Below are 72,089 nucleotides of genomic sequence, written 5' to 3' on the forward strand. Positions count from 1 at the left end.
TGTTTTTTAATAGCCCAATTAGCTCAATAATAATAGCCTAATAATTTATTTATCTTATTAGAACCTCTGATTATTGCCATAATCTCTGTTTTATCAAGTTTTTGTTCACACCTCCATGTCCTGATGTCGTAGCTTGCCTATGCCGTTTTTTTTTTTTTTTTTCTCTCAATTAGGCCACCGTTTCAAACTTTAAACATCATGGCATTATCAACTATACGAGAGTTTTCTTTCTATGTAAAGTACTTAAGGTACAAAAATGGACCATTTCGAAAGGGTACAGAAATGTCTCTCAAAAAAGTACACCCCCAGCGACAAGCATTTGTACCCTTTTAAGTACAAGCTGGTACCTCTATTTTTGAGAGTGTACAAGCAGTCATATAGTACAGGTAAAGTACTGTAAATCTCAACCTCCAAGCTACAACTGGTCTGGATTTAGTCATTTTAACCCTTTAACCCAAGGGTGTCAAACTCATTTTAGTTCAGGGGCCATATTCAGCTAAATTTGATCTGCAGTGAACTGGACCAGAAAAATAATAACATAATAACCTGTAAATAATGACAACTCCAAATTTTTGTCTTTGTTTTAGTGTAAAAAAAAAACACAAAAAACATTAAATTATGAAATTCTTACTTTTATAAACTATCCAAAAAAAAAAAAAAAAAAAACCTGAAAAAAGTGAAATTTAAATTAAAAAACGTAAGAAAATTTAGTGCAATTTTAACAATATTATTCCTCAACTTCTCATTTCTCCACGTGCATTATGGATCAGATCTACAAAGACACTAAACACTGAGGAACAGGCAGAAAATAGTTCAAATTGTGCTTAATTTTCTTTAGACATTTCAGGTTGTTCATATTTGTTCAGGTTATTCACATTTTAGTGTTTCAGGATAGTTTGTAAATGTAAATATTTTCATAATTTAAAGTTATTTTTTGCAATGAAACAAAGAAAAAAATTAAGTTGTTAATTCTAGATTTTTTTTTAGCTTAATTCAAGATTTTTTTTTAACTTAATTGAAGATTTGTTTTTTTTGGGGGGAGCTTAATTGAAGATTTTTTTTTAACTTAATTGAAGATTTTTTTTTTTTTTTTTTTTGCTTAATTCAAGATTTTTTTATTTAATTGAAGATTTTTGGGGGGGCTTAATTCAAGATTTTTTTACTTAATTGATTTTTTTTTTTTTATCTTAATTCAAGATTTTTTTTTTTTTTTTTTACTTAATTGAAGATTTGTTTTAGCTTAATTCAAGATTTTTGTAACTTAATTGAAGATTTTTTTTTGGCTTAATTCAAGATTTTTTTTAACTTAATTGAAGATGTTTTTTGGCTTAATTCAAGATTTTTTTTAAACTTAACTGAAGATTTTTTTTTTTTTTTTTGCTTAATTCAAGATTTTTTGCTAAATTTGAGATTTTTTTTTGCTTAATTGAAGATTTTTTTACTTAATTGAAGATTTTTTTTTTCTTTTTGGCTTAACTGAAGATTTTTTTTACTTAAATGAAGATTTTTTTTTGCTTAATTCAAGATTTTTTCCTTAATTCAAGCTAAATTTTTTTTTTGCTTAATTCAAGATTTTTCCTTAATTCAAGCTAAAAAATTTTTGCTTAATTCAATTAAAAACTGTGGAATTTTTGTACTTGGCAAAAACATCCCAGGGGCCAAACTGGACCCTTTGGCAGGCCACATTTGGCCCCCAGGCCGCATGTTTGACACCCCTGCTTTAACCCCTGACACATCATTTCAATGAAACAGGCTTTGTTCATTGGTTTTGCCTTACTGTATGTTTTAGGTGTGAAAACAGGGTGGAATAACAGAAAAACACGAAAAGAGGAATTGAAGTTTGACAAGTTTTTACAAAATAAGTCCCTCAGAATATGCATCAATAAGAGATTTAGGATGTTGAACATAAACTATAAACTGGAACAAACTGAACAACATGTATTTGAATTTGGGCCCAATAACTTTTTGTTTTGGGGCTTTTTTTTGTTTCTAAGTCAGTCCAGCTGCTTTTTGACACCTGGTTGAACTCCAAAAAGTAGTTGCACGGTCAAAACTCAGTAAAAACAACGTAAAAAGAATAATGGAAAATCACTACAACACTGCAAACAGCAAGAAAAACAAAAAGCGACACAATGAACAGTGTAAAAAAAAAAAAAAAAAAAAAAAAAAAGCCCAAACCGTCTATTTTTATAGCGAGTCAGTCTCACGCACTATTCTATGTTTTGAGGAAACAGTTCAGTTTTTATGAATATTTAAAACGAATCATATATTCAAAATGCTCACCTCAGACACGTCAGTGGTTAAAGCGGTGGTTCCCAACCTTTTTTGGCTTATGACCTCATTTTAACATCACAAATTTCTGGTGACCCCAGACATTTAAAACAGAAACATTTTTTTACTAAAATGTATTTGTTTTTGATCATGTAATAGTTTACTATACTATGTTGCAAATAGGGATTTAACGATTACCGGTTTAACGATAAACCGTGGTAAAATTCCCAACAGTTAGCATTACCATTTAAATTCCAATTATCATGATAACCGTGTTTGAGTACCGTATTTTGAAAGAGAAAGAGAGAGAGAGACTATCTATCTATCGATCTATGAAAAAGAAACTCAAACAACTCAAACTTGATGTGGAAAATGGTCAAACAATGGCCATAAGGTGCCATCTTTAATGCACATGTGTATGTTTGATGTTTACGTGTTAATATTTGAATGTTTCTGCCAACAGAACGTACATTGTGCCCATTATTTTATTTGTTTTTTGTTTTTTTCAAAATACAACTTGGTTAAATTATTTCAGTGTGTGTATAAGTACTTTTTGAACATTTTGAGCACATTTCATTAATACCACAATAATAATGATAACCGTGATCATTTTGGTCACAATAACCGTGATGTGAAATTTTCATATCATTACATCCCTAGCTGCAAATAAACATTAATTTTAGACGACATTTAGGCTATATAATGTATCTAATGCACCTTTTTGGTGTCTGCTTCTCAGTTTTTCTTTAAGATGTGTTAGTGTGGCCAGGCGTGTGAAGAAATCTTTCCATTCTCTGTTCGGTCTGGTTTTCTGACTGTGACTGTCCAATAGGTTGTTGATTTTTATTCAGAAACGTGTGTGGTGTTGTAATTATAATGAAATATATAATGAATCATCAAAAAATATTTTTTATTTATAATTTTGTTTTTATTTTTATCAATTACTAGAAATTTCAGGCGACCCTATTTGAATTCCAGGTGACCCCACGTTGGGTTCTGGGCCCAAGGTTGAAAAACACTGGGTTAAAGGGTTAATTTCACAGCATGCCCTATTATGTGCACGTCCTGCCAAAACAACTTGTCTCCTATCGCTATTTTGCAAAAGCAATGTCACTAAATCCTGCACTAACCAAACAATCCAGATAACTATTATGTTTATTCCAGAACAATAGTGGAAGATGCCAGAAATATCTACAGCACTAGCACTGATATAAGTGTGGAGATAGGTCTGACAATGCAAAAGTTAATTCTTTGCATATATTTTTGCACATTGTTGCTACTATAGAGGAGCACAAAGGAGGCACTGACAAATGATGGGTGGTAGAATCAGGACTTTTGCGCTAAAAACGATCCAAGTTCTCCACACAGACACCGGTGTACAAGTTGTATCATGAACGGGTAAGTCAACAATTGACAAACATCAGGCATAGAACGGAGTCCAACGAAAAGTTTTCACCATCCCAGCAGCAATGTGCAAAAATACATGCAAACAACTAACTTTTGCATAGTCAGACTGACCTCCACATTTATTTTTTGGATTGTTTGGGTAGTGCAAGATTTAGTAACATTGCTTTTGCAAAATAGTGACAGGAGACAAGTTGTTTTGGCAGAACATGTGTACAAAATGGAGCATGTTGTGAAATTAAAATGACTAAATCCCTACAAAAGAAAACAGCACTTGGAAAAATATTTGTCTTTTTAGACTAGTTGCAGCTTGGAGGTTGTTAGAGTATGTTGGGAAAAAAAAGTACTGTACATATTGAAACTTTAATACTGACCGGTGTGGATTATGTTGTTAAGGACAATGAAAAACAACCATTATGTTAAGATTTTTTCATGGTCAAAAGTGGCAAATCCCCAAATAGCATAATGAAATTGAATGAATGGGATATTTTAGAGGGTTTGTCAATGAAAAATACTTCTATGCAATGTCTTATTTTACCCACAATGAAAACTGGTTAAACTGAGTATTTAACTTCTAACTCTAAGGCAGTTTATATAAAATTCCTTTATGGTTTTGACTTCAGCGGTGTCATAATGTCAAGGGTTTTATTGTACGTTCATGCTGATCAATGAGTTTGTTCATTAAAACTTAACACAAAGTCTATAAAAGAAACCACTTAGGAAAACAGCAAACTTCAGACCTCATTCACATCCTTTAATTTTAATAGATCTCTATCATATACATACAGTACAATATGCTAAAGACATATTTATGGCACATCCATTTTGTTTGTACATTTTGCAGTTGCTGGTATTGCTGTGAGGCTACAGTAAAGTGACCATTTCAATCTGTTGCTTAGGTATGTACGTACAGTAGTGGATTGACCTCAGTGAGTGAGAATAAGGTTGCTACAGCAAAAACACATGCACTGTCAAGGTATATATTCCACAAGGAGTGGGTCACACATCCAGCTACACAGACCGATACTTGAAGGGGCTGTGTTCTTATGCTATTTTCAAACCCCTTTTTGTTGTTTTTGTTTTGGAATATGCTACAACAGTGGCTACCGTGATCCTGGAAAGCTACAGGATATACATGGTTTAGGTTCCACCCAGTACTCGTATCATGTACACACTACATGTTGAGTCATGCACTTAGCGCTTTCAATCCCACTGAACACATATTAAGAATGACTTTTAATTGAAACAGCTGCCATTACATATCATATTTTAATCATTTTATTTTAGAGGAGATTTTAGATTTATTTTAGTGTTTATTTTTTAGGTCTGGGTGCAACCAAAACCTTGAATATGCTATAGGAGTGAAGAATAATGGTGTATACGGATCTAGTATTCAGGTTTCTACTGCAATACAACTTTACCATCAATACTACAGGTACAGAGTACTGTTAAGACTCTTCGATGTTATTAACATATGTACAAATTCTGTCAACTAACAGAGATCATCATGACAAATGAATGTGCGTTTCCTTTCAGAATCTGCATTGGACGTAGAAAAATAAAACAGTGATAGACTACAAAATATTAAGTGCCATCATCTTACTTAATCTTTCACCCTGTTATTTGTCCTCACAGTCTGAACTCTTTCAGTCAGAATTTAAAAAAGGAATAAAATGATTGTCTCAAAAATAATTTAAAAAATTAGAATAAAAAACAGCATCAAAGTACAACAAAAGATGTAACATGATAGTAAAACTGCTCAGCTTTTCCCTTTATCAGCTTATCGGAGTGATACAGGTATGTGTGGATGTGCACACAAATACATTTGGAACATATGTATACAGGGAGTTTATCGGAGCAGAGTTGTGAGGAGAAAATGTTATTAAAGCACCTCTTAAGATACTTCGGCTACGTTTATACTGCAAGACTTGGTGCTCAATACAGACTTATTATTCAAATCTGACTTTTTTTTCCCCTTTTTTTTTAAATTTCCTTGGCTATTTGCCTTTTTTTTTTTTTTTTTTTTTTAACATGTGACTAACATCAGATTCCAGTGTGAACCAGAACACAGATATCACATGCTGTTGTAAAAGTGGAGGCCAGTGAAGTCAGCACTTGCAGTCATATTTATAAGGTGATGTGCAGTGGTACACCCATTCAGCCCATTACAGTACATACCATCAAGTTTCGCTTATAGAAAAGTGTTGCTAAGAGTGTTACCGTTGAAGTCCAACACCTGACTGTCCCTTCACTGACTGCCTGTTTGTATTCAGAGTGACTCTGGCCAGAACAAAAAGTAGATGATTCAGACCAAAAAAAACCCAGTTGTATCTCATTTAAGTTCAAACACGGTCAAAAAGATCAGATTCTGTCAAATTTGCGCTGTTGTGAGTCACTTATGAGCAACATAAAAATCTGATTTCAGCCACTTTTAACTGCAGTCTGAACGTAGCCTTATTTCTTTTGTTTAAAAATACCAGAGGGCTAAAATATGCCATGTATATCTGCAGAAAATGCTTCACATACATGTGTGTGGCACCTCCATCTTTACGTCTTCAAATGTGCAAAGTTGGCAGTTCTCCCTCCCAGTTCCCCCAAAGTGGTAAACATATATGAAACATTGATAAAATAATGTCAACTCCTAACCCAGTGGGATATAATTTAAGGTGAATGATAAGGGCTATACAGAGAGGAGTGTGGAGGTGAAGCAGGTTGTAGGTGGAGTTCGGAGTGGCTGTCTGCTGTCTAGATCACTTGGCAGCAGCTGTGGGGGGTAGGGGTACAGAGCAGACCCTCCTTGGGGCTCCGGTGGATGTTGACAGACAGAGTCTTGTCGCTCAAGGGCATCTGTAATGCACGGTTCTTCATGTTCCTGTGGTTTTCCCTGGCCAGGTCCAGCTCTCCCAACCTCAGTGTGCCCGAGCATGGGCCGTCCAGCAGCGGGTCTGCCAGCGCGTCTCCCAGTGGAGGCTGGTGGTGGAGGTTCCCCCTGGGTGAAGGGCCGCCCAGGAGAGACACCTTATCCAGGCTGCCTGTAGAGCCCCCCATGCACATTCTCCACATGGGCCGGTCCTGGGTATCCCCACCGATGCCAACGCTGCCTCCACCACCTCCTCCTCCACCTCCTCCCCCCGTCAGGTTGTGGAACTGAGAACTCAAGCACAAGCTCATCAGCTTTAAGCTTTCCACCAGACCGTTGGCAGCTTTGGCTGTGCCTTTGCCTTGGCCAGAGCCAGACCCAGGACTAGCACAGGTAGAAGGACTGCCCTGCCCTGCTCCTCTTTTCTCTCTTTCCTCTTTCCTGATTTCCCTCTCATCTCCGTTTACTCCTGAAGTTCCCGTGCTTCGACCTGCTGGCTGTTGGTGATGACCCTCTGAATCATCATCACTAGTCTCTGAGCTGGGGGTCAGGGTGGCGACTGGTGCTGTGACACCAACAGTTTTAGGTGATGACATGAGCTGTGATGGTGATGGTATCCTAGAGTTCAAATTGAGGCTGAGGCTGGGTTTGGGTGGGCCAAGTCCATGCAGTTCCCACCCATCCTCATCTTCCTCATCCTCTTTTTCTTCTTCATGTATCTGGTTAAGGACTGGTGCACTCATACGGGATGTCAGCCGATTACCAGAGGATGACAGAGATGATGATGACGAAGAGGATTTGCAACGAAGCACCACCTGAGGAGGTGTAGGAAGTGAAGAGGGTGGCAGACGTTTGTCCTCTGCCCCCTCTTCTTCCTCATCCTCTTCCACACTGAAAAGACTGGGACTACGTGGCTTGCAAGGGCCCACTGTGGACAGCGCACCCAGCCTGAGTGGATTGGAGTGGGGCTTTGGCAGTGGCCTGGGCCCCCTCTCTGGGTTCTGTCGTGCAGACTGCTGGCTGGATGATGGAGTGTGGTTTTCCTGCCGTTGACTGACGTCCAACAGAGCTGTTTTTGGTCTGGGGCCTTTGTGGAGGCTTTCAGCACTACGGGCAGGGGACTGGGGGCCACCAGGGTGGGAGATAGCTGGACCCCCCAGCCCATCGCTAACATCCTGGTGGACATCCACTCTGGTTGGCCAGGACTGCCTGTGGAAGGTAAAGTGAACAGATTTATTGAGTGTTTACATTTTACACTGAGCTGCATCTTGACAGAAAAGCAGAAACACAAAGTATTGGTTTAGTTGTCAAGAGTTATATCAGACCAATCTCACTTATATATTGTTGTATAAAATTTTGAGTAAACTTTTTGTATAAAATACCAATTTTGAGATAGCAGGAACCATGAATACTGCTCATTTTGATTTTTGGAAAGAAGCAAGCTGTTTACTGATGGGAAACTATTATTCAATATCATTTATTTGCTTGTTTACAATGTGAACACTATTTTATATGTTAAATATGAAGCTGGAGTTAGCAAGTTTTTCTCCTAGCTAGCCAATTTAGATTTCTACAAACACAAAGTTGTACTGTTTTCTCCTGCTTCTAGTCTAGTAGTTGCTAGACTGAATTTCACACTTGCAAAATACCCACAGTAAAGTGTATTTTCACTCTCTGGTTAACCATTAGCCTGCAGCCACATAGTATCTATGATGAGGACATGGGTAATATCTGAGTTTTAGAGGTCAGTTCATCTTACATACTTGTCTTTTCTTGACATGTCTGAAAGTAGATACAGAGTGAGCACTGGGTTGTGTGTATATGTGTCTGTATGCCAGTGTGTACCTGAACTGGGCCTTGCTGGGGCTGGGGGATCGTGTCTGACTGTGCTGCTCTTTTTCTTGCCTCTCCCTCAGCATCCTCTCAGCCAGCAGGAAATAGGTAGCTGTGATGTGGTTGTACTGATTCGACTCCAGAGCCCTGAGAAGATGGAGGCAGACATTGATTAGTACTCCAAAACACAAGCATGTGCCGCACATCACATGTCAGCAATCAAATCTGCAACAAAACTCTGACAGTGAATCGAAAGGAAGTGACGGGGGTGAAGATTTCATTTGACATGGCTGCAAATCAGGATTGACTGCCAGCTGGTTCGAAATGGCAATTAAACTGCTGATGACACTCAATTAAGCTTTTAGTTGCACTAGTGAACCGTTGCAAAAATATGAAAGCTTACACAGGAAGAAATAGTAACACACTCATTTATGGGAGTGTGTTTGAGGCAGACAGAAGATGACATACTCAGTTATGTTGTCTCTGTCTGCGATGCCTCCAAGTACCATGCGTTGGATAATGGAGCCATGTTCCTCCTCTGACAGGCTGCGATGGGACACCAGGGGGGTGGACAGCTTGGTGGCCGGAGAGGGGTCGACACCTTGAAGCCATTTGTGGCCCTCAATCTGCTCAAGTGTTGCTCGTTTCTTGGGGTCTCTCTGCAGCATGTGGCCTATAAGACTGGAGGGAGACACACAGGAGGTCAGTATTGTGGAAGAACTGCAGAAACATGTGGTCAGAAATGGAAAGGCATATGGTGCTGTTCCTTTAGAATCTGGTAAAATGTTGAATATCAGCCTCATCTTTTTTGTTATGCTTTTGTATTTCCTAGATTACGTTATCTGCTTGTTACCTTGCCAAAATGTTTGCCATGATGGCTTCCATTGTGTCCATGCTGCCTTTCAGTAGCAGCAGTGCTCTCATGATGTACCACTCTAATGTCAGGCATTTAGAAGACACAACTTTATGTATTAAACACCAGGTCCCCTTTGAAGGCAGTATTAACATTTTACAAGTAAACACTCAGCTTCAGTGCTCCAATCCCAATCTCCATTCCAACAGCTCACTACTAAACCTTCACACACTTACTGCATTCCTAATAAATATACTTACAAAGAAATAATTATATAATGTAGTATTTACTACTATACTAAAAGCCTGACTAGGGACTGGAGATGGAAACTAGCAATAGCTATAATCTCTGTACGTAAATCATCACTTACTACAGCCTGTTTGTAACAGGTAGAAGTTATACTATGTCATTTGCATGGTCCCTATCAAATAAACTTTATAAATAAAAAAAATTTAAATATTTCTTTGTAAACGTACACCCAATATGCTTGTTTGTGTCTGTTTTACATACATGCCAGACTACACAATGACACCTATTCTTTCAAACTAACAGTGCTAACTAGCATATATCTGGCTTCCAGATTATTTCATGCATCCCATGGCACATATAGACTAGCATTACACCCACTGCCTCCATCCATGTCTTCCTGCTATGAGGAAAATGGTTTTTAGGCCACAGGGGATTTTATAGTGCAATGCTCTAAGTGGCCTCAGGAGAGATGGGCTGCAGGGCTGAGTGGTGAACCTCCCCTAGGAAACCTATTTGACATCACAGCACTATGAACTGTAGGTTATTCCTCAGGCAAAGTCTACAGAAAGGTGAATTTACAAAAAGTTTGTATAGAGGCTAGAAAATATCTGCTACTGAAGTACTTGACGGGGTCATAGACATTGAGATTGGACCAGTAAAAGCAACATGGTTCATGTTTCATTAGGCCTTTGCTGTGTTACTTTCGCTTATTCCTCATGCTGATGAATTTAACGTCATATCATCATTTAGGAGTAATTAATTTATGTTACAGAATTGTCCATTTACAGGTCATTTAATGGTCAAACACACATTTGTTAAATAAGTAACTGACTGTAAAGTATAAATGAAACTGCAAATACCGATCTCCAAGCACGACTCCCGTGTCCTGCCTGAACCACAACTAAGATTGCATTCAGTGCCCTCCACTTCCAATATGAGTGAGTGTTTATTTATTTGCTTTCCAGTAATTGTTCAGAAGCTCTGTTGGCATGATGAAGTGAATGTGAGAATTCATTCTTCAGCACTTCTGTTGAAAATTACAGATTAGCCACTCCCCATGTGTGATTTACTGCATCATTGACATAGTGGCATCTGTCGTTCTACTTGCAAACTTGTATTGTAAGTCACTTAACTGGATTAATCATTTGCACAAATAGGAAGAAATGGCCACAATGAATTTGTTTAAACAACACACCAACCCTGACTTGTGTCAATATTTGAAGTACAACATGTAAATCAACATAACCTAATCGTGTTATGTAAGAATATTATGTGTGTTTGCTAAGCTATAGCATTCAAAATGTATTCAGCACCTCCTTTGCCCTGCTCTGCTTTGACGCATTGTTAAACCCTCACAACGTTAAAAATAGAGGGCCAATTTTAAAGGGTGCATTAGATACACTTAACGCAGCACTGCATCTCTGGAAGAGCAGCTGACTGCAGTGAAAGCAGGACAACGAGGAAGCAGCGGAAAAGAGGCCGTTCTCCTCTCCCCTCGCTCTCCTTCTCTTCACACATCTATAAACATGAAATATGCAGCACCTGCAGAGTACGCCGTCCATCTGTGTGCATGTGTGTTACTCACTCTCTGCATGCTTGGGAGATGTGTGGAGGCACTGTGTATTTACAGTCCATGATCATGGTTAGTGTCTCGCTGTCGTTGGCCTCCTGGAAGGGAGGTTGACCACACACCAGCATGAACAGGATCACTCCCAAACTCCAGATATCTGTAGAAACACAAAGACAGTGCTGGATCAAAAATAATGTGAGAACAAACAGGATTTTTTTTTTTTTTTTAAGTTAGACGCCCACAGAAGTGAGAAAAATAAAGATGACAGACCAATTGAGTGAATGTCCTCTCTGCTTATTGACCTAGATAAAAAATACACAAGAGCTGTCTTCCTCCCAATTTAAATGAAGCATGAATCATATTCGATCACAGCCATTTCCATAAATATGAACTAGCTAAGGACACATCTGTCCAACCAAGGATGATGCTCTGCACTGCTGCTCGCCTGCAGCATGACGTTATATCACACACACATACACACACGTGTATGCACTGTCTCACAAAACACACAGTCTGTGGAAAGTGGGTTAACATGTTCATCCCTTAAAGCTTTATACGAATGCTAATTTTATGGAACAGTTCTCTTGGTCCGATTAGCTGTTTTAAAAGAGCAACTTTTGGCTCCTGGCATTCGCTGCCACGCCATTCAACAACATGGTCCACTGACACACATCCTGCAGTCATATACCATCTACAAGGAGAGAGATAGAAGCATGAAAGCAGGGAGTGACTTAGTCATTCTGCAGACCTGCTCTTAACCAGCAGTTTGCAGGAATAGTTGAGGATTTAGGTTAAGGCTGAATGACGTGCAAATAAACAATAATTAGTTTGAAAGACTGCAGTATGAGTCATAATTCTAACAGGAATGAGAGTTTTTGCATTACATTTTTGTTGGGAAGCAAACAAATGATAATTAGGGTTATTTTACTGGGGTTTGTACCAAGCAAGAGGGGTTGAGTGATCATTTTCTTTTGTCCTCAGATGCTTTTTTTTACATTGTGAGCTTATATTATCACTTATCTGTTTTGCTGTGCATGCATATTTTGATGTTGAAAAAAGTATTTTGAATGGTCTTCATCTAGAGTTTTATAGCAATGACTTGTGAATGCTATTACTATCAACTTAGCTACTTTTAACTCCACTTTATATTTTGAATTGGTATTTATTTTTGCCCTTTGGCCCCTGGTATTTGCTTAAGTTGACTTGAGTTGAGTTTGGTACCATGAGAAGGATTTTGTTGCCAACCAAACAGAGGATTATATGGACCTCCTCATTTGACTCCAGCTTGGTTTTACACGTTGCCATGTCAGCAGTGGTACAGTATACTCATAAAAAGACTAATATAGCCTACAGTGAGTAGAGTATCTTGATTATTTAAAAATGGCAGCAACAACCATAGCCTAATGGAATACCAAAAATGTTTAACAGTAGGCAATGGATTTATGGAGTTCTTCTAATTAGTTTGCTGTTATGGTTTGAAATAACAATTACAAGAGGCAATTAAACATGAAACAGTAAAATGAAAGACACTAGAAGGTATTGCAGCATTTTTAGAGCATTTCTTTGAACCGACATCTGTTAATATACACATCCCCTGTAAATATCTACATCCTGCAGCAGATTATCACATATTACTTGAACTTATCCTGTACTCATGAATCAGTTTGATGTTATATGAAAAGCTACAATATTAAATGCTGTAAACTAATCCTAAAGAGTTTATCCTCCTCAGCAACCCTGACTATTTGCTGTCCCTTGAGTGTGCCAGGATAGGCGAGAGATTTCAATCTGTTGAGGTAAATGTGCCAGTTTACTGTGGGTGGTGAGTACTTATTGCTCTGAGGCTGCGAAGGAGCGTAAACGCTGCTGCTGCAGTCCCCATCACCATCTTACCCCCGGCCGATGTATCCTAGCAACCGTGACCCTGCTCTCTCATTACTTGCGTCAGCCGTCCACCAAACTTCCTTCCGAGATAACTTTATTTATAAACCAGATGGCTGACACATCTCTGGATAACACTGTTCATGTCAATGCACATTAGCATGAGTGCTGCTAACTACAGCGGCTACTTAGTGGGTGACAGCTGCAGTGTAAACATCCTTTTTTGTTGCCCTGCGATGCATTGTAATACCAACTGCTTCCTCAAGATAACCAACAACCACTCCTTTGTGTCTTGACACCACTAACCCCCACAGGGTAAGTAGGCCGAGTTCAGCATCCTGTCCTGCTTATCATCTTTGTCCAACACTTGATCGTTTCCTGAAATATTTTCATTTTGTCCAAATATGTCATGAATTATGCATGTGTTCAAGATATGTTCTTTGAGATTGTTATTATGTAAGATTCATTTATTTTTGGCTTAGCAGGTAGCATAAATCTATATTTAACCCTCGGATTAGTGAAGAAGAAAGGGTTGACCACACACAGCATGACAGCAAAAGACAAAAAAAAAGCATCTTTTAATAGCACTTACTAGTCCAGGAGTGACTCAGAAACATGCAGACACTGCCCAAAAAGGGTGATTTTAGTTATGCACATGGTAACAAATATAAACTCTGGAAAAACCTCTGCTTTAACAGGAATATCGAGAAAAACAACAGGGACCACCAGTCAGGTACTGCATTATAAAAGCAGCACCAAAAGAATATTAAAGGAAACCAAATGATCTTATATTGTAAAATGCACATAGGCTGAGTAAACAAATATAAAACTATAAGTCTAGTCACTAAAACCCAATAAAACTGATAAAAATGTCAAATTTGCACACATTACAAGCAACAAAGAGCCAGTTATTTAAGATGGACTTAATGTTCTTATCATTCAGCTGTGCAGGTGGTTTCATTCTTAAAGTAAGGAAAACAGTCTTGTTCTTCTGCTGCTTATTACTGGTTAAATATAGCTCAGTATAAACTACAATATATTATTAAGATAAATTTTGATACATTTTCTTACAATTATACAATTATATGACTTTCCTACTGAAAAATATGCCTGACATTATTATGTTTATTATTATGTTGTTTTTATACAACTCTTCCCAGATGCATTTTTATTTTCTGCAGTGCAACATTAGTTCAGTAACTTCACAGGATCACAATACCTAAGCATGTGAGACCATGATGAAGCTGAGATTTTCTCTGCTGCTGCCATACCTCACACCTGAGATTAATTCATGAAAGTGGCTTGTTGTGTGTTTCTGAAGTTTCACGTGTTCATCTCTCGCTAATTGGCTCCTTCTGTACTGCTCTGTAGGACTGAATGCTGGTGCAACATTCTGCTTTCTATTTTGGATCACTTTTCTCAAATTATTTTCAGCACTTGCTCAAAAGACAAAAAAACCCCCCACTCCAAACATGAGATAAGCTAAGTGAGGACAGCTTCTTTATCTCTGCAACAAGCTGGGCTCGTCGCCACCTGGCACATCATCAACAAACTCAACACCCTACAGACTTTCAGCAGGTACCTTGGCAGCAAAATAATCCCAGGTCAGGTTACCTCAAAGCCCTGTACGTCAAGACTGCTGACCTCCATTCAGCCAGTTTCACATCCAACCGCACTGCCGATAGAATCACATGACATTACATCCCGGCTGGATGGATAATCCCCACAATCAAAACATCATCATGTCATCTGAATGAACAATAGGACACAGACTGAGGACGGAACACATACATGGACAGACAACACTAACAATCATCTGATTTGTCGTCTGGGTCAAGAGCTCAGACGGGCTTTTGCAGGACAGCTGACCGCAGATATCACACTACCATACTATTGAACACCAGCACAGACACACACACACACAGTGTTATTGCTCTACTTTCAGTATTTGGAATCATCGCTCCGCTCATCTGCTTAGCACAAAAGACAGCAAGAGAGTGAAAGCAGACAGAAGAAAATAGCCACTGCAAACCCACTCAGTCAGAAAAATAGAAAATGCGCCTGTCTTGCTGCTGTATTTTTTCCACTCTTGCTGTGACGCAGTGGCCTCTGAATAGAAAGAGGCTCTAGCAATGCCTCTCTTCACTCTGTTTTCCTCTCTTTTCCCCTTCAAAGGTCTCTCTCTCTCCTCTTTACCCAACTCTTCACACTTCTTCTTCATTTCTTTTACATTACATCGTAATTTAATATGGGAAAGAAGGAGTGGTGGTGACAGCAGAAAGGCTGCTGAAGGTGCATGTGTGTATGTGCTATAAACACAGAAACGGAGAGTGCTGAGAAAGCTAAAAAAAACAACAAAAAAACATTACAGTCTAGTGAGAGGTTTTATTTTCTTGTATGCAGAAAGACTATGAGTGTGGATGTCACTAAACTGCAAGCAGATGCAGCACTGCAAAACCGTGACTTAATTACAAAAGCAATCATCAGATTTCCTGCAACTGACCATAATCTTTTGTACTTTGTGTAGGTCCTCTGACGCTCGGCACACTGATAAGACTGTCAGTGGGACAGAGTATCTTCACAATCCATCTACAAGTACTACAGGTCACATAGTCTGCTCAAAGTGTGTGCAGGGCCATCGGTTGGTGATATCAGTAGAGATACTGTGTGAATGTGAAAGCTAACCAGGCTGAATTACCATGACAAAGGACAAAGACCAATGTCCCAGTGCAGGAGAAGACTGTGATAAAGACTCTGATAAGTCAGCAGTCACCTCGGGGCCGCCTAACCTACATCCCACTGTCAGATTCTGGACTCACCTACAGCGGGAGCATCATACTCGTCCCCCAGTAATATTTCAGGAGCAGAGTAAGCCAGGGAGCCACACGAGGTGTTGAGTTTTTTCCCTGGTTGAAACCTGTTGCTGAAGCCGAAGTCGGTAAGCTTCACTACGCCCTTCTTCTCGAAGAACACAACGTTCTCTGGCTTTAGATCCCTGTGCACCACATGTAGCCGGTGACAGTAGGAGATGGCGTGGACGATTTGGGCGAAGTAACACTTGGCCACCTTGGATAAAAAAAAGAGAAAGATGACAGGATTAAGTCAACATTATTTATGGGTATCTATCTATCTATCTATCTATCTATCTATCTATCTATCTATCTATCTATCTATCTATCTATCTATCTATCTATCTATCTATCTATCTATCTATCTATCCATCCATCCATCCATCCATCCATCCATCCATCCATCCATCCCTCAAAGCTAGACTTATCATCATGTCGTGACAGTTTCCCTTCTTTACTTGAGATACAACTTCATTACCCAAGTACAAACACCTCATTTTCCTTCTGTCGTCTGGAATCGATTATCTGTGAATCTGCATGCATAATGCATTGGTGAACTTCTAACTACCTTTGAATTGCCCTTCACTGCATTTTCACAAAACTGTCTTGAAAAAGCCAAAGACTTTCAAAGTACTGTTGCCTAAAAACTGTAGCTTTCAGACTCCTTACAGTTAACATCAATATGATTCTGTACTGATCTCTTTTGACCTTCACTCATCTCCAAGCACCTCCAAGGTCTGGTATTAAAAAGGAATGGGACTGGTGTCTCTCTGAGTTGAGGACACTTCTTCATGTTGTGTTCACCATCATCTAGTCATTACTCACCTCCTCGCTGAGGCCGCCATCGTGTTTCATGATGCAGTCGTACATGTCTCCTCCATCTCCCAGCTCCAGAATGAGGTAGAGCTTGGTGGCTGTGTCTATCACCTCGTAAAGGCGCACCACGTTGGGGTGCTGCACCAGTTTCATGCAGCGAACCTCTTGGAAAAGGTGACCTCTTGCCACCGGATCAAGCTTAGTCTTATCTATCACTTTCACTGCGACCTGAAAGAGCGACAGTTAAAGACAAATAAGAACTGTGATGTAAACCATTGTTTTTCTACTGCAGTTTTGAGGGTAAGGGTATGTTTTGGCTTTCTGGAGCTACAAGTGACCACATTTGGACAAAACAATGGAGGTCTTTTAAACTTTATCAACAGAACAGAACAATCTGTGCAGAGCAGATCTATTTGATGGTCTGACATCTTAACCTCAGCTACAGTTGAGCTGTCTGTCAAGAAAAAGAAATATTTAATCCAAAAAACAGAAACTGACTCAGCAGGGGGCGGGCTGCCAATCACTCCTGTCAGTCAAAGCTCAACACAGCAGATACAAGAGACTGTTTTTGCCTTAAATATTAATAACAGAGCAATAAGTTGCAAACAGAGCACCAGTACACTTGTTACAAGGTCCAAATGAAGTGAAAGAGTCAAAATTACTCCCAGAGATAATATACTGACACAGCATTTAAATGTTTTTTTGGGAAACCAGCACAATGACAAGGTCTGTTTAGAAAAAAAGTCTCATCAGCCACATATTTAGACACAGAAACACTATGGTGAGACCCACCTTTTCTCCAGTGAACACATGTCGGGCCAGTTTGACCACAGCAAAGTGCCCACGGCCTAGCGTCTTGTCAAGGTCATACAGCCCAGCGATCTTCCCGTCATGATGGCGTTTGAGCCCCGCCATGGCTGCCGGCGGACAACGGAGGAAAGAGCTGCCTTCTGTCACCTGCTGGTGTCCAGTCAGTTGTCCATCTCTTCTTGAAGAAGATGAAGGTTGGTGTTTGGGGGGCTGATCAGAGCTTCTGGTCAAAGTAGTAATTTGCAGTAAAATGGACTCACTTCAATTCCATTTCCGGCAACCAATGGAAAAAACTGTGCAAAGAGGAGACAGATATAGGTGAGTGTTGAGGACTATTTAAAGCCCAAGTAAAATCAGATTTGATATTTCAGTGTTTAATATCATCAGTCTTGTGCGACATGCTCCAGTATATGGCTGCACTGTGATAACAAATGTTGGTGATATTCTGGAATTTATCATTTCCTGAAAACAATAAAAACTTCTGTTGACTCATACCCCAGCTTGAGGACATAAACTGTACTAAATTTTTGTCCAATAAAATGCTTTCTTGTATTTTAACGTCCACTGCAGATGATCCATGAACTAGCTGGCAGTTATATTTTATTATGGGCCATTTCAGGCCTTTCCAGACTGGGTTCCCTCCCTGGATTCCTGCATAAAATAAGCAAATTCCACACTTCAACCATTTCATGAGGGCTTCGGTGTAGATATGAAACTGTGCGTATGCTCTACGTCAAACACACATCATATCTTCTTTTAACAACTGAAGTTATATCATTTGATCTTTCTGCCTCTCAAGCATGTCAAAACTTTACTTTTCTGAACTACGTCATCTCAAATATCTCCCTACCAACATGTCTAACTCCTGCTGTGTTCACCATGAGCTTCTGTCATCATGCAGTGCATTTTTTCACAGCCCTGATTATGAAACGATGCCTTCAGGGGTGGTATACCATTCCTCTTCCAGGAATCTACCTGCGTGCCAAAAGCGTGGAGAAATACAATGTAAAGGCGAGGAACATTCCTGGGAGGTGACCCTAATCAAGGTGTGTTCCACTCACCTGGATTCTCAGAGACAACAGGAAGCCAAATAATCGTTGCCAGGGATCACGCCCACTTCATAACTGTGCTAACATGCAGAGAGATGAAAAACTAGCAACGTCTGTAACCCAGCAGCAATCTGTGTGTGTTACTAAAATGAAACTATGTACAACTAAATAGCTCTTTGGGGTTTCTATTTGATCTGTGACCTGAGAGAAAAGAGTGAGTCACTTTTCATATATTAGGAAGCTGACATCTCTATCTGTCTGTCTCACCCTCTCAAACACACAGACACAAAAGTAATCTCAACGGTGCTGATCTCCTCGCCTCACTCTGACACTGACAGCACGTAGGTGTTGACATTTCAAAAAAACTGAAAGGCACAAACAGTCGCGGCCCCTTTTATTTATTTACTGACTAACACATGCAAAGCTGTGGCCCACTAGTCAGGCTGACATCGCAGGACAGATGACGTCAAAGTGGGCTGAGGTGCACTCGTGGCCTGGTGTGTTGACCTCAGTCAAACCTGGGGCATTAACATTAACTCATCAACAAACCACTGAGCCCCAGATCACCTTCTGGATCCTTAATGCCGTGCACGTGTAATCATTTGATCGGTTTTAAACACGTGAACTTACCTGTTCAGGTGTGCGGTATATATTGTGAAATCAGAGATTCTCTTCATGTCAACCGGCTGTACTGTACCAGTCAAACACGCTTTAAAGCTGGTTGTGTAACTGTACTGTTCTAATGTGCTGGTGCTGTATTGATTTACAAGGTGCAAGTGCGTGCACACAAAAGTACACAAACACAGAAGAGGTCGAGGACCTACTATAATAACTAGCACAGGGGAGATTAGAGACACGCCCATCATGATACAAGGATAATTCTTACTTTACCAGGATTTTCAGTATGGTTGTAGAGGGTTTAGGTGTTGTGTAAAGATTAGGCCTTTCTGCAAAACTTTAGGAGCTAGAATATTAAAATTTTATCTCAATAATAGATGAAACCTTGTCTGAAAAGCTAATGTGATATATTTTTCTGCACTTAAGTCTTACATGAACTATTAAGTAGAAATACAGTGCTAATGAGAATTGATCCAATGTCATAAAACGTAATACTGTGATATTTTCTTAATCCTCCTGTGACACTCTGCAAATAGGAACTCACTATCAAGTCTATGGTTAGCTTGAAAATCAGATAAATCGCACAGAAATCAATTTGGTATAAGATAAATAATCTTATACAGGAGCAAAGATATTAAGATCCATTGCTATTATGCAAGTGTTAACAACCCCTTGGATCCCATCTATTTCAGACTGTGGCCACTTACAACCTTGCATCATTCAATGAACATGATTTAAAAAAAAAAAAAAAGTAGCCTGAACATGTATTAAGATGAGCTGCATAAGACTGTATATTACTGTAATACAGATGTGTTGAGCTCATTTTAGTTCAAGGTCCACATTCAGCCCAATTTGATCTCCACCAGTAAAACCAGTAAAATAATAACATAATAATCTATAAGTAACAACTCATAACATTTCTCTTTATTTTAGTGCAAAAAAGGAACAGTGAAACTTTACCAATATGATGCTTCAGCTTCATATTCATACCTTTAGTAACAAGTAAAAAATATGGTTGAAATTCCACTTGACTTTCTTATGAAATTTCAGGTTGTTCATAGATTAATCACATTTTCTTGTGAAAAATTATCATTTAATTTCACTTTAAAACAACAACAACAACAAAAGAGTTGTCATCATTAATTGGCTATTATGCTATTATTTTACTGGACTGACACACTTAAGATTAAATTGGGCTGTAGCCCATGTGGCTCCTGAACTACAAATGAGTCTGACACCCTTGACTGTTTATATCTTTATTGTTAATAAATATTGCACTTTGAAAATTCATCCAGTGGGACTGGACCCTTTGGTTTCAGCCTGCTGACTGTATGTTTGACATCCCTGCTGTAATATCTTTAATTTTCTGTTAATAGTCTTGTAATTTTACTTTATCTAGATGATGAACCACCTCTGTACTTGTACCAGAAAGCACTAGAATAGATGGAAAACACACATGCAGCATGGATTATTCTGTGCATTATTGGTTCAGTATTCTAACTGGATCCATCACATGTGCACATTTCTTGTCTAAATGAAGAGCTTAGCAAACAAATCAACATTTCATGTACACGGATATATATAATTTGGCTATTGTGTTTTTTTTGTTTTGCTTTGTTTTGTTTTTTGTGATTTGTGTCTGTTAAAGGGGTCTCAAACATGCAGCCCGGGGGCCAAATGCGGCCCGCCAAACGTTCCAATCCGGCCCATGGGATGAATGAGCAAAGTGCAAAAATTCCACAGTCAAGGCTGTCAAATGTATTTCAGCTCAGGTTCCACATACAGACCAATATGATCTAACGTAAAATAATAACATAATAACCTACAGACTATAACGACTCCATATTTTCTTCTTGGCTTGATGTGAAAAAAATAATCTTACATTACGCCTATAAATAATGACAACTTCAATTTTTTGTCTTTGTTTTAGTACAAAAAATAACATTAAATTATGAAAATATTTACATTTACAAACTATCCTGTAACAATAAAATGTGAATAACCTGAACAAATATGAACCTGAAATGTCTAAAGAAAATTAAGCACAATTTCAACAATTTTCTGCCTGTTACTAAGTATTTAGTGTCTTCGTAGATCTGATCCGTAATGCACATGTAGAAATGATAATTTGAGGCATGATATTGTTAAAATTGCACTTATTTTTCTTAAGAAATTTCATTTTTTTCAGGTTATTCACATCTTTTTTGAATAGTTTATGAAAGTAAGTATTTTCATAATTTAATGTTTTGTTTCTTTTTTTTTTTTTTTGCACTAAAACACAGACAAAAATTTGGAGTTGTCATTATTTATAGGTTATTATGCTATTATTTTACCGGTCTGGCCCACTTGAGATCAAATCGGGCTGAATGTGGCCCCTGAAAGAAAATGAGTTTGAGACCCCTGGTGTATTGGTTCTTGTCTATTGTCATTTATCAGTTTTTTGCTTTTCCTTCATGGCTGTTGTCTTTTTTTTTGTTTTGGTTGTTGTTGCCTTTTTTTTTTTTTTTTTTTTTTTCATCTCTGGTGACTTGTAGTTTCTTGTTGTTTGTGATTTTGTGAGTACAAATCAAAATAAATAAGTCAAAAAATCCAATCAGCATTTCCTTCTACAGAATCCATCACAAGACTCTATGAAGAAGTAAAGTTACAAGCAGAGGAACACATTAAGCTTCCAGTGAGATTAAATATTAATGCTAGAGGCATCAGATGACATATTCACTCCTGTGTGTCCTCTCAGGTTGATGAAGGATGCTTATGTTCAGGGGTATTTTCAGTGCATACATATAGGCGCTGCTGTCCATATGGGACCCCCCCCCAACCCTGTTTCTGTCAACACGCCTGCTGGCCGCATTCACAGCCTGCGCCAACCCCACGCGCACTGGATGAAATCTGTGAAGCCACGAGCTGCGTGGTGAAGGATGCGCACCAAGGTTAGTTACCCCCCCCCCCCCCCCCCCCCACACACACACACACACACACACATCTTCCTTCTCCTCACTGAAAACCGTCGGAGCCCCCTCTAACTTGACACATATTACTCCACGGGCCCACACCGACAGCCGACCACCACAGTCCTACTTACCCACGCACAGGGATCCGAAGCACCGCCCCTGGTCCGGCTCTGGTCCCTTTAAACTGCCGCCCTTCGGTTGGGGCTGAAAAGGTGAATCCGCCGTGGGTTAGTTAGTGAACACTGACAGCAAACCAGTCACAGATTATTCCAATGAGTCCCTGCGTGGATCTGTCACAGTCACGTCAGGCTGTCCCTCCTCTTTCTGATCCCGCACATGCGTCAAGTGGAGGAGGTAGTTAGGCCGGAAAAACGGAAGCCCCCTTCAAAATAAAAGCATATGTTGTTCAAGGATACTTAGACTGAAGAGGACTGGAACTCCTCATCCTGCCACTGTTAATCTACTGGGAAAACATCTACTGGAAATCTACTAATACAGAAGGCCTTAATGAAATGTGATGCATTTATTGTTATTCATTTGAATGGTTTTACTGTTTTATACTTTTACTGTGTTTTCATTGTATGAATGTGAGCAGCAAGATTACACAACATTTTGGTATATCCAAATCTACTTCTCTTCTCTTCTCTTCTCTTGCCTGAAATTTCTAGTAGTTGATTAAAAAAAAAACCAAAAACCTTACAAATAAAAATATATGAGTTGAGAGAGACAGTCACAATACATAAAAAGACATGACAAACTGAAGCTGAAACTGAAGAACTGTGGTACTGTTTATCTTTCAAATGTTCATTGTTCGTCGGTTTAAGATGCTGCAGCTCTTTCATAATTCATAAATTGAGTGATTGTTTGTTCAGTATTAATTGTCAGCCTTGTAAATACAAGCTCGACTGTGCAGTAATCTCAACCTGGCTTTTCTACCTCCGTCCATAATAATATACATTATATAGACTAAATGTCATCTAAAATTAACATTTATTCGCAACATACTATAGCAAACTATTACATGATCAAAAACAAATTAATTTTAGCAAAAGAATTTCTTCGTCTGGGGTCGCCAGAAATTTGTGATGTTAAAATGGGGTCACAAGCCAAAAAAGGTAAAGATCCACTGTCTTAGGCCTTGTGGATGAAATTCAGTGTAGTTGGTAAGAGTTGCATGTGGAGCAATTTAGCTCATGAATCACTAAAAGATAGATAGATAGATAGATAGATAGATAGATAGATAGATAGATAGATAGATAGATAGATAGATAGATAGATAGATAGATAGATAGATAGATAGATAGATAGATAGATAGATAGATAGATAGATAGATAGATAGATAGATAGATAGATAGATAGATAGATAGATAGATATTTGATTATATTGTCTTCCATGTTTAAGAGTTGAAAGTTGGGCAGGTGCATTTGCATAATTGGCTACATATACTGTACAGTATAACTAATGAAGAAAATATTTAATATGCTATTGTGACGGCCTCACTAATATTTTCTGTGTTCTCCCTCCAGTTACCAGTGGTCAGCATGTTCGTGGGCTGTCTGTTTTTTGGCCACCCCTTATCGGTGTGGTTTACAGATTAATAGGCCCACCTCAGCAGTTGTGCTCTCCCTTCATTCCACTGGGTGACTGAGCAGCCTGCTGACCTCATGGCCAACATTTAGACCCAGTTCACCTCTTGGCCCTCCCCCTTTCTGCAAAACATCTGGCAACTGTCTGAACATCAGTGGGTTGTTTCTTCCTTAATGACACAGATATTCTGAGATGACCAGGATTCATCAGGCTGAAATTGTGAAAGATAAGTTTCATGTGGATCTGCCACCACACAGTCCAGACCTGAACCCCACTGAGAATCTATGGGATGTGAAGGAGAAGACTTTACACAGAAATCTGACTCCTTCATCATTAATGCAAGTTTTGGAGAAAAATTAACTCTGACAGATATAGATGATGTGGCATTTATTATGACATTACATAAGCATTGTGTGATATAAATCATACCACGATGAATGCACCCCATAATCAAAGCTTAAGATGGTCCAAAGGAATATTGTGTTTCTGGTTTTTTGGATTTTTTGTTTGTTTGTTTGTTTTGTTTTTGTTTTTTGGCTGGGCAGTATATGTTAATTCATAAGTCATAGGTTTGTAAGTCTCTATGACAGGAGAATAGAATAGAATAGAATAGAATAGAATAGAATAGAATAGAATAGAATAGAATAGAATAGAATAGAATAGAATAGAATAGAATAGAATAGAATAGAATAGAATCTTTGACTCTGGTCTCTGCCAGTGACATTGCACTTACACCTAAATAACACCACAAAGATACAGGCATATATTAAAGAAATAATAATAAAATAGTGTGCAATCAAAATATGCACAAATTCAAGATATACTGTATGCCAGGGTGGTTTTCATAGGTTTTGAGAATGTGTCTGTCAGTAAAACATAATTTACTATGAATTATACATTCATTCATTCATGCATTTATTAAAATGAACTTTTCTGCACACAACACAACAGGTACAATCTAAACCAAAAATGAGGTCAAGGTCCTGGGGGGAAAAAAATAGCAGTTTTGAAAAAGTCTGGAATATTTATATGGATAGAGAGCAAGCCCCCTGTTTATTACACTAATGAAAAACACTAATACTATAATGCATTAAAGAAAAAGTAAAATAAGAAAAATTAATATCAAAATAATGAAAAAAACAAAATAACAAATACAGAGAATTGCAGAGTGAATAAAGACAATTCCTTTTTTACATGTACTGTACATTTATAGTAATTGTTGACTTGTAATTTACCATGCTTTTATTCTGAAGAGAATGCAGCAGTTTTCCGGTCTAAATGCACCTAAATTACATATTGTTATCATTGCGCATCGGTGCACTTTATTTCTGACGTCAGAATTACGCTCCAGAAGAGCATGTTTACAGACCCCATGACTGTAAAAGGCCTAACAAAAACTACTGAATGTTGTTTAACTGTTATTAGTGAATTGGAGATGAAATATAAAATAAAAACATATGTTATTGAATAAGCCCCGCCCCCTTCAGACAGAGGAGAAGAGCACACTGGTTTTTGTGGTTTAGTCCTGTATTAATGCAACCAACTACAGCCATTTCAATAAACCACATTATTTATATTTTACTTTTGCATTACTCAATCTGCACAGAAACAGGAGAATCTATGTCAGGAACTGAAGAAGACACGCAGCATTTAGCCATAACATGCTGATCACTGACAGGAAAAATGGTGTTAATTGGGATTATCTCATAACAATGGGACCTGTCAGCGGGTGGGATATATTGATTATCTAATATACAAGTTGATGTGATAGAAATGGGAAAATGGGTAAGAGTAGAGATATGAGCAACTTTGACAAGGGAGAAAAAGTGATGGTCAATCAGTGGGTCAGAGCATCATCAGATCTTGTTCATTCCTTGTGTGAAGTGGTTCATATACCTACCAAAAGTCTGAAGAGCAACGGCTGGATCTGAACCAATCGATCATCTGGGAGCACAACATTATTACAACCTTGCCAGAAAATATCAGGTCTGCTTAGAGTCTGAGATCTTTTAAGTCAAGGTTAAAGACTCACCTGTTCACTGCTGCCTTTGCCTAAAAGGCTTTTTACTTTTTCAATTTTATTTTCTCTTTCGAAACTCTGCACTGCAACTCTTACTTTAATATGTGTGTGTTTTTATATTTGGGGGTTTTATGTGTTGTTTTCTTACTTGCTGTTTTTAATCACCTTTTACATGTTTTTTTTTTAATAATGTTTTAAATGTGTTTCTTTTTCCTTGTTGTATTTCAATGTCCTGTGTGAAGCACCTTGAATTGCCTTGTTGCTGAAATCTACTGTATAAATAAACTTGCCTTACCTGTCGAATATTTAGAGAGGTGGCCATGGCTCAGACAGTAGAGTGGGTTGTCCAATAACCGAAGGGTTGGCGGTTCAAATCCCGCTCTATCCATGTGTTGTTGTGTCCTTGGGCAAGACACCTCACCCTCCTTGCCTCCAATGCTGCTACTCACACTGGTGTATGAATGTGGTGGTGGTTGGAGGGGCTGTAGGTGCGGATTGGCAGCCACACTTCTATCAGTCTGCTTCAGGGCAGCTGTGGATACAGATGTACAGGGGTTGGACAAAATAATGGAAACACCTTCACCTCAAGATGATAATGCCCAAATCCATACAGCTAGAATTGTTAAAGAATGGCATGAGGAACATTCTAATGAAGTTGAGCATCTCGTATGGCCGGCACAGTCCCCAGACCTCAACATTATTGAGCATTTATGGTCAGTTTTAGAGATTCAAGTAAGACGTCGATTTCCACCGCCATCGTCTCTAAAAGAGTTGGAGGGTATTCTAACTGAAGAATGGCTTAAAATTCCTTTGGAAACAATTCACAAGTTGTATGAATCAATACCTCAGAGAATTGAGGCTGTAATTGCCGCAAAAGGCGGACCTACACCATATTAAATTATATTTTGTTGATTCTTCAAGGTGTTTCCATTATTTTGTCCAACCCCTGTAGTTTACCACCACCAGAGGGAGAATGTGAGAGTGAATAAATAATGGATCCTCTGTATGCGCTTTGAGTGTGCGTTCTAAGAAAAGCGCTATATAAATCTAATCCATTATTATTATTATTATATAGGTTCCCCTTTTTCTGACCCAAGGCCTGGACTCCATCAGACCTCTGAAGGTGTGATGTGGTACCCAGACCAAGAAGTTAACAGCAGATCCCTAAAGTCTTGGAGATAGAGGTGGACTTGCATGAATCGGACTTATTTGTCCAACACCTCCCATCGATGATCAATTGTTCTGAGATTGGGATGTCCATTTTTAGTCCATTTTTGGTAGGTACTAACTGCTGCAGACCAGGAACAAACAACAAGACGTGCAGTTGTGGAGATGCTCTGACCCATTCATCACTGTTACAATATGGACCTGGTCAAAGACATTCAGTTCCTTATGTTGATCATTTTACTGCTTCCAGTACAAACATTCACTGCTACATGTTACATCCAACCTAGTGAAATTGACCCATTGTCCCATTGTAATGAAATAAATGAAATGAATTAATATTAATACCAGTTTTCCTGTCAGTAGTGATAATATTATGGGTGATCGGTGTATATTAAAGTCGTAGAAGTGACATGTTTTCTCCACAGCAGATAAGTCGTCTGAGTGTCAGTGTTATATCTGTGTGTTATTTCAGCACAAACACATCCTGACAGGCAGGAATGTTGCTATCACATAACGTCCCCCTGTGTCCAATGAGCTCCACCCGGTTGAGTGAAAAAAAAATGGATGTGGGTCACTGTAATGTATGTGTGAATGTCCATGACTGTCCCGCTGTATGAAGGAGTGCACTGCATATTCAGCCTCAGTCTCACGTCCTGAATGACAATGTCTAGCGATGTCATTTTGAATGAAATATACAAGCTCATGCAGAATGAAGTTTGCATAAAAAATATATAACAGCTTTGTCAGGGGTCCTTTAGAAGCAGGTCACAGGTTAAGTTACTCATTAAAATGGAATGAACGGCGTGACTAGTTGTTTTAGTTATGTTATTGCAGTGATGTAACTTATTGTATTTCTTTACTTTTTATTGCTTTTGCCACATACGTTTTAAACTACATTAAAGCTTGTAATATTTATTTTGGTCTGTTTTTTGATTTTGTGCATTTTTGCCCTTTTTTTTTTTTTTTTTTTTTTTTACTTATATTAAATCCTTGTTTTGTTTATTTTATCAATTTAGTGTATATTTTGTTCATTACTTAAATAAAAACTTATTCTGTTTTTTGCTTATTTTTTGTCACTTTTGCTCTTATGTTGATTTAGTTTGTGACATTTAATATCTATTGAATACTTGTTTATTTTTTTTAGTGCTTATTTTGTATTTTTTGCTATTATTAAATGCTTATTTCAGTCCACATTCATGTTCTTTGTTAAGTATCTGTTTTGTTATTTTTCACCACTATTAAATGTTTATTCTGTTCACCTATGTTCATTATGTTGATTTAGCATTTTTGGGGTTTTTTTTTTGTTTTTTTGTTTGTTTTTTTTTAAAGCTTATTTAGTTCATTTTATTCATTTAATACTTTTCCCACTTCAATTAAATGCTTCAATTGTTAACTTTTGTCCATTGTTTTGATTTAGTGCTTGCTCAGTTCTTTTTTGCCTCTATTAAATGCTCATTTTGTTCTATTTTGTCCTCATTTTATTCTTCTATTATTCTTTATTATGTACTTATTTGGTTTTAATTTACTTTATTTTGTTTTTTAGTGCTTTTGTTCTTTTTTAACCTCTAATAGACACTTATTTTGTTTTGCTCATTGTGTTGTTCTATAATTTCTTTTCACTAAATACTTATTTTGTTTTAATTTGTTTTATTTTCTTGACTTAGTGCTTATTTAGCTGTCTTTTAATGCTTACTCTGTTCATGTTTGTTCAGTCTGTGCTTCTGTGTTTATATTGTTGCTAAAGCTTAAATCAACATGAGCATAATAATTCCAGTCTGAATTCTTAACATTCTTTTCATTTCAGCAGCAGGATCAGAACATGTCAAGTGGTGTGAAGTAGATATGACCCTAAAGGTTTGTATTTCTGATCAGAAATATATCAACAATAGCATTTTCAAGATCTTTAATGTATTAGACTGACAGACCCAGGCTGCTGTTTTTCTTATATCATTTTAATTTTTCAAGGAGTATTTTGTTTGATACTCACTTGTGGATGTGATCTGTCAGTCACTTAGTTGGACTGTTTGACAGAGTGGAGGCCGAGGCCTGCTGAGTAGGAGGGTGCTGACAGAGGAGGTGTGTTGGCATCGACTCTGCGTCCCTGACTGTTCTCACTCTGCTCAACCAGCTGGGCAACGTTCAATTGCTTCTGTTATGTAATATTCACCAGCTCCTATCTGAGAGTTAGAGTCGGACCAGTGTGGCTGGTGTTCTCAGAACTAAACTGAGGACTACCGACTGCAAACGCCATAAAGTGGTCGACTGTAGCTGTGACACCCTTTAACCATCCAGGACCTAAACCAGGGGTGTCAAACATATGGCCCGTGGGGCAAAGTGCAAAAATGACACAGAAGACATTAACAGCCAAGGGTGTCACTAGTGGCTCTTCCATTGGACATCTGTGCAAAATTTTACTGATATTTACTAAATGTCGATAAAACAGTTCAGTACATAATGTTGTTTTTTCCATTAAAACATAAATGCAATGATTTGCTTATTTATCGCGAGATGACACAAGAAATCATTCCATTAACATGGCCACGAACATAAATATGGTGTTGATTTACAGATATATTCATTATGATTATTATATATTACCTCTCTATCCTGTACTAAATTCAAAAATGATTCAGTTTCCTGCTGTGTCCACACATGTGCGCTGTGCCATGTTTCTTTTAAAACTCTTCTTCTTTGTTTGTTGTAATGTCCGTGAACATCCATTTTTTTTATTCACGTGACTCTAGTTGTGGAAAAAGGTTTTTCCATTAGAGTTTTGCATGATATACAAATTTTGCTACACCCAAAAAACCACCTCTTGCCAGCGCAAAAACTTTTCATCGAAAATGAGAATTTAGCAAAATTGTCTTTTTTCCATTAGGCAAATTATTATGTGCAAGTTATAGTCGCTCAATTGGGGGATCAATGGAAAAGCAACTACTATGTCTTGATAAGTTGTTTCGATCATGAAGTTAAATGCTATATATTTCACCTCCAGATACCTAAATGTTTTGTGTTTTTGTAGGTCCATTGTGATCTGTATGTTGTAATGCACATGTGTAAATGATCATCTGAGGCAGAATATTGTCAAAATTGCACTTATTTTTCTTTATAGTTTACAGGCTGTTCATGTATTTTCAGACTATTCACCTTTTTTGTGAAAGGATAAATGTAAACATTTTCTCAATCTAATTTGTCTTTTTTGTGCTCAAACAAAAAGACAAATGTGGAGTTGTCATTATTTAATGGATATTATTGTTATTGTTATATTAAGATATAATTTTACTGGTCCAGCCCTGTGAGGTCAAATTGGGCTGAATGTGGCCCCTGACCTAAATGTTTGGACCACTAATCCTATCAATACATACAAATAAGCCAGATAAAATGTAGCTTTTCAGGTTTTCACTGATATCAAATATGACCCTCTAGACCACAGGTGTCAAACATGCGGCCCGGGGGCCAAATCCAGCCCGCAAAAGGGTCCAGTCCGGCCCGTGGGATGAATTTGTGAAATGCAAAAATTACAGTGAAGATATTAACAATCAATGGTGCAAAAACCAATTTAATGCAGGTTCCACATACAGAACAAATACATTTCAATTGGGTCAGACCAGTAAAATATTATCATAATAACCTATAAATAATGACAACTGCAGATTTTGTCTTTTAGTGTAAAAAAAAAAAAAGTAAAATTACATGAAAATGTTTAGATTAAAAAAACTATCCATTCACAAAAAATATGAATAACCTGAACAAATACAAACAACCCGAAATATCTTAAGAAAAATAAATTCAGTTTACTAATATACTGCCTGTTACTAAATGTTTTGTGTATTTGTAATTGTAATATAAGTTGTAATGTGCATGTGTAAATGATAAACTGACAAACTAAGGCAGAATATTGTTAAAATATCACTTAAGACATTTAAAGTTGTTCATGTTATTCAGATTTTCAAGGAAACGTTGTAGATGTAAACATTTTCATATTGTAATTTTACTTTTTTCACTGTTTTTATTTTACTGGTCCGGCCCACTTTAGATCATGTTGGGGTGAATGTGGCCCCTGAACTAAAATGAGTTTGACACCCCTGCTCTAGACGTTCAGAGGCTCTGTAGTGAACGTGGAAACACCATCATCTTCTACAACATTGATTCACCAGTAAAACCCACGGAGTTTGATAAACAATAGTGGTAGTAGAAGTTTGTTTTAATATCTAGTTAATGATGTATTTTGCTGAAAAAGTAACTTTCTCTAGGAAAATTAGTGTTACTGAAAAATCCTGAATGCAGAAGATAATATTGTCATGAATGGTCACTCAGGAAAGGTTAAGTTTGTAGAAAAATGCATTTGAAAGTGGCCAAAAAATTGTTGTAAGTCTTAAAGGATTAAGGTTTATAATTATTCTGTCATATTGTGCAACAGAACACTATCTTCAGTGTCTACAGCTTTCATCTAGAGGTCTCAATGTACTCTGGAGTTTTCTGAAACACAAATTCGATTTTCTGCTGAAATGTCAACTATCAGTTTAGACTGCCCTCTAGTGGATGGACTCAACGTGCTGAACATTGAACTCGTGTCTTTTATCAGTGTTGTGGAGCAGTGAACTAAGCCTATGTGTTTTAAATATATTTTACAGTATTTTGCTGTTACATTGACAACATTCATTTGAGCATACAGACTCAAAATGTTATATTTATGCTATTTTTTGTGTTTGTTATAGCTGAAAAGACACATTTTGGGCCATAAAAGCAGTGATTTTTATGTTGCATTTCCCCTCTTGTCCCCTCCTGTGTCCGATGCTTCTGTGGTCATCATATACATCAATTTTTTTTAATACCTGAAACACTTACTATTCCTTTTTTCTATTTTATATGCTGTATTGTGTCACTTTGATTAAAAAAATATTTAAGCCACTGCTTCCAGGCAGTTTTACTTTAAGCTATACATTTCCCTTTGTTGATTTTGTTAATCTTTTTCCAATCAGTAATTGTTAAAACACTTTTAAAAGCTATATTATGGGAAAAACTGTAGACGCACATGATGACCTCATACTGAAAGGTGAACTAGAACAAAACAAACCTAAGGAATACTGTAGCTGGGTTAACTAGTGTATGTTACACAATTTTTCCGATGATACAGCCTTTAAAAGTATCTCATGTTGCATCTTATTCCAGAACAAACCTTTTTGGCATCTGGCAATTTAGATCCGAAAAAACAATACAACTAAAACTGCATTTATTACAGAGGAATAGGTCTTTTCATGTCAGTCTAAATGTCATGTACTGATCACTGCAGCAAAATATTGAACCCTAACTGACAGACCCTGTTCCAGAGTGATGGATGCATCAGGGTGAGATGAGAGGATGAAGAGATTACCCATCATGCCTGGTGTCTACAGTTGCAGCCAAAAGTTTTGGGAAAGACAAATGGATTCCTTAAATGTGATTTGCCAATGAAAGCTTAAGAAACCAACATGTTTGTACATACTGCAGGACAGTTTTTTGTTTTTTTTTTTACTTTTGCAGCAACAAAACTTGCCATTCCCAAAACTTTTGGCCACAACAGCAAAGTACAAGCCTGTGAGGGTGTTGATTTAGGGTTGCCTCAGTTGGTCAGGTCTAGGTTCAGTAACATTGTGCCCAAAGAATGATGGAAATAAATCTTGTGATACTGTATAAGCGTGCTAAAATGGCACCACAGTGAATGTGTGACATAATCAAAGCTAAAGGCTACATATTTGGAGTATGAGCCTCATCTTTTGACCAGTCTGTGCATCTAAAGACAACTTTCTACAGGGGCTGTGATTAATAAAAAGTAAATATAATCTTGTAATATTTCACAAAATGTAAACTTTGCCAGGTATGTTGAAGAATCAGGTTATTTTGAATAGAAAATCAAAACTGAAGAAACTTCAACTGTACAACACATTGATCCAGTCAAACCATCTCCTTTAATGAGATACTTCAGCAACTGAAATGTTCACAAGCATTTCATTCAGATCTTGTGCTCACCTTTTACACCAAACCAGAACTGTCAACACAAATGACTCAAACCTTAAGTCGAAAAGCCACTAGTCACAACATTTTTGGTAAAATGAGAAAAAAAAAAAGGCAGACGACAGATGAACAATTAAAGTGGACTTTTATTTTGTGAAAACTGTTCATTTCTTTGCTGCCTCCTTCTGGAGCTTCTTCACCTCATGCTTGATGATCTTATTCCTCTGTGAAAAAAAAAGAAAAAAGTTCAATTTTTGTTCATTAAGACCACCACTCATTTTCCTTTTAACAAAAAAAAATCTATCAGAATAATATAAATTTTTTTGCAGATGTTATAAAATTTCAACACTTCTAATCTTAAATCCAGCCTCTTTCCAAAACATCTGTTCTTGCAGGTCTATGACTCACCATCCTCTTGGCCTTCATCACCTTGTAACGGTCAAAGTCAGTCATTTTGGACCTCTGCAAAGAAAAAAAAAAACAACAACAGGATAAATGATCTATGATTTCAACTGCACACTCTACAGAGTCTGATTTTATTATTTATTGCCTCATGAATGAAGGCCATGTACCGTCATGGAGGACAACTACAGTCTCTTTGGGTGGACCCATCATTTAGTTCAGATGAAAACATGCTGGGGAGTGTTCAGAGCTTTACAAAGTATGTGTGTTCGAAGGTTTTAGTAAGAGTGACTGCCTTTGCCATATTGAAGAGGATAAAAAGGATGTGACATGTTCATTCATTTACTTGGAAGTTCTTCACTGTTGTTCACACATCTTTACATGTGTTGTTTTGTATAGGTGCATTAGCAGCATGTACATATGGTGTAAATTATTTGTTTACTGTTTAAGGTTAAAGGGTCAGTATACACAATAATGCAAAGGTGTCAGTAATTTTTCCCGTTGCAGTCAATTTGTATTAAAAACAGGTAAATACTAACAAATTGACAAATTAAATTTTGTCATACAAATGATAGTGAATAAATTATGCCCAGTTTAATCTGAAAAAAGTAGACAATACTCTGCAAGAGGAGCAATGAACACTGGCAAACAAACTGCATTTATATGTACACTTCAGACAAAAACAGCACAGGACTGACAGAAATTACCACAAATCCCATTATTTAAATATGGGGCTGAGCAATATCATTAATTTGATTAAAAAAAAAAAAAAAAAAAAAAAGAGGTTTTGCTTTCTGAAAAATTTCAGAATTGAGAAAAGAAAAAAAAAATCAAGATAACTCATCTGTCAACTTTCTTGCTCAACCAAAACTTAAAATGCAACCCATTAAACTTCTTGTGATATGACATGCAAATGTGTTTCTCTAGTTGTACTTGGCAAATAGATTTAATAAAGTATTTTTGAATCATGTATCACATACAAAAAAGGCTGAAATTGTAAATGGTGCATAACACTGGGTGCTGAATTAATAAGACAATAAAATAAAGATGTAATATCACCTAGCTCTACTGATATATGCAAAGAAATGACTGATAATGGCAGGTTGTCTCTAACAACTTTGCACTCAGGTGCCTTTGAACCGTAAGAGGAACCAAGAGATGAGATTGGGGAAAAAAAGCACCAATCCTTATTGTTGCAAAAGTGATGACATCCAACATTTATCAACTGAATGGAGATAATGTTTGATAACTGCTTTAAGGCAAAATCTCTTGGATTGATGTCAATCCTATTTCTCACTGTTTCAGTGTACTTCACAATAAACAATGTTGACAGCAGCACAGCTTCAACTGTCACAGCCTTTACCTTTGCTCTCGCCTCAATCTTCTTGGCCCAACTGCTTTGCTCCCACTTCTGGTTGACTTCGGCCTTCTCCCAGGCTTTCCTCACAAACTTCTGGCGGGCACTGGAAATCATTGGCACACATGGAGCATTTGAAACATCTAGTAATGTTTCACATATAACTTCAAGATCAAAATTAAGACTTGAGATGTAGACATGGAAACTAAAATATATGGAGGAAAACTGTAGAGTCTGGAGTGACATCTAAGATTTAAACTTCACAACCCAGTAAGGTTTCTGCAGGTTGTACTCTACACTTTGAGGCCTTTATGAATGTGAATTAAGAACTAATTTGTGCCCAGTTGTGCTGGCACCAGACTTTAATGTACCAGTGTGAATAACCAATATTAGGTGTTCGCTCAGCTGATGTTATGCTCCATTTTTCATACTGTGCAGCAAATCACAACGTCGTACAGCAATATTTTTAACAGCATTTGACCACTCTGAGCTCTTCCACACAAATACAGGTAGAACATTGCATGAAGGTAACACTAACAAAAATGGGGGATAGAATGAAGCAATTCTGAACAGGAGGAGGAATCAGATCAGTCAAGACAAAACAAGGAGCTGGGACTAGGTTTGAGCATAGTTTTTGGCTCAACAATTCTGATGGTTTCACAGCACTTTTTCCCAGAATGGATCTTCACATAAATTTGTCTACTGTGAGGAATACATCGGATATGAAAGCTTTCATTTCATGCATATCGCAAAGGCTTTGATAAACAAACATGGATTAATTTAACAGTATAACACTAGAGAATTAATAAAAACCAGGACTAATAATGAATTTGTCTGCATGTTTGATATAGGAAAGTTGGGTTTTTATCAAAGTTTAAAATTAAGTCTAAATAAGATTATTGTACTTCTTTATGCATCATCATCAAAATATGTATTGATACTGTGATATACAATTACAAATCAGATTTCAACTATATCAATTGCCTAGTGGTATTACATTTTCCATAATTTCTCCTTTACTCTTAGACCTTTGTACACAAAGTCCAAATTTCAACAGACACTAAAATCAGTTACACAAATTAAGTTTTTTAATGAGGAAACTAAACTGCCTGTACAAAGGGGTTAACCCTTACAGTGAAAGACCTACATGCATACAAGCAGAAAAAACGCAGGATTCGTGTTGAGGATATGTCTCACTCACCTGTGAGGTACTTTGATCACATAGTCTGTGAGTTGCATGCATTTGAAGGGCATGGATTGCCTCTTCACACCTGTGCAGGGACCATCAACAAGAGCCTTAAGAGACACAAAAAAAGCATTTAATACAAGTCAAAAAAACTTCACACTGATGTGACCAGTCTGGCAAACTCTTTAGGACTCACCCTGTTTTGGTCAATGACATCTACAATGGCCACCAGCTTGCCAGCATGGGGTCCGAAGGAGATGTAGGCAACACGGCCAATCTCGACAAAACGCTTGAACACCTGAAAGACACATTTGATACGTTCAACTCAGCTATACAGATAAGGTAGACCACTACACAGGGACAGCAATGAATTATGCTACATTTAGTTTCAATGCATACAATCACCAGCCCGACAAGCCACAATAAAGGCCAAATGTAATGTCAAAGGAACATTAGTATCAGTGTTAAACTGCACAGTAACACTACAAGGGGAATACACAGCGATAACTAGCTTAGCTACTGTAGCTAACATATCACTCGTCGGTATCAGGAAATTCCAGATCAACAAATATATGATGTGTTTGAAATAAAGCCCATTATAAGCATAAAATACTGGTCATTCTCGTGGAAAAAACGCGAAAACATGGTTTAAAATAACTGAGCAGCTTTCGGCCCTCCACGCCTGGTGGGCCACGTTGTAGTGAGAGCCGACAGCTTATCAGACCAATCACTAAAAACCACGGAAACAACGTCGAATTCATTTAGAATTGTGTTCCTTAAATGTACGAATATCTTAATAACACACACGCTCATAGTTAATGCAGAACAATGGGGATTTTATATGAAAAATAACCCTGAAAATGTCAACACTCTCATGGCGGACTCACCATGATGGCAGTCCCGGAGCAGAAAGGAAGTTACCGCTTCCGCTCGGCGCACAAACGGCTTCCGTTTGTTTTCTACGCATGCGCAGGTTTTTTTTTTTTTTTTTTTTTTTTTTTTTATTTAATTTTATTTTATTTTATGTTTTTTTCTTATGTTGTTTCACTACGCAGATATCAGTAAACTGACTCGGCTTACATTGTACAATAGAAACTTTTTTTTAAAAAAATCATCATGATATGACACGTAATGTTTGTTAAAAAATACATACAGAACTACCACATACAACATCTGTTCAAATGTCCTTTATTTTCATTGCAGTGGAATTATTAAGACTTCCCTGAAACTGAAATGTTTGGCTGTTCACAGAGCGACAAAAATGCACGACGTTTTTTTTGGTTTTTTTTTTTACGTTATTTTAGAACAGATGTAGTGATGCATATAAAATAACAAAATATATTGTGTTTAAGGCTATTATTACTTTTGTGTCTTTGCAATGACTATTTCGTTAAAAAAAATATGTGTTATACTTCTTTTTACATACATTTCTTTAAAATGTACATAAAAACGAGAGTGCGGCAGAGGTGTTGTTCATCATAAACCCCCTTCACCGGCCCACCCTTTTTCCTGCTGAAAATGACTCAGTAGGAGGTAATTGAAACAAAACTTTACCGAGAGAGAGAGAGAGAGAGAGAGAGAGAGAGAGAGAGAGAGAGAGAGAGAGAGCGAGAGAGAGAGAGAGAGAGAGACCGGAAGTGTCATGGCGGCTGGGAGGTGTTTTATCTGAAAAGAAAACGAAGTGCGACAACAACAGTTTAAGCGTTTATGAAGGTAAAATATTAGTTCTGTGATGTTCTATGATGATTCGCCACGTTTTCTATTCGTAAATGTAATGTTTAGTCACAGTGAGACTTCAGTAATAGTAAATTTAGTATAAGATCGTTAACACTCGTAATATTTACCTGTAGTTTAAAGTAGTTATTAAACCGTATTCGAATGTACCGTTAGCTTAGTGTTAAAAGTCTTAATTGTGAATAAAGTGTCTGTTTAGTTTCGTTTATGTACATAATTTGAGAGATAAGGCTAGCGTTAGTTTAATGCGCGTAACTTTCGCTTTCACTTTTGCATAAAGACGTTTATTTATTAATTTTATTTTGCTTCATATTTATGTACATTAAACGAAATTTATCACTTTAACCCCCCCCCCCCCCGAAGTGAAGGCAAGGGGTATTGTTTTTGGTTCAATTTGTTTGTTTGTTTTTAACACTTTAGCAGCAAAACTATTGTTTCAGTTCATACCAAATTGGGTTTATAGATTGCCAGTGACCAATAGATTTCCTTACATTATGGGAAAGGTAAGTCAAAGTTCAAATTCCGATTTTAAAAAAAAAAATTCCCATTTACTTATTAAGGGCGAAATACGTGCTAAGGGCGGAGTTTGTTGTGCCTGGCACCACCGGTTTGTAAAAACAACACAGTTGAGCAGTGTAAGAAGGGCTCAGATTCTTTACTTCAACAAAAGTAGCAAATACGTCACTAAGGATACGCCCCTTAAGATAAAGTCCTTAACTCAAAGTATTGCTTAAGTAAAAATCTATATCTATTATCAACAAAATGCGGTGTATTAGAGAATGAAAAGGAAAGAAGCCTGGTCATTGTGCAGTGAAATCTTTTCTGAGTGTTTTGCAGTTGTAAACAGTATGATGTTTTGGATTCATATCACTGCTGCATTAATTGAGGTGGAGGGCATCTTGGAAAATCCAGATTGTCTTCTTCGTCCCATTCTGGCAAACCAGAAAAGCAGCTGCAGTGGGCGGTTAACCTCATTATGATGGAGGACTGAGAGATACAGAAGATCTTTTCTCCCCACTGCCGTCAGAATTTACAACACCTTAGTTTGACGACTTATGGACGTTTATTGATCCCTCGGAGGATCTTCACTTTTTTCTTCAGCTCAACCAAAAAAAATCCCAAAACAAACAAATACAGAATTAATAAAGTTCATCTGATTAATGTCCATGCTGTTAAAGATTTAGCAAATCTACAGCAAGGAATCAGAGAATATCAAACAGTGTTGTGATGCTGCATTTTCCAGCTACTGCTAGAGGGTTTCAAAGAGATTAAGCTTGTTTAAGAAACTGGAGGATTCTCTCAACCCACAAAGGAACATTTCAAACTTGAGCATATCATAAATACTCAACAACACATTTGAAACACATTTGGAAATAGCTGCTACATAGTTTTTTACTGGACAGAAGATTTATGAAAAATTGTAATTTTGGAAATATCTTGTATCTAAGGGTGTTAGGTAAATGTAGTAGAATAAAATGTACAATGTTTGCCTCTGGGGTGTAATGGTACAAGTTAGGGCTGCACGATTAATCGATTTTAAATCGAAATCGGATTTTTTAATTTGGACGATTTTTAAAAAAGGGAAATCTTAAAATCGATTTCATCTCTCGTGCCTGCGGGCCGCGCGCTTGCCGGCTACCATAGGCTCCTCCTCCTATCAGTGACAGCGGTCTGTCACAGAAATCCGTGTAATGACCGGACTTTAAATGTGTTCATGAGCCCGCAGTACTTATAGCAGTGTAAGCCGTGGCTTCACGCATGGATCCCGCAACTGAAATATAACTGTATGCGGATCACTCATCTTACGTTGTCCCAGATCCGTACCATACTGTCTTCTTCCGATCCGGGTCCGGGTCCGGGTCATCAGCCTCAGCAGAGGAGCCCACACAGCCCTGTGCCCACACACATCCACAAGCTCCACACATAGAATCCCTCCAGTGTGTCCTGGGTCGGTCTGTTCCACGCACGGATCCCCCAGTTTAAATAGAACCGCATGTGGATCACTCATATTTACGTGGTCCACGCACGCACGACTGATGCCTGTCACTGACTTACACTGGTATCACTTCTGTGGGCCCAGATGCCCAGAAAAAAAAGGAAAAAAAAAAAGAAAATTTTTATTTTTATATATATATATATATATATATATATATATATATATATATATATATATGTGTGTGTGTGTGTGTGTGTGTGTGTGTGTGTGTGTATATATGTATATATAAGTAATTAATTTAGTCCTCTTACTTGCTAAATTTTTCATTCACAAATGTAAGTTCTGTAGCACAAAACCAAATATTAATTTTTTGAAAGATGTTGAACTTTATTTAAAGCTGTTAGATAAATCTGGAAACAAAAAGGCAGGTATAAAAAAGGTATAAAAAACATAAGTATTGGCTCTGATTTGGGCATTGTATTATAGTGTATTCCCCCTGGCAAATTTATGTTATTTTCTTGTTGTATACATTGTTTGTATACTCTACTTCATTCAATAAAGATTTAATTAAGAAAAAATAAACTTCTGTGGGTTCATCACGTGATACCATCACAGATTTGAGGTCAGAGCAGTGCCTAGCATTGTGGGCTGCTCACGAAAACGACATGCTGACTTCTGTTGTCTTTTGTAGTTTTACCCCAAAATCGAAATCAAAATCGAAAATCGAATTTTTAGAGGAAAAAATCGGGATTTTTATTTTTGCCAAAATCGTGCAGCCCTAGTACAAGTGTAAAAAGATGAGAAGTGGTGTCTGATGATTGGCTATTATTCATAGACCTGAGTTAAAGGGAAACAAAAACACAGTTGCCTTTAATATTAAAATGTGGGGTTTTAATATATTTAGTTAAAGTCATTTAATTCTGTTGAAATGTTGTGTAGTTATACAAGTGTATGACCGCCATTAACAGTGAGAAATGAGTGTGGTATTATAGCTATATGGCACATCAGAGCTCTACATCTCCAGGAACTTCGTTGAATAAGTCTTTATTTTTGAATCATTCTTCCCTCTACTTGAGCAGAGCATGTCATCTCTCTGCTATTACTTTTAATTGTATAAAATGTTGTTCTTAGGTAACAGAGAGCCACAATGGAGACAGGTGCGGTACGTCCTAAGAGCGGGTAGGAACTGTTTCTTATTCTGTTATGAAATGAGCTGAGGTTAAGAGATAATATAACTAATGGAGTCAGTAACTGAGTTCTTGACTAGTTGAAATACTTGAACTGATTTAACTCCAAATAATAATAGTTCCAATAGTTATTAATAGCAAATTTCAACCAAATACAGATAAATATAAAAATACGTTTCAATGTAAAGTCTCAATTAATGTTTTTATTTCTTCTGGCTTTCAGGTTTGCAGATTTCCCAATAATAACTGAGCTACTGAGGCGCCTGTCAATAGGTTTGTAGCTGCCGTTCAAATATCATAAGAAACTTATAGTAACAATGTAATAAAAGACATAAAGGTACGTTTGTGTTGGAATCTTATGTACTGGGAGCTGATTTTTAATTAACATTAACTAACAGCATTTCTTTACATTTATATTTATGTACAGGACTAAGGTCAGCTTTTTCTATGACAATCCTTATGTTCCCTTCTGAGATTTATGACACTTGCTACTGTTACCTTAGAAATGCAGTTAATGTCAGAAAACATACATTTTCCTTAGGCTTGTGAGTATGTAAATATATCTATTTGTATTTTACACATTGAACCTTGAATGATGATCTTATTATTTTGCATTTGTCCCCTTGTCTTGTATTTGTTGTAGGTCATTTTTTGGAGGGAGTGGGAAAGAGTTTTCCCTTAAAAAATCCACATGGTGCTAAATGGATATTGGGAGGTGAGGATGACACAATTTACAAAGGAAAAGATGCAGAAGTAAATGGGTGGGGAAAATTCTATCTCCCAAAGCAAGTGAAAATGAAGGTTATTGGTGTAATAGAAGGCACCTCATGCCCAAATGAGCAGCTTGTTCTGATGATCTGTGAGGATGGGGCATTCTATGCCTACGATGGAGAGGAGCTGCATGCTGTGGCTTCAAACCTGGACCATCTGTTGAATAAAGGAATTGAGTATCCAGCAGCTAAGAGCTACTACAAGGGAGAGGCCTTCAAAGATATGGTGAGAAGTTAGTCTCTGTGAACAAGTTAGTCTGTAGCACAGTGAGCACCAATGTGATTTTTTTTCAAATGTCGCCTGTTTTGTGCAGACTAAGGAGCAGTGGGCAGAGGTGAGAAAGGGAGCTGTGGGGAAAAGGTTAGAAGAAGAACATCGTAAACTAGTGACTGCAAATAAGTCCAGTTTTCTGGAAATCCTCAAATCCACAAAACAGCACAAAGGTCAGTATCTTTATCTGTGAGGCTCAATAAATGAAAGGTTTACTCTGAAAGTACAAGCTCCATCACCTGTTGGATATGTGAGTGGAAGGAGGATCATGTTATATCTAATATTTAATTACTGGTTTAGCACATTTGGAATAGTGTATATAACTCTTAACCCAAAGGTATTATCAAATATTATATTTCACTTCATTGTTGCTCTCTCTGGCTTCTTTTTCTGCTGCTGTTTTTGTTTTTGAATATATGTATTGCTTTTTCTGGAAACAAAGCACACAGAAATTGAATATGTGATGATTTAGGAAAAAAAACGTATTTTTTGTAAAACATAAAAAATTACCTAGGCCATTATTTTAAGAAGATGATATATATTCTTTTTAATTTTCACACAGGCCGTAAGCTATTGTCGTCTAGAGGCGTCTGGCGTCATCGTCGTCTGTCGTCGTCTGTCGTTGTCTGTCGTTGTCTGTCGTTGTCTGTCGTTGTCTGTCGTTGTCTGTCGTTGTCTGTCGTCCATTACAAAATTTTCAATCGTCTTCTTCTCCGAAACTACAATTCCAATTGACTTCAAACTTGGTATACAGCTTCTTTATGATAATGTCAACAAAAGTTAGTGAAATTATTTGGATCCAGATCTGATTACGGATTTGGTGTGACTTTGAAAAATTTCCCCATTATAAGAGATAGGGAGTGGATCGATGCAATAACTCAGTAAATATAAATGATATCAAGTTGAAATTTCTACAGTACAGCCCTAATGGGTAGATGACCAAAACATAATGTCCACATGCTGATCAGGATCTTCTTCTGGATCTGGGAACTTACGGAAAATTTAACATGGGCTCTTATGGGGAAAAAATTTCAATTGTCTTCTCCGAAACTGCAGTTCTGATTGACTTCAAACTTGGTAAACAGCTTCTTTATGATGATGTCAACACAAGGTATTGAAATTATTTCGATCCGGATCTGATTCTGGATTTGGTGCGACTTTGAAAAATTTTCCCATTATAAGAGATAAGGAGTGGATTGATCCAATAAATCAGTATCAATGATATCAAGTTGGAAGTTGAATTTTTTACAGATCTGATTGGAATATGACCAAAACATGGGCTATTTCTGTAATATAATAAATACACATAACTGGGTGATAATAAATGGCATCTGGATACATTTCCCAAAGCTTTTAATTTGGCCGGTAAGCTACAGGGCCATTGGTCCTATTTTTTCCTTCTTTTTATAGTGGGTAACATCCAGCATTAAGGTGCATTACCATTACCTACGGTTTGTGTACAGACCAGAATTAATATCCTTCATCAAAATTTCTAGAATGAATCAAACAAACATTGGTTCTAACAAGAAACTTTTGGGTTTTGTGAAGCTATTGTAGGTGATGGTGTGATGTGCAGTTGGTGGTTATCTGCAATTTTACCACTAGAGGTTAGTAAATCTTACACATTAACCTATTTCTTTCTGTACCTTGATAGGTGTAGTTTCATCGGGAGCAGGCACTGACATCAGAAAAAAGCCTGAGATTGACATATCACAAGGTAAGTGAAAAAGTCATTTGTTCAACTTCTCTCATCAGTTACCCATCCGTACAAATGGTCACATAGAGAATATGGTAATATGTCACATATATGCTGTATGTATATAAAAGGATATCTACCAGGATATGCAATATAAGCCCCTTTTCCACTGCAGGAACTTTACCTGGAATTTTGAAAAACCTTGGTGCATTTCCGCTGAAATTACCTGGGCAAAAAACTTCCATGACTCCAAACTTTACCTGAAATAAGTTTCTAGTTGGGGTGTAGGACAGTGTTTAAGCCAGTGTACAGATGCAAAGTTGTATATTTGATTTATACAAGCTTCACTTCATTTGTGATTTGATCATTTGGAAAATGGAGCAAAAGAAGAAAAGCTACGAGAAATGGACGTACGACGAGGCCCATTTGACAGATCAGCTCTTTTGAGTTTTTTGAGTGTATTTAGCTCCTAAATGCAAATACGCTCAAAAGAGCCTGGACCTTGTCAAGTGTATTTTCCAAATACAATCAAAAGCAATTCTGCAGGACATCAAATTGACGAGTCAAAACAGCCAGGCCTGATTTAAATAGCTACATTTCCATGAACTGTGAGGTTTGGGGGAAAAGCAAACCAAACACAGATTACCTGGTATTGTTTTACCCAGGTCAATACATTCCTGATAATGAAAGTTAATGGGAATGTTGGTGGAAAAGGGGCTATTCCTAGCCTCCTCCTCAGGTCTTTAGAAATGTTTAAAAATACCTCAAATTAAATAGTTAAACTGGATCTTATTTCATACCAGGGGAAAAATGTGTACGCATAAGCTTTGATGTTGTACAATGTTCACTATAATCAGCCTTGATTACTTTAACTGCTAGACAGGGCTTTTACTTTTTAATGAGAAGGGATAATGAGAGATGGATTGTATTAGTCCTTCAAGAACCTGTAATTTAAAATGAAATGAAATATGTAATGGAGTGCAATGTTGATATATGTCACAACGTATTGAAACCATAACAACCATATGAAATGAATTAATCCATTATTTTCACTGACTATTTTTATTCCTGTAATAATTCTTTCAGATAAGTTTGCCAAGGTGAGGTCTAAATTTGTTGAAAGGGTGTCCATAAGTGTTGTTTTTGAGCTTCTGGAGCACCTGCTACACCATGGCATCTTAAATACAGAAGAATGGGCCTCATTTCGCAAAGAGTTTCCCCGAGCGGACATGGCACGTCTCCTCTTTGACTTGGTAATGAAGAAAGGATGCGCTGAGACAATGATGGACCACCTCAAGGAAATAGACCCATTCCTTTACGAGTCTCTTGGTTTGCCGTGACAAAGGTGAACAGATGTATTTTATAAGAAAAAAAACAAACTTTTTTCTGGAAGTAAGTTATGCAAGTGTAAACTGGTGTTGGTGCAATGCCCATACTCATACAATAAGATTTACACAACCAACTCAAACTAATATCATTCCATTGGTCTAACTTTTGCCATTGTTTTTTTACAGGTCATGCAAAGATTGAAAGATTTTCATGTCAATTGGATTCACTCTAGTAAATAATTTCTACTTTTTCCAGGTATCTGAAACTACGGATATAAAAGGGAGGTTGAAAATCCCCTTTAGTTATGCCAAAGTATCCACCATCTTACCAGGGGACAGTCTGCGCTGAGAGTACATGTAAATAAACCTCATACCTGTCAGATTGTTGATTGATCAATGATACTTTGAATAGAAATTAAAGGAAGGCTGAAGTACAGATACAAATGTGAGTCAACATATTTATTTTAAATTGTAAAATTAATAAAATTTTTATTTAGTTCAGTTTGTCATCCAACAGTCAAATTTTACAAAAATCTAGAAACAAGTGGCCTAAGCTCCAACCATTTCAAAATGCATTGCCTTAATGAAAAACATAACCTTCTGAGACCAGGAAAGTCAAAGTTTTGCCTTTTTTACATTGAATAATCTCCTTGATTGGAAACAGCATGATGCAACATTTTTATTATTATTATTATTATTATTATTTTTTATATACACTTTTTTTAATGTTCTTTGCATTGTCCTGGCCTTAGTATGAGCTCTATCCATAAACAGAAGTGGAACAACACTTTTTTTTTTTTTTTACTGTAATGCCTTTTATTATAAGATCTTAACACAACATATTCACTCAAAACTCACCTTTTCAGAATAGCCTACCCACCAAAAGTATTACTCTTCATCTTACTTTTTACCTCTTCATTGTTTTATGTATTGTAATTACTCTTGATTTCTTTCTTTCTTTTGTGTTCTATGTATTGTCTTTTTTATCCTCTACTGTACAGTGTCCTTGGGTGTGGTGAAAGGCTCTTATAAAGAAAATGTATTACTATTATTATTGTTATTATTATCAAACATGTCTTCATCACTATTTGTTTGTGTAGTGGCATAAGAAAACATTAACTTTATACACATCACCCTTCTGAAAAAAATTTACTACAGAAGCTTGAGTACTTGGAGAGAGCCTACGCAGATACATGGAGAACATGCAAACTCCACACAGAAAGGCCCACATGGCAATCGTGGACCTTCTTAGTGTGAGGCGATAGTGCTGACTACTGCACCACCATGCCACAATTGTATTTCTTATAAATCTATGTAAATATCTGTAATTATAGTAACACTTTGCTAATATACTGTACATATTGCCAATTATAATAAAGCTGGATGAATCAAAATGGACAATATGTAAAACTGTATTATATGTGTGTATATGATACTTTTTATTACAAAGTGTATTATAATGTATCTGTTCTGATATGATTTGATAATGAATAAAAATTGTTGTTTGCCATCTAAGAGCAAAGACATGGTGAAGTTGCGATTAATTCATTCCTTTTGTATTACTGAATATTAATATTATGTAAATCAGATTATCCAGCTGTGTTCATCAGATCTCAACCCTTTTGTGGATTTTGGGTTGAAATGTATAAAGGGTCATTTTCCACTATCAAATATTTGGACTGATGCAAATGTAGTTTTTGTAGTTGTAAAAGATGTTTGCTTATGTTCACCATCACAGTGGATCTGAAATGAAGTAATCCAGATGTGATTGTAGTGTGGACTTTTAGCTTTAATTCAAGATTATTGCAGTAACTGGTAAGTAAGATCATAATTAATATGAGGAATGTTTTATATACCTGATTTTCAGCAGAGAGGATATACCTGTATACTCCAGATATATATGGACCAGACTGTACATGTTTGTTGCTTCTTCTATTCTTATATAAGCCAATTTTATATAAGGTTGTGGACAATTTACATGTACATTTATGTAAAGTTTGGGTTGATGCTAGAGGTTGATCATGTTTTGACATTAGCTTGAGACAATAGAGTTTTTCATTGCTTCTCTCCTGCTGCAATATTGAACACCACTAAATACTTTTAGCTTTGAAATTTAGTTAACCTGGCTAAAATCTTACACTTTGCACTTTTAACCTGCACCTATTGAAGATTATTAGGATAATTAGTGTTTGGTTTTTTTTCTAGTAAGTTTTTGATTTTTTAAGAATAATTAGTTTACAAAGGAGCACACACAGTACATTAGATGTGTAAGAACCGATTATTATTATAAATTGTATTAGCATTATTAATTGTATTATTACATTATTATTATTATTATTATTATTATTATTAATAATAATAATAATAATAATAATAATAAACTGTCTGAATACTTATGGACCTGACTGTGCGCACATTGTTTGCGCGAGAGTCAAATATATTTCATATTTTTGTTAAAACTCGTCCTTTCTTGTGTACTTTTTCTGTATTTTTATACTCTGCCTATTCCTGCAGAGGTAAACCAGTCAACTCAAACATAAAATACAAGAAACCAGCACCAGAATCTGAGAACTTCAACAGGAAAAGGGCGGTGTCTTCTTCACTTTACTTTCAGTTTTCATTTGACGTGGTGAAAATGGTGAGTAACTAACGCATATCTCATAGAATTTGGATTTCTTCTCTTTTTCTTGGATTCTTTTTGACTACTTTATAGGTTTAATATGTTGTATTGATGTTTGTTTTTGAGATGTGAGGTATGACTTTTTGATATGTGACCGTACTTGTAAGATATTTGAGGAAGTCTACAGCCGTTTAATGGAGCTAGCTAATGACAAAAAAAAAAAAAAAACAGCAGCGAAAACAGTGAATAAGTACTGAAAACCTGTAAACTAATGTTTTACACTGCTTTGTTAGCTGTTGTTTAATTAGAAGATTCAGTTCAACTTTTGTCATTTTAATCTGTGTTGACAGTACAGTGTTGAATTGTCATGTTTTGCTTTTGTCATCAGGCCGCTGCTGCAGACCCAGACCACGGAGGGTGAGTCAGTAGATCACTTCAGTTATTACGAGTGTTGTGTCGAATTCTGCTCCCTGAAGAAAACACACACACACACACACACACACACTTCTTATAAGTGAAAATGGCCGTTTGTCAATGTCAGTATCAAGAACGCAGAGTACGGTCTTAATAAGAATAATCCTAGAGAATGTACTTCCTAAGAACACAGGTCTATCTGGTACTTGTGAACTTTCCTCTCTGTCTCTGCTGTATTTCTATCATTAGCTCCTTAATGTATTTCCCTCAAATCACCAGAGTGTCACTCGATTTGATTTCAATACATTTGCATTAGTATTTACATGTCATTTGTACATTTTCTATATATATGTTTTTTAAACTGTAATACATTTGGTTGGTTCAGACGGGCGCAACAGATGGGTTCACGACTTTTAACCTCTTGATTCCCCTCAAAATATCACTGATGTTTCCCTAGAAATACTCTTCCGTGTTCAGGACACTTTTTTTTGTCTTTTTTTCCAACTTTAGTAATCAAAATCTGGACATACAGGGTGGGGAAGCAAAATTTACAATGAACATTTAGTTGTTTTTTCTCAGCAGGCACTACGTCAATTGTTTTGAAACCAAACATATATTGATGTCATAATCATACCTAACACTATTATCCATACCTTTTCAGAAACTTTTGCCCATATGAGTAATCAGGAAAGCAAACGTCAAAGAGTGTGTGATTTGCCGAATGCACTCGTCACACCAAAGGAGATTTCAAAAATAGTTGGAGTGTCCATAAAGACTGTTTATAATGTAAAGAAGAGAATGACTATGAGCAAAACTGTTACGAGAAAGTCTGGAAGATACTATTAAAGAAGAATGGGAGAAGTTGTCACCTGAATATTTGAGGAACACTTGCCCAAGTTTCAGGAAGCGTGTGAAGGCAGTTATTGAGAAAGAAGGGGGACACATAGAATAAAAACATTTTCTATTATGTAAATTTTCTTGTGGCACATAAATTCTCATGACTTTCAATAAACTAATTGGTCATACACTGTCTTTCAATCCCTGCTTCAAAATATTGTAGATTTTGCTTCCCCACCCTGTACATTCTAAAGAATTACATAGAGAAACACTTTTTTTCCCAGACTGAGCATCAACATCAAACTTATGCTGAACAGTATTTGTAAAGAATATTATGTTTTTAAAAAAAAAAAGAAAATAAATAAAAATAAAAGTCAGAGGTCTAATCAGGTATCAGTACATTCAAATTTTCACAAACAATCAAGGTGTGTTTGGTTTTTACATACTTCAGTGTGTTTTTGAATTTTGTTATTTCATTTATGTAAATTGAAAACAGTGGGTGCTTCTACATGAATCTACATCTGTGGATAAACTGTTTAGCAATAATAATGAAAGTGTTGTACATAATTTCTTGTTTTTTGTTTTTCATTATACCTCTGAATTTAATGTCTTTATACTCCAGTTTGGGTGATTGAGTGTCCTTCTCAGATGTCCATTCTTGACATGCAGTCCAAAATGTCCTGATGTATGAGCAGTCAAAAAACAAATGTTCTAAAGATTCAATTTCAAATCCACAGAAAAGACAGTTATTTTTCTCAGTATTAAATCTTTGTCTCAGAAAGTCATTACATGGATAAATATCATTTAGGGTTTTAAAATGTGTTTCTTTCGTGTTCGGGGATATAGGTAGAGTCAGGTATTTGGTTCTAATCCTTATTATAATTTCTTTAGGTAAATTTTTTCCATGTTCAGGACACCTGTTACACACGAAAATATACTTCATGACTGCATTTTTAAGTTCGGCCCCTCATCTCGGTGAACTGCCACGACCCATTTCTTCTTCTCAACTAAATCTGAAGGAAAACCATGAAAACTTAAAAATAGATGCCTTTGTTTATTCAATGTACATTGGGACACACAGCCGTGACTTTTTTTTTCCAACTTTATTAATCAAAAACTGGCCATACATTCTAAAAAATTCCATGAGAAACTTTATTTTTTCCCAGACCGAACATTAACATCAAACTTATGCAGAACAGTATTTGTAAAGAACTTTTTATATATATGTTTAAAAAAAACAATAATAATAAAAAATAAAATAATAAATTAAAATTAAATAAATACAGCAGTGACACTTCGATGTGGCCTCAGCTACTGTTGACAGGTAAACCAGAAGAGGCGGTACTCAAAGTCAGTCGTTTCAAACTGTTTCCGGGTCATGAGTGAAAAACCGCTTTTCATCCTGTCACAACTTTTTCCCCTTTCTGACTGTAGAGTATGAAATTAATTGTGAATTATTCAACCTCTAAACCCCATTATAGCTGTGTAGCAATTAAGTAATAAATTAATATTGTAAGATATTGCAGTTATGTTTTTAATCTGTTTAATATTGAAGAATGTGCAAACTGTAAGGTATATAAAACTTTCAAAAGTTAAATCTTAGTCGTACAACACACAAAATATATAACAATAAAAACAGATACTGCTGAAAACTGCATCACCTGAGGCTGGGGAAGCAGTTTTCGGCAGGGAGCAGAATTTGGCATCAGATGCTGCCGAAAATCCCATCCCTCATCAGAATAAGCTTGTGAACCCAAAGGAGTGAAATGACTTTAGCAGCTCACATTTGGAACTATTCTGGTGTGACAGGATGAATTTGTCTTCTTCATGGCTGATTTAGAAAGGGGGAGCTGTTTTTGGCAGGGAGCAGAATTCGGCACAACACTTGTTACTAACTTTTCACACAGACTCCTGGTTTTGATGCTTTGGGATTTAAACTTTGCTCAGTGCTTTGTAAATGAGATAGCAGTACAGCTTTAAAAACAATCATATTTGGTCGTTTAGCAAATTTGGAACAGTGTATATGGAATTGGGCTATAATTAAGAGAAGGTTGGTTACATATATCTTGTCTAGGCTTATTTTTTTATATTTTGACAAACTGAATAGTACATGTTGGATGTTTAAGTGAAGAGTCACCTTCATTATTCAAAAAATAATTAAAATCAATCCAAAATATGTGAGTGCAAGTGCAGCCAAAAAATAAGTGAGATATTGTTTCCTCTGCATTGCCACAAAAAGAGCAAAAGAGTGTCAACATTTATTTTATATTTTATGAGATCGGTTTTGACCGAATAGCACTTATGGAGTATTTTAAATGTTACCTCTCTTACCTTATTTGTAATGATAAATTTTCTTGTCAAGATTCATGTGTTTTTACAGTCTATATTATAAATTATTCCAGTAGAAAACTGCTGCAGGTTTGGGAACTGTATCTCCTTCTAGAATAGATCTAATATATTGATAAGTTGATGAGAATCTGTAACTCAAAAGTAATACAGGAGTCATGTGACGCATTACAATTCTGAGACAGTAGTATCGTAAGGTAAGGAATTACTTTTAAATAACAGTAACGAGTAATCTGTATCGTATTACAGTTTGGAAGTAACTTGCACAACAGTGATTATTACTGATCATTGCTTCCATTCTGAGTCTAATATGTCAACAACATGCGGTTATTCTTATTTCAGAGTGGAACTTGTGGAGAGCGAAGAGCCTTTCAGAACAAATGCGCTCTTGATTATTCTTAAAGCGCTGAAACTGAGTCATAATCGTCCACATAGCTTTGTGTTTGTTGACGAGGTACGTGTTTTCTCATCAGCATTTTGTCTATTATTTGTGTATTTTGAGCAGCACACATAAATGGCTGCTTTTCACTTCCCATCACCAGAGGACGATGACATCTCCTTGCATGTGTTTTGACCTCACAGATTCTTCACAGTATCTTCTTTTTGGGGAATATCAACACTCCACCACATTCCCCAAAAGACATTGTGAATGTCCCGGAAGTGTTTGAAGCATTATTGGACTGCTATCCTCGACCCTTTAAGCTCTTTTCTTCTCAGGTACCCAAGCGAAGCCCGTTTTCTTGTGTGCTGGACATGGTAAGAATCAAATTTTATTGTTGTTAACAATAATTATGATATCTTCAACCAGTCATCTGGTTATTGATTGAAAAACTACTTAATTGTCTTTATTAAATTGTGTTATTGATTATACACATAAAGTATACCTTATTAAGATTGAGTATTTACTGAAGACAGGAAGGCAAATAAAAATATAATTTCTGTTAGGTTTTTTTTATTCCTTGTAACGAAAAATTCACATAGGGCAGTTATAAAAAGTCATTGTCACTCATTTCTGGGCCGGGGTATAGAAGCAGTTAGCATAGTTCAATAATGTAACAGTTGTGGGGAAAAGCGGTTCCTGAGTCTGTCCCTATGGCCTCTTGGAGGGCAGAAGGACAAATAGCTGTATTAGAGGGTCTAACTAAAACCATGAAACAAGAATGGTTCTTGGGAAAAAATTATTCGCCTAGTATTTAGAGAAGTTTAAAGTAAGTATGGAATTCACAGTTTCCACATTTCCACAATGGCCTCATTTTGGAGCTGAGGTCCTTGCCTTGACATTATTCACTAGATTTCACCAAAAAAAAAAAAAAACTGGATAAGCAACACTTTGGCAGTTTATAATTCACACCACTACATATTTTATCACATTATGAATAAAATGTAAATCACTACAGTTTAACACCAAGAAGCATGGTTTTCTAACAGCAGCTTGAAAACCTTTGTGACTGCTTACAGGTTGTCCAGGTGACAAGAGAACAAGAACGAGAACAAGAAGAGAGAAATATCATACGCCAGTTGCGAAATATCATCAATGAAGTGGATCCAAGTGGGTCGCGGAAGCTCATCTCTTCCACCATCTGTGTCTCTCAGAGGGAAAACTCCCCCCTTTCGACCAGGTACTACGGCGTCTCCATGTCCACCCATCGAAGGCAAATCCCAATTGGTGCCTCCTGTTTAAGTAACTGGCAGACATTCGTAGCCAATGCAGTGATGACCTACTATCCACACATGACCAAGAAGCCATACTTTGATGGAACCTTTACACTTAAACCTGAAGTCAGGTGTGTTGCCTTTGACCTCTTGAGAGAACAAGAAGAAGAAATGGCAGAAGAGGTTGTTAAGCCTCCATGCAGATCATGTGGGAATTTATATGGTTTGGCAACACGTGAAGTCAAAGAGTTTACATATGGTAACTGCGCTGAAGCTGAAAGTCTGAGCAACTTATTAAGAAATGAACGTGCTTCTACCATTATAAGTTCTAGAAGAGAGTACTCCGAGAGGAACCTTCAGAGAGCTAAAACTCAGGTTGAAAACGACTTAAAGTCTTTCCTAAAAATGCCTCAAGACATTCGTGTTACATTTTATACCCCTGAAACAGAATAGACTTAATAAGTGGAATGAAAATGCCTCAAACACAACAAAATAGACTTACTTTTACCAACCATATCAAAGCAGTCACCAATAGAGCCTTCAGTTAACTGTAAAATATAACCACATTCAGGAGTTTTATGACACAAAAAGACCCAACAGAAGCTCATCTATGCTTTCATCTGCAGTCAGGTTGACTACTGTAATGATCTTCTAAGTAGACTTCCCAAAAGAGATTTAACAGCTGTGACTCTAAATGCAGGACAGGAGATGTTCAAGTGCTGCTACCTGTCTACAAACCACTCACCAGTTTAGGTCCAGAATACATCTTTGAGATGAATAAAAATGAATAAAGACAGACCTGAGTTATATCTGTTGACTCGGATCAGAGTCTGAACTAAATATGAGGCATTTAACTGTTCTGCCCCAAATAACTGAAAACTGTCAGGAGAGCTTGGATTTACCCCAAATGTAGACAAGTAACACGTCATGTTAAAAAAAAAAAAATGTTACAAAAGACTATGATAAAAACCTCCTTCTGAGAAATACTGTGTAGTCTAATGGCCTGAATCAAGAATTAGAATATTGTTTTTTATTTTTTTAAATTCCTCCCATATATTGATTACATTATTATCCTCATAGCATAATTGCCCAAGTTATATTTTTGACTAAATTGTGATATCTGCATTACTTTGCTCTCCTAACACTGCTGCTTCATTTTGCATCATATGACGTTAAAAAAATATGACTTATGCAGTTATGCTGTGAGGCTAAGGATATGGTGTTTATGTGCTTTTGTTCTATTTGTTCTGATTTTATGTATTGCTTGTGTTAAGTTTCATACTGATGATAATTCAACAGACTTCCTGTGTAGGGTTTTTTAATTCCTGTTTTCCAGTTCCACCTCAGCTTAGCCTCATCAAAATCCTCATCATTATTTTGTAGTTTCAGTCGTTTGTGTCTAAATGTGACTTCTCCTGTCTATAAAACCATTTGTATTTGCAGAGGTCTGCTGGAGCAAAATCCTGCTATAAATTTGAGCAATTAGAATAATAGAATAAGCTTTATTGTCATTACAAAATACCTTTGTACAGTGCAGTGAAATTTAGTTTTACATTCTGTAAGGTGCTCAAGTAAAATGCACACATCAATCATACATTCAAGAATAAAAATTTAAGTACAAAACAGTTAAGTAAAAAATACAATGTAAGTGTAAAAAACAGTCAAGTAAAAAAACGTCCATTTAAAAAAAGTTTTTTTTATTTATTAAATATCTGCTGTAAAAAATGGCACACACAAACAAAAGTGAGTCCGGTGTCAAATATGCAGAATATACAGTAATGACTATAGTGTTAAGTCTTTTAAGTAAAGTGGGTAGTGCATTGTCCTGAGTTATAGCAGCAGAATACAATTACATTATAAAGTGACTAAATGATTATTTGTTCTGCTTCAGAGCAGCTGCAGCTGTGGGATAGATACTGTTACTATTCCAGTGGGAATAGCTAAAAAAGAGGTATTCTTACTCTTTATGCAGTGCGATGTATCTGTATCGAGCATCTGGCCCTATTGTGGTGGGATGAGCGCAGAACTACACTGTTAAAACTAAAAAAAAAATTATTTTTTTTTGAGCCTATGATAGAAGTCTATAACTCACTTATGACTATACTTATTGCATTGTAGAAGCCATTTCACATGTGATGCAAAAAAAACCAAAAATATGCATGGAATTTTTCAGTGCAGTTTTGGAGAGGAGGGGATTACATGGAGTCAAACCACCTTTTGCAACCAGAATGATGTTGTATGTGTAATGTGTGTATACTGTATCGCCTCATTTTGGTGTTTTAAGAACATTTATGGGCATCTTTGCATTGATACTCTACCTCCTGCCAGTCAGAAATGGTGGTACACAGTACATCCATTACAACCATCTTTAGCCCTTGTACTGTGATTCAGATATAGAGTCAGTATTTGGGAGTACTCTGCAACTCAAATTTCTTTAAAGTCATGCAGGAACAAGTGGGCTGTCCTGTTCCAATGGGTGCAGGATTATTGTTACTGTCAGGCAGGTCTGGTTTGTTTGAGGATCACTTCAGGGCTGCGGTTCCTTTATTGTAAATGAAAAAGAAAAAAATGGATTTGTATGTTATGGGTGGGCTCTGTTTAGGTCGTAGGCCAGTCCCTAAACTACCCCTGTCCCGCATCCACCCCTCTCAGCCTCTTTCCAGCTTTGAAGCACCTTTCCAAATCATACAGTTAATAATAGTAGACACCTGTTTGGGGTAAAGTTTTATTTTATATCAGTTTTTCTATTTTTATTTGTACTTTTTTCACACATAAATGTGTATTTTATGTAACTCTGCACTACAAGTCTTGTTACTTTGTAACTCTGGAGGATATGTATGCCTCTTATTAATTATACTTTTGTAAAGCACACTGAATAGCATTTTTTAATAAATAATAGAACAGTAATAAGTTACCTACATGCTTTATTATCACGTTATTATTCCTACAGATTCTCTTGGTGCTAATTTATTTACTCCTGGATAATTAAACTGAAATTGTACTAATATACACAGCATAGAATCCAGATATACTAGCAGTTTGAATGAATTGAGATGTATTGGTTATGTGATTATCAATAAAATTAAACTGATGCTTATCAAAGTTCATTATGGTTTTGATTTTGACTCCTGTTGCACAATATTCCCGTAATACCATACTTGTAATTATCCAGAGGTTTTATTGCATCTGGGAGTCAGAGGTTGTGAGGAACTCTAACTTTACCTGTGGTTTTATTCGTCTCTTAGCTCATGGTGTGTTGTATGCACGCTTTGCACGGTACTTCGTCGTCTACCTGGATTTATGGATGATATGCCTACAGTGCAAGTTTTGAAGACATTGTGTTTAAACTGTCTGGTTTTAACTCGTTTAGACATATCTGTACATGTTTTCTTCACTTTTGGAGTCTTACCAGTTATGGAGAAGGAATGCTCCATCTTCCAATTTTGACCAATTTTCCTCTGAATGCCAGAGAGGTTAAAACACAAGGGACATGTCTTCTTTGACAAAATAAAATGGAAATGTTAGGATGTAGAACTATTTCTTCCAGAGATAATTTCTACAAATGGTTTGATCTTGATTTATTTACCACAAATTACATTTGTAATATCACATTGTTCCTTTGCTCTTGAAACACTGACACTGATGCACCACTAGATGGCAGAACGTCATTGTTTAGTTCAACTTGATCATGAGCTTTAAATCTACAGGGGTTGGACAAAATAATGGAAACACTTAACATTGTGGCATCATAGACGGTGTTTCCATTATTTTGTCCAACCCCTGTACCTCTTTACTGCACTTCAGTGATCACAGTCAGATTTTCATTACAGATCTGAAGGTTTTGTTTACAAATCACAGATATGATATGATATGATATGATATGATATGATATGAAGTTAGAATCGTAAGTGTTAAACTGTTTTCATTACCCACATCCATTAGAGCAGCCACATTATATTTACAGTTGGCATAGAAATACAGATAAATGTATCATAATTAATCCATAAAGACCCACCGCTACTTTTGTGGTACTTCCCAAACATTTTTTTCCTCTGTATTTGGCCTTTCTTAAGTAATTTATTCCCATTTGTTGTAATATTATCTTCTTCATTTTGCTTTTTTTTTCATTATAAATCATGTATTTTCCAGTAGTTAATTCACTGATCATTTAGATGTTCATAAAACTCAGATTAAAGTTGAGTGTTATTATATCACAAACAGAAATCTGAAGAAAAACTGACTTTTTCAGCAAAAATGCCACTAACTGAACATAAACCCACTGTCTCCATCCACTGTCACTGATCCAACTCCATGGTTTTACTGGTGAATCAATGTTGTAGAAGATGACAGTGTTTCCATGGTAATTACAGAGCCTCTGAACATCCAGATGGGTCATATCTGATGGCCATGAAAAGATGACAAACTGTATTTTACACCAATTATTTACACTTAATAATAAGTTCGGTGGTTCAGAGGTTATTAAACATTTTACGTAAGTAGATGATTTTGGTTGATGGTGGATATTTGGGTCTTTATGGGTTAAACATTCAAGAATTTTCCTTATTGAACCATTGTGGATTAAACAAATGTCAGTTAAACCGGTGGTGGCTTCAGTTTTTTTTACAGAGTCACATGACATGACTGAACTTAATGCACCAATAGTGGCATTTATTAATACTGTGTAGAGAAACTGAGGGATACAACAAATACACGTCTTTTATAATATACCTTCGTATAAATAAATCCATCACCAGATCACAAATATCACATAAATACATAGTTCTTATAAATACACCAATAACACAAAGACTTCATATCACTCAGTATAATCAGTATCACTTCTGTCTACTATTCACCCTGGTTTTTTAAAGAAAATTCACCCATTTGTCATTATGCCCTGCTGACGTAGCAACCAGGAAGAGGCGAATAGAGTCTTCGTTTGATACTGAACATCACTTTTTAAAACTACACAAAGAAAAACCCATAAATTGTAATATCATTGAAAACTGTAAAGTTACATTAACCTAAATTTCTCTGTACAGGTAGGAGGACCAGTCCCCCTCTGTTTCACAATCTTCCTCTGCCTGCACCCAAAAAAAAAAAAGATTCTCAAAAATATTTGTATCAGTAAAATAAAGAGTACACCAGTCCGTACGTGTGTCCTCATTCTTTTAACTTACTATTACTATCTCAAGTAGAAGCACTTGGAGGGCGTAGACCTCCACCAAGGCAGATCCGTGCCCCGGATTTGGATGAAAATTTCAGGAAACGATACTGGCACAAGGAACAAATTATTAAATTTTGGTGGTGATCGGGGGTGGGGGGGTCACAGGGGCCCACTGATCTGCCTCTACAAATGCTTTTCTAGAAAAGACAGCACAGACCTCCGCCAAGGCAGATCAGTGGGCCCCCATGCCCCCCCCACCCCACCCCTGATCACCACCAAAATTAATCATTTATTCATTGTGCCAGTATCAACATTTCCTGAAATTTTCATCCAAATCCATCCATAACTTTTGAGTTATCTTGCACACAAACAGACAAACCAACGCCGACAAAACATAACCTCCTTGGCGGAGGTAATAATCATGAGCCCTTAGAGCGCCTCGTCTCTATTACAATGAATCCACACAAAAATTAAGCATGTTAACCCTTTGTAGTGCACTCATAGAAATACTCTGAAATTCAAAATTGCATCCTTAGTGTGATTTTGGCGGACACAACAAGAATTTATTATTTTTGTGAAATTAAAAAAAAAAAAAAGTATTATGTAGAAAATCAAGGTTGATGAATTTACCGTATTTGGTTCCTTGCCCATATGTGGCAAAATAAATAAATCCAAGAAGTGCATATAAGAAATACAAGAAAAAATACATGTAATGTGAAAGGAACATATATTTTAGAACATCACTTTTAGAACATTACAACAACATACGTGCTGGTCCAGACACCTGTCCACACCCACATTCTCCCTTTGAACATCATTCCTTACATTAGTACCATTACTTCACGTTACCTAACAAAGCAGGTGCACTCACTGTTCATGCAGAGGTGGACCTTACAGACCCTGTAGACCACAATGGACCTGAGATTGTTACCTCACTGTCCTCACTGGAACTGTTGTCACTGTTTTATAATGTGTGTGGAAATGACCAAAAATAGTCACTTGCCTGATAAAGGGTTAATATATACAAACTCAATGCAAAAGCTGTTGTAAATTAAAAATCTCCTTCATGATGGATAATGTCTAGAGCTTTGAAAAGATCAGTGGCATGAGTAACCCTGAAGGCCGCTCTGTTTGTATGCAGACATTTGTTTTGCTGAGCAGCTCATGTCTTGAGAATTAACAAAATGCCATTCCTCAGGAAAGCTTTAACATCCAGTGAGTGATGGGAGCTGTGATTTATCCTCAGTCGCTACGTCACTGATGCTTTGTCTTACTTTTCCTGTGACCCTCTCTCTGACAACATGTTTGTTTTCAGGTCTATATTTGTGCAGCCAAGTCGCTGCCGGAGGGGGAAATCCTGTCTGACGTCGCAGCCTGTTCTGATGAAAACACTGGCTCTTAGTGACGTCCAGGAGACCCAGTGTTAATTTTTCATCAAACCTTATGTAATTCACAGCTCTAATCTTTGTTTAAACAGGTAATCCTCTGTACATTGCAGAAGTATATGGCCTTGGCCTGGAAGCGGATGCGTCGATACAACTGTCAAACATTCTTTATTATGTGAACACAGGTCAGATGATGATGAATGCTGAATCACATGGTTCTGGCGTGCACTTACACAAACAGATGGCTGCACTTAGACTGTAATATTTTCACTGCTGTTGGTGTTGCATGTCTGGAAAATCTGAGTAATGTTTGTTTGAAAAGTCCTCTTTGACCTAATGTAGGCTTTATTTAATCATCTTGTCATGTATTAAAATGTGTTTGTAAGTGAAACAGATGCTCAGATAATTAACAAACATCATCATCACTGCACTCACATGAGGTCATGATTACAAAGTCTTAAAGTATTGATTTTTTATTTTTATTTGAATGGTTTTAAAAGACAAACATCCATTAAGAACACACATGTCTATCACTCTGCACAATAAAGAAAGTCACTAAAATGCTTGTTTTTAGTACTGTAGATCATTTTATTCCAGGATTTTTCAACCTTGGGGCCGGGACCCCACACGGGGTCGCCTGGAATTCAAATGGGGTCGCCTGAAATTTTTAGTAATATTAAATATATATATATATATATATATATATATATATATATATATATATATATATATATATATATATATATATATATATATACTAATAAAAAATATATAATGAGTTGAGAGACAATCCCAATCCATAAAAGACATGACAAACTGAAGCACTGTGGTACTGTTTATCTTTCAAATGTTCATTGTGGTCAGTTTCAGATGCTGCAGCTCTTTCATAATCCATAGTTTGAGTTCTTGTTCGTCAGTATTAATTGTCAGCCTTGTAAATCCAAGCTGGACTGACTGTACATATCCTGACCAAGGAAATCAAATTCTCACTTTGTGCAGTAATCTACACCTGGCTTTTCTGCCTCCGTCCATAATAATATACATTATATAGACTAAATGTTGTCTAAAATTAACGATTATTTGCATCATAGTATAGAAAACTATTATATGATCAAAAACAAATTAATTTTAGTAACAACAAAAAAAAAAAAAGTCTCCATTTTGAATATCTGGGGTCACCAGAAATTTGTGATGTTAAAATGGGGTCACAAGCCAAAAAAGGTTGGGGACCACTGTTTTATTCTGTTCTTAAGGTTGTTTTTATGGATTTTATGTATGTTATAAATAGGTTTTAGGTCAGTTGTTTTTAGCCTATCATGATTTTTTTTAAATATATTGTTGGGACAGGTGCAATAATCTAGTGCAACATTCTGCATTTGTTGTCACAGTGTGGTTCATTGTCTGTTTTAATCTATGTGTGTATTGTCTGTGCATATTGTTATGCAGTTTTTCAACACAATAAAGTAAAGCACAATAAATAAAGTATATTTGATTGACATTACACCTCTCTCAGAAAAAGTAAATTAAATACTCTGCGAGGGAAGATTAAATCTAGCAAACAAACAATTTTGCAGCATTAAACTTCATAGTGTAAAATGCTCACGTTCATTATGAAAAATACTTTTTCCTCATGTAATTTAAGTTAAATAGTGAAACTCATGTATTTTAATATCACTGCACGTAAACTGAAATATTCCAAACCTTTTTTTTTTTGTTGGTTAAAGATAAATGATTACAACTCATGAATGAACGATTCATGAAAATCCAATATTCAGTGTCTCAAAATGTTAGAATATTTCATGAGATCCAATAAATAAAAAAGGCTTATTATGCAGAATTTCAAACTTGTGAAAAGTATGTTCATTTATGCACTCAATGTTAGGCTCCTTTGGTATAACTTATTGCGTTAATACAGTGTGAATGCTGCAAAACTGATGTGACTGCACTTCACATTTCAGATGGGTAACAATACAAAACACACTGTTGCAGCAACCCAAGAGCTTTTGAAGGTAAAGAAATGGGATGTTCTTTATTGGCTGAGTCAGTCACCTGATCTCAGTCCAATAGAGCAGCTTTTCAGTTACTGTAGACTAAACTGAAGACAAAGATCCACAGACAAGCAGAAACTGAAGGCAGCTGTACTAAAGGCCTGACAAAGCACCTCCAGGAGGAAACTTAGTGTTTGTTGATGTCCATGGGTCCCAGATTTCAGGCTGTCTTTGACTGCAAAAGATTTCCATCCAAGTATGAAAAACAATCCTCATATTTATAACCATCTTACAGTAGTTTGTCCAACTACTTTTGAGCCTCTATAATTGGAGAGACTGCATTTAAGTGGTTCTAATTCCTAAATAGCTGATGCAATATTGGTGTTAAACCCCTGAGTTAAAGCCTAAAGTCCATACTTCAGTCACATCTTGACTGTTTCATATCAGATCCACTGTGGTGATGTACAGAGGAAAAGTTACAAAATTTATGTTACTGTCCAATTACTGATGGACCTGACTGTAAATGCTCATTCCCAGCTAAAGAAAACACAACAGTCTTTATTTTCAGGTAACTCTGCATGGATAAAACATAATTACAGATATCTCACTGCATCGCTCCCATCAGACCCCCCACATTGAATCTTTAAAAGTGTTGCCAGAGAAGGAAGCCTTTGCGTCCCTTCAGAATGGTGCCTAATGTGGGTCAGCGCAGTCCACTGCTCAGTACCTTTTGTAGCTTAAATGCTAAGCTCTTCCTGGTATGTACCAATCCCTCTGACCACCCAGTCAACAGTGTACTTGTTTGGGTGTAAACACTGTAGAGGAGAGGGTAAGGCTACAAGCAAATACAACAAAGTAAGCTATTTGTATTTGGGACATGCTGAAACAGGCCAGTGCTCTGCTATACACATACACAGTGGTTAACAATAGCTTTTGTGAATTAATATCCGTGTGTGTAGTGTTGTTGTGTCTGTCTCTAACCACTGATTCAGACTGCCAGACAGTCTCAGGCCAGGCAGCAGCACAGCAGGGGGCTTCTGGGATTTTCAACGAGCCGCTGCCACCGGACCGCCACTTCCCATCATGCCGTTCAGTATGGCCAGTTCTGAATGGATGACTCAGCAAGGCCTTGAAGGACATTTTCATGTCGCTGCCCTGCAACAAAGACAGGAAAGTAACACAATGCTGCCTGCGGAGTGTGTGGAAGAAGCAAGGCCGTCCCCACCAATCAGATTCCAGCTGTTACTTTTACTGGCTCCAGTGAAGATGGTTTAACTGTGACTGTGTATGTCTGAATTGGTGAACTTCATGTGAACTGTGTTATAAATGCAAATCCCATGCTTGCCATGAAGAATGCTGTTGGAGTTTTGTTACAAGTCAAAAGTTTTGCCATGTTTTACAGTTTATTGACATATTAGAGCCAAAAATGTTAAAAATCCCAGATTAAATGTACAGATTTGGAAGAAAGAACTCATACTCGACCAAAACTTGGAAAAATACAGAGACTGGTTGGAATTTGAGAGTACAGCTCAAACATCCAAGAATTCTTTGTTACCTCTGCCTGGAGGTATTGTGATCACTTTGCTTTGTGTTCGTGTTTGTTTGTTAGCAAGATAACTCAAAAAGTTATGGATGGATTTTCAGGAAATTTTCAGGAAATGTTGATGCTGGCACAAGGAAGAAATTATTAAGTTTTGGTGGTGATTGGAGGGGGGGGGCAGACCTGTCTTGGCGGAGGTCTGCGCTCTCTGAGTGCTTTTCTTGTTGTTTTTGTGCAAATATTTGACTTAATCATCTCAGAGCACATTTTAAGTTTCATTCATTCATTTTCATTTCTTTATTTGTTTTTTGCAGAGGAAAAAACTCAACATTTTTATGAACTAATATCAGAGCAAATACATTAATAAACAAGAAAAGCACTCGGAGAGCGCAGACCTCCGCCAAGATGGATCTACCCCCCCCATCACCACCAAAATTTTATCATTTCTTCCTCGTGCCAGTATCAACATTTCCTGAAAATTTGCTGAAAATCCATCCATAACTTTTTGAGTTATCTTGCTAACAAACAAACAAACACACAAAGCAAAGTGATCACAATACCTCCTGGCAGAGGTAATAAAGGTGATCAAGACAAAACAGCAATTGCTATGTACACTAATAATAACAAAATAAATTCAATGTGTATTGCTCAAAAGGAATGGGAAGAAGAAAACGTATTAAATTCCACCCCCATCTCACATTTATACAACATAACACATTACTTTTGCTTCCTTAATAATATAGTAACATCTGTTTAGAGTCCTAATAGTGTAAACAGCAGATAGTAAATAGATTAGGAAAACTGATGTACATTACACATAGTAGCTATCAAAATAATAGTCTGTAGTTTTTACAGGCACTTATTCTTGGAGTTCATTTCTCAGCCTCTCCCAGGACTCAGAATTTTATGTATCATTTTTTTTAAGCTGATTTGACCCTTATATGCCCCTGAAACCTCCCCATCAGTGCCAGTCCACAGAATTAACAGGAATGCATTAGGAGAAGAACTATGAGTGTGGCTGCACCGTCGCATAAAGTAGGGAAATTTCTCCTCTCTGGCACATTAAACCATTATGAAATATTTTATGAAGTGCTGGTGCTGGGAAAATATAACAAGTGAACCAGAGTCCATGTAGGTCTTATATAACAGGCCATATACAGAGCAAATGGGCCCCAACCTTAGTGAAGCTGTCATCTGCTGGAGTAGTAAAACAATGGGAGTGAAGAGTGAGAGATAACAGAGCACTACCCCTGCTGTGATAATAACACTGTTGGATGGCTATATTTAGGGGCTCACTTTGACAAAATTGCAGCGTGCACTGGGCTGGCCAGAGCTCAGATCTGTGCAGTGCCACATCAGCTCATAATTTAACCTTGCCACTAAAATCACTTTCAAATGCTTTAATGTGTGCAGTTGTCTATGCCTTATTGCCACCTTCTCCTGCATCAGACATAACGCTGTCAAATAAAAAGATATTTTACAGCAAGGCATTAATTTGATGTGTGTCCCTTTGAAACAATCCTTGTGTACAATGTGATGTTTATTTGGCGTTGTACACATCGGTTTGTGTTAGAGTAAAGGTGGGTACGTTGTTTTGAGGTCTGGTTGTCTGGGTTACCAGGCATAAACACACATACATAGTCTAGAGTTTTAATCTGACCTTTTGTCGAGGGACATTGTGGCCTTTTCCCTTCATTCTCAGACTGAAGTGCTCCACTCATTAAACCGCCAGCAGAGCTTACTACCAAGAACTTACCTCCAATAAAAAACAGCTCAGGCCTGGACAGAATAATGACTTTTCACTGGATTTTTACATGGGTTTGTGGCCAGCTGATGCATTTGCAGGAGGTTTTATATTGCTCCCCTAGCTTTTCTTTCTGTGCTTTGAGGAAATCCACACTATTGTGTAGATACACTGACTATCCTGAAAATAGATCCCACAGTAAACCTTTTATTTTCCAATTTCATTATACCTGGAATTTAAATAGTAATGAAAACATAAAGTTTTAAAATGTAGATTAATACATGAATTTGACTGTTTTCACAGATTATACTTTAATTAATGCACTAGAATCAAGTGTATTTTAGTATTGTCTATAATCATCTATTCCCAAAGGCTGAAAAACGACAACAAGGATCATGTGTTTTTTTAGTCCTGAATGTTTGTATTGTTTTGCTAATTATACTTAAGACATGCAATCTAGTACAAAAGGTTAGTATACATTCTGTTTGTTATACTGATATGAGAAAAAGGCACTTTAGTCTCATATATTTCAAGGTATTTAAAGGTCAGATATCTAAGATTTAGAGGAATCTTTTCAGTGGCATGGAATATAATACTCATATTGTTTATAATAAGCATGGGTTGGATTTATATAGCACTTTACAGAGTCCATTATTCATTCATTCCACAGTCACACAATGGTAGTGGTTTATCTGATGGAAGTGTGACTGTGCCAGTCTGGGCCAATGGCCTCTCTGACCACAACCAAACATTCATGCACCAGTGTGAGTGACACCTGAAGTAAGGTGGGTAAAGTATCTTGCCCAAGAACACAATTGCACATTAGCATTTAATCACCATTTTCATCAGTTTAGACTGAAAGGTTTTCAGCAGAAGGCCCAAATCAACGTTATATCATAAATTGCGTAAATATACACGCCATACAGGCCACTTTTAATTGCCGTGTTGTCTGTACGCATTATAAGCTTTCCACATGTATGTTCACACTGCCTCAAATACCATGCGTTTAGCAGTTAGACTTAAGGTTAGGGTGAGCAGTTACGGATATGTAAACCAGAGAACTTGGTGTAAATTGATACGTGATCAAATGGCATTGGATAGAACACAAAAGGATGAAAATGCGTACATATAGCACACCAAATGCCATAAGAACAGGCATGATATACAACATAATTTCGTGAGATCAGTCTGGCCTAAACGTAGAGAAAATTGTTTGTTTTGCCACATATGTGTGTTAGTGTGAACAGAGAATGACAGATCTAAGAGTAATTCTGTCATTTTTTGGAATATTAGTTACACCCAGACTCCAGACTGTTGACTCCAAAATGAAGCCAAAGTGGAAATATCATAAAGCTGATGGCCAATGGTTATGGTTTCTAGAAGCCTTAACTGCCAGCAGTTCTGGAAACAATGGGTTATGTCACAGTTCCTCTGTCTGAAAATTACAAACAGTCCATGGTTATTCCTGTGTTAATTGTACACTGTAAAAAATGACTGTAGAGTTAACATCAAAAAGTTGTAAAATTGCAACATAAAAAACTGTAAGTGACAATACAATGCAAAGTTATTTATTTGAAAAGATTTTTGTGTCAGCGATTAAATCAAGTATAGCTGTAGTTTTTACAGGAAGAGTATGTGAACAAAACCAGATTTGTTAGTAGAAATGATGTATTTCTATTGTTTTTAGAAAATAAAACTGTAAATTGAAAAACATTGTGGTGCCGTTTAAATTGCAAGACCATAATGTTGAAATAACAGCGTATTTGCTTTTTTTTCCTCTTTTTTTTTTTTTTAATAAACAAGTTTTATAAAAAACTAAACATTTGACAATTTAACATTTTAAACATGTAAATTAAAGGGTTGGTACAGTTGGTAGAGCAGCTCGTCCAATAACCAAAGGGTTGGTGGTTCGAATCCTGTCTCCGTCTGTCCGTATGTCAAAGTGTCCATGGAAGACACTGAACCCTAAATTGCTCCCAGTTGGACCTGGTGGTTTTGGAAAGTGCTTTGGACACCGTGAAGGTGGAGAAAATGTGCTAAATAAGTTCAGTCCATTTACCATTTAAACCCAATGTTAAATCTACATGTTACTCTGTAAATATGTTTACAGTTGGATGTGTTTTTTACAGTATTGTTCTGGAAACCACAGCTGCCAGTTTTTTTCCGTAAAAACAACAGGATTTTTTTTTACAGTGTAGATAATTCATTTATCAAGACAGGGGTAGTGTTTGTTTATTTGCTTTACTCCTTTTATTTATTTTATTCCTGTGTTTGATCAGTTAAAATGTCTGTGCAATGGAAAAGTCTATGAGTCTAAAGTTCTGTCTAATCCTAACATAATCAGCCCACCTCACATTTAGCCTTATCAGAAGTCAAATAATAATGATGGGAATGGGCTTTAATTAGACTTTTGTTGCCTAAATTTGTCACCATATGGTATTTACTTCCTGTTTACATCATATATCTGTTTGTCACCCTCAGCTCTGCAAGTTAGTGGTTCTTAAATGTCATCCGATAGTTGTGAATGTGTTAGCAAAACGGTACTTGATTCATTCATTCAGATTCATTTTTCCAACTAAGCCTAAAGATAATACATACAGTTGCTCTTGCTGCTAAATAAACTATTAAAATGTATGTTTACCAGATAGTAGTTTTTAATTTTGTCTCTCTTTGGCTTGGTGCTGAGCAGGATTGGGTTATTTAATTTAATTTATTTATTTATTTATTTATTTATTTATTAAATAATTAATTCTGAAGCCCTTGCACAGTTTACTTTTCTTAACACTGTGATATTTGTATTTTATTTTATTGTTCTTACATAGGGTGGTGCAGTGGTTAGCACTCGTGCCTCACAGCAAGAAGGTCCTGGGTTTGATTCCAACACCAGTTGACGGGGGATGGGACCTTTCTGAGTGGAGTTTGCATGTTCTCCCCATGTCTGCATAGGTTCTCTCCAGGTACTCCAACTTCCTCCCACCATCCAAACACATGCACTGATAAGTTATTTGGTTAATCTAAATTGCCCATAGAAGTGAATGTGAGAGTGATTGTTTGTCTCTATATGTTCAGCACTGTGATGAACTGGGCGAAATGTCCAGGGTGTACCCACCTTCGCCCAATGTAGCTGGGATAGGCTCCAAGTTACCCCCGTGACCCTAATGAGGATAAAGCGGGTTCAGATAATGAATGAATGAATGTTCTTATACAGTCCCCTTTTGCACTAAGTGTCTTGCTGCTAAATTGAACTGAGCTGCAAACTGATTTTCATTGTTCCTGATAGGGACAATAAAGATCTATTCTATTCTATTCTATTCTATTCTCGTATTTTGACAATATTTTGTAGAACCAATAGTAAACCAAACAATGACCAGAAAGATGAAAAAAAGAATAATCAGATAAGCTTATCCAGTTTGCCACCAGTGGCCTATTCTACATCACATCCAGTCTAAGATGAAGATTTTAGAGTGAATTTTATTTTGAATTTTGGTTATTTTTACCACATTTTGCTCATATTTTAATAGTTTTTTTTTTTTTTCTTTTTTCAGTGTTTTTCCTTGTTGTTTATGGTTTTAAATGTTGATATTCAAAATAAAAATAAACAAACAACCATTCTTAGAGGTCCATACATACATATGCACAGACTTTGTTAACATTTGGAATTACCTTTAAATTGTGTTATATCACTTGGGGTAGAATTCCTCATGTTTCCCACAATACTCGGCAGGAATTTTGGCCCATGCAGAACTCATGCAGCTGAGTCAGGTTTGTGGGCCTCCTTGCACAAACCCTTTTTTATTCCAGAACTGTTCCAGTAGATTCATGTCAGGGCTTTGCAATAACCACTCCAAACCATTTACTTTGTTAAGATATGATCATTGTTCTGCCCAAAGATCCATTTGTTCCGGTAAACCTCAGGTGAATGTCAAAAGTGTCAGAGTATTCACACACATATTCACATTCACAACACTTTTTCTAAATGAAACCATCGATTTTATAGTTCACCATTTTTTTTTTTTGTAAGATTTAATCTGATTTCTTTATATTTGTCCGAGCAAAAAGATACTGAGGGATGCCACAGATAGTCAGGCCAAAGACATTTTCGTAAGTCACCCCTTTGACAGGAAAAGAAGTCACAGAGGCATTGCAGTAGGTGTTGTGTGTGGACAGATAAGAAAATGACAATTAGCCATTCTGGCGTTTTCAAAGTTATGATGTCAATGTAAGGAAGCTTAGTGTCAGTTTAAAGCAAGGAGCTCCAAAATGAAGTATCTTAAAGTTGTAATACTACTGATGACTGCTGGGAGTGGCTCCAAAAAGCCCTGGATCCATTATACTTATATTGAACTTAGGTCTAAACTTTTTTTTTTTTTTTTTTCCAGGGCTCATTCCAGTCTCATTCATTTTATTTAGACCCTCTGGGAAATGATCTGGTGGTCCATGTGTAAATTTTTTTTCCATTAAGATGGACGATTTTTTTTTTTAGTATTGTTTATTGTGTCAGGCTTTGATTGACAAGTCTGTATGACAGCTTATCTTATCTTGAATTATATTTACCTGACAGCTCTACTATAGTTGTGGTTAGTAGGCTCCACTTATATAAGACTATAAAATGACTTTGTTTTGCCATGTTTGATGAAGTTTACCATTTTACAAGGTCAGAAAGGTAGCACTTAGCATTAGCAATCAATTTACTGCTCGAGCTCTGGTTGGCCCGCCCTTTTTGTCTAAATATGGTCACTTCTGGCACCAGAAATACAACCTAGGAATGGGCAAATCAAACTACTGCTTTCAAAAAGATAAATAAAAACTATTGTGCAATGTCAGGTTTGCTCTATCCACTAGTTACATACAATCTATGGTTTAAAGACAGTAAAAATCCCACCTTTTCTTCCCTTTCTTTTTCTTTTTAATAAATGCTACATACAAATGGGATAGACAGCCATGTCATGATGGGGCTTTAAATAGAAGACGTATCGATTTGAAAACACACAGAGGATTGTGGGTAACTCAACACAGTTCAAATATGTGTTGCACTTCTTCAGCCTGAAAAGTACCAGTGTATTTTGTGATGACGGTATAACATAACAAGGTTTCACTCTTACAACATCTGACTGTTGACCAGTGTTTGAGCTTTGGCTACTTAAGAGTCTGAAGAGTGCTGACGAAGAGGCCATGCAACTGTGGAATAACTGAGGCCTCAGACTCATCTTGGAGTCACTCCTTTCCTGTGTCTCAGTACAATATGTTTTCTCTCCACTGATTGGGGCAGAGTGTCCTTTGCCCTGTTTCTATTGGCCAGCTCCAGGGTTTTGAGGCCAATCGAATAGAGATAAGCCAATCAGAGTGGCCATGTTAACCTACTGGGTTATCAGTACCATTGTTTACCTAACCCTACTCACCACAGATCCTCCACACGTGTGGATGTGAGTGCATTTCACAGCTACAGCTTGTTATTTGAGCTGAATTCACACTGTGTTCACTATAGCATCTGAGTGTTATTAATGACATGAATGAACTAGGAGGTAGAGGTATTACACCATGGCGTAAGCTATGGACACATTCAGTCCTACAGACACCTCAACAAATACGCATTGTGTCCTTCCTTTTGCACACATACTTCTCCTCCTTCTTATTTCAGATTCTGGACAGATGTGTCAGGATTTGGGCAGATGCCAGTTTCCAGAGATACTAGAAGTTTGGACAAAGCGCTGTTACACACATGAGAACGCAACACACCACACACACACGCACACGCACACCACACATACATGCGCGCACACACACACACACACACACCTCCTCCCTCTTCCCCCTCTTCCTGTTGGATTTTGTTCCCGCTGTTCTGAGAAAAATTAGGCTTGACTTTTAAAAGGGAATGTTCTGGACCCTGTCAGCAGGGTTTGGTACCGGTCATCCAGCTTCACTTGGCCGGGACATTCTCGTTGTCGTACATGTTACATCATGCTCTCCAGGTTAGCTCCTGTGTGACCTTTCTCTGCCACATAAACGGAAAGGTCCTGCTGAGGTGGGACAAAGTAATATCCTGGACTTCTCTGAAATTATTCTGCTTCAAAATCCAACAGGTGACTGTTAATGCTCCCATGCAAAGATGGAGACTGTTGCTGGATGACTTTGCAGTATGGCCAAACTCATAGGTTTGTATTGGCATGAAAAGTAACCAGACCTACTTAAGCAACAGAATGCCAAACATCCTTAGATTGACAGTGGATGGTGATCATGCTCAACTCTTTTTTTTATTTACAGTGCTTCTCTTATTGCAAAATAGCTTTTTAACTGTCAAAACAAAACATTTGTTTCAATTCATGATTTACAGAAATGGAAAAAAAAAAAATCCTTTGATAAGGGAGGTAAACCTATGTAAAACAAAAAGACTTGCCTTTTGTCCTTTGACAAACCCATTGTTTAGCACACAATTTTGTAAATTCTACAAATGCAGCTGCACCAAAATGTAATTACTTCTATATAGGCCTGTTCTGTCATTTTCTTATCAATGCAAGCTATTGTTAGATGGGAGTTTAGTAAAGGTAATTAATGATACAAAAACTAAATGAATTCAAATGCATCCCATCAAGTTCCCAAAGTAATGATGAACTACATATTAAGGCTGATGATATCACTTATGAAATCACTTTATATATTCAGTGAGGAGACATTTAAAACATAAAATATTATTAATGGATGTGGAATGTGTGACTCTCGTGCATGTCCTGTTGGATGTTTCATAATAAAAGTTGTGGGCATGACAGCGTGTTGTTCTCAGCTAGAGGACACCAGGTTTGGAAAATACACACCTTCCCTCTGCAGATCTCTCCTCTCAGTCCAAAAGGCACCCTTGTGTTGTTTCATGCTATTATGGGAAAAGTGAGAAACGTACTGTAGGTCATTTGAGGTCACATCATGTCATTTCTGACAGAATAGGAGTTATGTTTAAAAAAAAAAAAAAATCATACTTTGTTTGATTATAGGTGATTATAGGTAGTACTATTTTAATTAAGAGGTGTAACCTAGCAGTGCAAATAATGAATTTTCACACACATTCTTTGTCTAGATACAGAAAAATCAAATAAAAACCACACACACACACGCACACACACACACACACACACACACACACACACACAGATGGACAAACAACACCCTGTATGCCCACACTACAATACCAAACTCCTCTTCCAAAGACAACAGTCACTATACATAAGCATTAGAATTAGTTACTGGTGTACATTTAGCCTTAGTTCTAGGTGCTTTATTGCCTAGCCAGGTGTATAAGCTACCTAATTTAGCTTGCTTGTATTGAGGAAGTTAGCAAGAGATCAGACCTAACACAGCTCATGATGATAATGTACCTTACCTGAGTGTTATGTCACAGAAATGCTGACATGTATGTATAAAGGTTTAAAAAAATACAAAATAAAAAAATCCACAAATACACTAATTCCAATAAGCACATAAATGGTCGAACAATGAGCCCTTCCATTCTGACCTTAGTTGCTCATGAGTGTCCAGATGTGCATGTATAGTTCTACACGTATTACAAATCGAGAAACCATATACATTAAATGCAATGTCAGTGTTTACATAGAAACTACTTTTCCAAAGATTAACCCATAAAGGCCCAGTGCTACTTTTGTATCAGTTCCTGAATAAAGTTTCTCTACTATCTAACTTTTCTTAGGTGATTTATTACCATTTATTATAATGTTATCCTCTGTATTTTGTCTTT

General features: G+C 36.8%; 4 protein-coding genes across 8 annotated transcripts; 2 read left to right on the top strand and 2 right to left on the bottom strand.

Moving 5' to 3' along the window:
• Window positions 1–4,412: 4,412 nt before the first annotated feature.
• Window positions 4,413–22,337, bottom strand: LOC115428285 (SNF-related serine/threonine-protein kinase-like). The gene is made up of 8 exons (XM_030147195.1): window positions 22,146–22,337; window positions 17,379–17,689; window positions 16,596–16,814; window positions 15,741–15,987; window positions 11,056–11,197; window positions 8,837–9,049; window positions 8,381–8,515; window positions 4,413–7,744 (listed from the first exon to the last, which is right to left on the bottom strand). Exons 2-8 carry the CDS (start codon window positions 17,499–17,501, stop codon window positions 6,421–6,423), a joined length of 2,403 nt encoding a protein of 800 aa, XP_030003055.1. The 5' UTR covers window positions 17,502–17,689; window positions 22,146–22,337; the 3' UTR covers window positions 4,413–6,420.
• Window positions 22,338–32,910: 10,573 nt separating this feature from the next.
• rpl14 (ribosomal protein L14) lies at window positions 32,911–36,652 on the bottom strand. The gene is made up of 6 exons (XM_030148080.1): window positions 36,617–36,652; window positions 35,926–36,027; window positions 35,745–35,839; window positions 34,550–34,649; window positions 33,193–33,246; window positions 32,911–33,008 (listed from the first exon to the last, which is right to left on the bottom strand). The coding sequence occupies exons 1-6, from the start codon at window positions 36,617–36,619 to the stop codon at window positions 32,949–32,951; spliced, it is 414 nt and encodes a 137-aa protein (XP_030003940.1). The 5' UTR covers window positions 36,620–36,652; the 3' UTR covers window positions 32,911–32,948.
• A 700-nt stretch (window positions 36,653–37,352) lies between these two features.
• Window positions 37,353–46,419, top strand: LOC115428539 (uncharacterized). Of its 5 annotated transcripts, none has more exons than XR_003936638.1 (8): window positions 37,353–37,442; window positions 40,531–40,578; window positions 40,810–40,859; window positions 41,230–41,582; window positions 41,671–41,800; window positions 43,282–43,344; window positions 44,410–44,731; window positions 44,793–46,419. XR_003936638.1 is itself a non-coding variant. In XM_030147646.1 (8 exons), exons 2-7 carry the CDS (start codon window positions 40,547–40,549, stop codon window positions 44,661–44,663), a joined length of 882 nt encoding a protein of 293 aa, XP_030003506.1. In that variant the 5' UTR covers window positions 37,353–37,442; window positions 40,531–40,546; the 3' UTR covers window positions 44,664–44,668; window positions 44,838–46,419. The 5 variants fall into 5 exon arrangements, 4 of the variants coding, with proteins under 4 accessions (XP_030003506.1, XP_030003507.1, XP_030003505.1 ...); XM_030147646.1 differs by having other exon boundaries at window positions 44,410–44,668; window positions 44,838–46,419; XM_030147647.1 differs by having other exon boundaries at window positions 44,410–44,668; window positions 44,908–46,419.
• An 809-nt stretch (window positions 46,420–47,228) lies between these two features.
• LOC115428538 (uncharacterized) lies at window positions 47,229–55,618 on the top strand. Its single transcript, XM_030147644.1, has 5 exons — window positions 47,229–47,289; window positions 47,660–47,688; window positions 51,211–51,322; window positions 51,451–51,624; window positions 52,327–55,618. Exons 1-5 carry the CDS (start codon window positions 47,287–47,289, stop codon window positions 52,972–52,974), a joined length of 966 nt encoding a protein of 321 aa, XP_030003504.1. The 5' UTR covers window positions 47,229–47,286; the 3' UTR covers window positions 52,975–55,618.
• Window positions 55,619–72,089: the final 16,471 nt, after the last annotated feature.

This window comes from Sphaeramia orbicularis, chromosome 11 (assembly GCF_902148855.1).
Source record: "Sphaeramia orbicularis chromosome 11, fSphaOr1.1, whole genome shotgun sequence".
Lineage (NCBI taxonomy): Eukaryota > Metazoa > Chordata > Actinopteri > Kurtiformes > Apogonidae > Sphaeramia > Sphaeramia orbicularis.

Bases quoted from the DNA above. Each gene is read 5' to 3' on its own strand.
- rpl14 (XM_030148080.1), bottom strand. The intron at 35,840-35,925 runs GTGAGTCCTAAA...GTGTCTCTTAAG, and splicing joins ATGTCATTGACCAAAACAGG to GCTCTTGTTGATGGTCCCTG. The intron at 34,650-35,744 runs GTGAGTGAGACA...AATGATTTCCAG, and splicing joins GTGATCAAAGTACCTCACAG to TGCCCGCCAGAAGTTTGTGA.
- LOC115428539 (XM_030147645.1), top strand. From the start codon at position 40,547: ATGGAGACAGGTGCGGTACGTCCTAAGAGCGG. The intron at 40,579-40,809 runs GTAGGAACTGTT...TCTGGCTTTCAG, and splicing joins GCGGTACGTCCTAAGAGCGG to GTTTGCAGATTTCCCAATAA. The intron at 41,801-43,281 runs GTCAGTATCTTT...GTACCTTGATAG, and splicing joins ATCCACAAAACAGCACAAAG to GTGTAGTTTCATCGGGAGCA.
- LOC115428538 (XM_030147644.1), top strand. The intron at 47,689-51,210 runs GTGAGTCAGTAG...TTCTTATTTCAG, and splicing joins GCAGACCCAGACCACGGAGG to AGTGGAACTTGTGGAGAGCG. The intron at 51,625-52,326 runs GTAAGAATCAAA...GACTGCTTACAG, and splicing joins TTTCTTGTGTGCTGGACATG to GTTGTCCAGGTGACAAGAGA.
- LOC115428285 (XM_030147195.1), bottom strand. From the start codon at position 17,501: ATGGCGGGGCTCAAACGCCATCATGACGGGAAGATCGCTGGGCTGTAT. The intron at 15,988-16,595 runs GTGAGTAATGAC...TTTTTATCCAAG, and splicing joins ATGGCGGCCTCAGCGAGGAG to GTGGCCAAGTGTTACTTCGC. The intron at 8,516-8,836 runs GTATGTCATCTT...CCATCTTCTCAG, and splicing joins GACAGAGACAACATAACTGA to GGCTCTGGAGTCGAATCAGT.